Source organism: Haliotis asinina, chromosome 11 (genome assembly GCF_037392515.1).
Source record: "Haliotis asinina isolate JCU_RB_2024 chromosome 11, JCU_Hal_asi_v2, whole genome shotgun sequence".
NCBI classification, from domain to species: Eukaryota; Metazoa; Mollusca; class Gastropoda; order Lepetellida; family Haliotidae; genus Haliotis; species Haliotis asinina.
Genome location: NC_090290.1, coordinates 18,998,466 through 19,070,554, shown reverse-complemented (window position 1 = coordinate 19,070,554; position 72,089 = coordinate 18,998,466). Strand labels below are relative to the sequence as shown.

Here is a 72,089-nt window from a genome sequence, read left to right as displayed (position 1 = left end):
GCCTGCTCCACTTTCCTACAATAGAAAATCCAAAGTGAATAGTTAAAACCAGAAAAGCATTCATTTCTATTCACTCACTCCAATATTGGAGGTTCAGACAAGCCTGTTATCCTACAAATACTGACGATACCAGTTAGTGTCTCACCGGTACCAACACAATACCTCTGTTGTGTCAGATATACTTCAGGTGTAAAGGTTCGGTGGTGTGATGGTTAGTGCGCCTACCTCACGACTTGTCATGCTGAAAGTATAAGGCAGCACTTGTTAATAATGTGCAGGTTAGGGGGAGAGGGGTAGCGGACAGGGTGTATTAGTAAGCTAAGTCACGTCGTAAGTAAAACTGTCATAATTCCGCACGAGAACTATCAGCCTGCTCACAGTAACTGTTGTACCAGAAGTGAGTGTACACTTCTTAGAAAGAAGCTGTGAAAAAGTGATCAACCGAAATTCACATTATACAATAGCAACATGAAGTTAGAAAAGGATTCGGGAATCGACTCCCGAATCTGAAAAAAATATTCAGATTGGGGATTCGAATCCCGAATCCCGAATCCCGAATCCGTTCCTAGCTTTATGTTGCCTTATACATTGTGGGCCATATATATCCATCCGACAAAAGGATATCATTATATTGTATTCCGAACTTTAAACATACTGAATTTCTTTTATTATTTTGTTGCTTTGTCTAAAGGATTTGCTCAATATATTATTTAGGCAAATAACATTATTTTCTTAATAACGTATGCACAGACACCGGAAAAAACGTGAAAATTGTTATATTTTGTAAAATCTTCCCATTTAGTATGTTCCAGACAGACACTTTGACTGTCGTTAAATCTTCTGTAACAGCGTCTCTGTGGAGCTGATAATCCACATTGATGCTTTTGGAAGAATGTACTCGCCCTTCGACAAAATTATATTAAATTCTAAAAATGCAATATCAGTTTTCAAAGGACCATACAGTACGACTGTTGTTGAGAATATACATAACAAAACAATCACCCTATAACATTTCTGTCTTTCAAAATCCCTAAGCCATGTTATGGCATTCACTTCCTCAACGCTGTGTAATAGGATTGTGATATGTACGTTAGGTAAATGTCAAACCAGCAACTTGTTGTTTAAAGCAGCATTATTCCTGCTCATGTAACGATCGATCCCGTAAGTCGCTAAAGACCAATTCCAACCCGCAATTTTACAGCGCTGTCATGAGTTCAGTGAGTGAGTTTAGTTCAGCGACATTCCATATATGTTCTGTAAATAATCAAGTCTGAACCAGACAATCCAATGATCAGTAGCATGAACATTGATCCACGCAACTGGGATTCGATGACATATGGCAACATAAGTCGCCTCTGACGACAGGCTTGGTTTACTGAAGATCAATTCTATCCCGGATCTTCATGGGTAGGGCATGCGTTCGAATGACATGGCTATGGCAGAGACATTGAAAGGTTTCTATTTCATCATTCTGAATCATTCACATATTGTACCCTTGTGGGATTCGAACCCGGTGTGCACTGTGACGAGCAAGCGCACAAGGCTACCCCACCCCGCTGACCTTAATAAACGTGTCGTGCTAAATTACCGCCACCTACTTTCAGTCGAATTAAACAAATTCCTTTTGACATGTTTTGTCTCCTGCATCAACGTAGCCATCAAATACAGATATCTTACACTAATATCTTAAAGACATAAATATTAATGTATACATATTCATCCTTTTCAAAAGTATGACCTTGGTAATCAGGAACTTTCATTTAAATAACTGATATCAAAGGTGAAGTTCTCCAAGTAGACTCCGTGAGATGGGGTCGATAATTACAACAGATAACTATCGGCCTTGGTAAAAACGTCAGGACATGCTCATCTACAACTACAAATCAAATGTCAATCCCTTGACTTTTCATTAATTCCTTTGAACTATGCTTCAGAAACTCCATTGATGCTTTAAAAAGTCAGACACGTCCTCCGGATTCAGATTAGAAGCTGCAGAAATTTACATCGAGGCCCATGGGTGTTTAGAAGTTACTACAGATTAAAATTCGATAGAACGCTTGTATCTTCTGATAAATCTATTTTATAAAGCTCCTATTCATCAATAATTCAGCCTGACAATTCACCCACGCTAAGACATCGTTCCGTTTCCCTATTTGGGGATTGCAGACAAATTAATCTTTTCAGCGAGGATCCCTTGCCCTGAACAGCATTTTGATTGGGTTAGTGGAAGGTAATCTGACATGAAATGAACCAGGTATCCAGCAGACTTGCTTTGGTCTCATTAGAGTGTTGTGGGATGATATTTTGATACGCGTAACTCTATCAAGATCATTTGTTAACGAGCTGTGCAAACGCTTAGTTTATTTTCAGCAGTTTAAACAATCTTGATATGTATGATTATTGTGTTTCCTTCGTGGTGTGGCAATGCTGAAATAGCCGCAAATTAAATAACGTAAGTTAACGCTGAGTGCATCTTAAGATTTTACTGTTCAAGTAAATTAATTTACTAATCATGTTTCCCATCAGGTGGAATATGTGGAAGATCATTACTTGTAGACCATTATCACTGCCTTGTGAAAAAGCACGTACGCTTCAAGATTCCTCACCAGCTTCGAATTATCCATCAAACAGAAAAGAGATCTTGAAAATGTGGCTGCTGGCGAATAGACTAATGCGAGGCTGACAGAAACAGTGTTTTCCATTTATTACACAGTTAATGATGTACAAATATCTATTTCATAACGCCCATGTATCATTGTAAAATCCATACACGCTCTATCACCATGTTTGTCGAATGGACAGCTGCACATTGCATTGCAAAAGTGTCATACATGTTGCTTGTAAAAATACTATCCTCGATATGTCATCATGAACCTGCTTTTCCTGAATAGCACATCTTTTATCGTACTCAGAAATGTCTACCAAGAAATTCGATCAAAACAGATTAGCCCAACGTAAATAAAAAACATATATTTGCGAAAACAAGAGATCAGACATCTGCAAAGAAGTCATTGCCGGCTAGAGAAATGTGAAGCAACGGCATAGGCAGGTGACCCCAAACACGGGTAACACGTCAGGACCATCCTCAACTCCCACATCTGAAAGTCCTTTAAACGAGTATGTACATTTCATTCCTTTCTATCAACTTCGACTGAAAGCATCTGTGATTTGGTCCTGCAGACTAACAATGGTGTCGTCAGGTGCCAGACAATTCAACAAATCCTGATCAGAACCTGAGGGTATGTACATCCAGCATGGAAATTACAGCTCGCCCTGGACTAATTATTAGACAGAACTCTTTCATCGTCTGATAAATCTGATCCAGTCTGATCCAATACAGATGATCCAATCTGATCCAATGCATTGAAAATACAGACAGGTACATTTGCATATCTAACAAGCAGCGGCCGAATCAAGATCAGTGCCTGTTTTAGGGCGACGAATTACATTTTTAAAATGAAAGAGTGTCGTCCTGACCAGCAACTTTGTCGACTGTTTCCATCCTACCAGACGGTTGTCACTGAGATGGGTCACTGCGGCAAGAATATCTGATTTGGATTTTAGTTGTTTTGTAGTTTTAGTGTTACAGGCTTAAAGGTTAAAGGTTACTGGCAAACGCGGGTAGATAGGTTGGCGATTAATTATGTTTCCTAAGGAATAACGCTGAAATACACAAACAGATCCCGTCAGTTAAAGGATTCATGTCATCATCAATCATAGTGGGAAAAGTATGTCTGATGTCAGTAATCCTTGTGTAAATGTTACGATCGTGACGTCCCACTGGGGATATCACTCTTTGTAAATGAAACGCCTTTTACCATTCATTATTTCAGTGAGGATTGAGATGTGGACAGTTGCTTTACTAACAAGCAGTGAACTGGGAAACTGACACAAAAACGATGTAGCGATCACGCTACTAATGATTTATCACCATCACGTGGACGATCAATGTTCTTCTTTTGTTTGTTTATTTAAGATTTGATTAATGGAATCTTATCTCATGACATTATGTATCATTGTTCGTACACACATTCATTAAAGACTTCGATAAATATGTGCAAGCCATTTAGGTTTTAGGTCGAGATGACGTGAAGGAATGAAGAAAATTACCGTTTCACAAGAAAATGTCATCGAGTATTGAATTCAGGGTTTTATGTGATTTTCGTACAATAATATAAGAAATCTCCGGATTCAAAGTTCCTAAACTGTCAGCTATGTCCATACTTCCTTAAAACAACAGAGTAAGACAGGTGTCATGAACATCCTTTCGTGTCAGTCGCCTAATATAACAAACATCGGCTGCAAAAGACGAGTTCAAATCCTCAGAAGTGATCAATTGATGGGGAGACATAACAAAACAGCCCAGGTTGATACTTTGATTCTATGATCAAAATATATATTTTCATTTTCATAATTTTCATAATTTTCAACAATGAACTTTGTCCTCCGTTGCTTTCATTATTTAATATGAATAACATTGTGTTAGTGTATATTAAGTAGTGCTCCAGCAGAGAAGAAAAACATGAAATATTTAGGAAAGAATACAGGGCTTGTTTCATTTTCCTTTCAAAACCATTTTCAGACAAAGATGTGCGGGACGAGAAGAATGTTTTCTGACTGAGAGGATGGGTGGATTGTGTCACGTAATGAACGAGCCTGACCAGGATCAGTGTCCAGCATCTAACATCTCACATCAAAGTGGTCCTATTAGATAACTGCAATTTGTTTTCCTGGCAATGTATCAAAGTAACAATCTTTTTCCAGTGTAGAAGGAGACATCAGTTGCTTAGTTCGGCAGTACATAATCATCAACGACCCCCCAAACAGACATGCCTGTTATGCTAAAGGCAAACTCGGTCTAATTGCCCTTTTGAAATGGGCTGACCCGAACGTAATTGTGCTGATCTTGCTCAAGAGGTTTCGGCATCAGTCTTTCATTGAATCACAACCGTGAGATTATGTAACTTGGTTTGCATTCAGGAAAAAAAATATAAACGTTAAAGTTTTCTCGTTTCATAGTATTGACCAAACCTGCTTCTCAGGGATTTATGCCGACTTCATTTAAGTGTACGGCATTTCTGGCTATACGATGTCATCAAGACATGTCAGGGTAAATTTGATTGATCGTGAGAGAAGATATGATTTTCTCACTTACCAAACTCCACGACAATATTCGCCTCTCAGAAACAGTGATCCAATTTGCAACTTGGGTCAGGTAAGATAGAATCATCACAAATGATGCTGGTCTTCTGGAGATGAAACGTGACATACGAAATGAACAACTAGATCCCCTTATATGCTCAATGATAAGGAGATGACATTCTGTGGATTGCAGACCTCAAGAACTCCCTCAATACTTCACCTCTGCCTTTTACTGAATCTACAGATACGCAATCATGATTGAATCGTAGTTGCACAACACATAACAGTGCCTCATAATGATACATATACCCTAATCTATGAGAACATGTATAATGTGTAATCGATGTGTGTGTTTTTTCAATACTGAGAGAAAAGCCATCAAGTGGCAACTCAGAAACCTCAAGCGACAATGACACGAGCGGGTACTTTCAGATATAAATATAACAAACCATAAAGGACATAAATATGACGGGTGCTTTCAGATGTAAATATTACAAACCATAGAGGATATAAATATGACGGCTGCTTTCAGATATAGATATAGCAAACCATAAATTTGCTGCGGCAACAATAAGTAATAAGGTCGAACTACAGACATATCAAAGTGTCTGTGAATTTCTGAAACACGTGTATTAATGTGAAACCTACGTACACATCTTGACGATAAATAGTCATCAAAATAGCCATAGCTACCTTCAATGTAATGATTTGCGTTGGATCGTCGCTTTGTGGACGCTGTTTTGGTGCCTCATTGCGGTCCGCAGTTCTAACTTGGTAGTACAAGTGGGTAATAAAGTAAACTGATGTATTTCGTTTAATTTCTTTATCAAACTTGGAGTAATATTTTAATGTTTTTGGACAAACATGGATGGACAAATACATGAAAAGAATGAGAATATTAGACCACGACTTCTAAAGGAATACCATGCACAGATTAGCGAAAGCTTATCACGGTTTGTGTGGTTAATGCTCACGACTGTCTGCTCAGATGTTCACCTAGGCGACTGGTCTCCCAGGCGGTCAAACTGTTTTAAATATTCTTCCCTGTGATGTCATAACGACTACAATAAACTATTTGCTTTTAGGCACATCGTGTGTTTGAAGTACACTTTGGTGCTGCTTTATGTAAGGTAGTGGGTTCCTTCTATTATGGAAAAGCATTTTGTGCGACAAATAAATGCGAAACACATCACTTTCTTGCTTGGTCTTATCTCTTTTTCCTTAAAATTTGCGGTGGTCATGAAGTAATATTTTTCCCGTCACAATAACCTCATTTTGTTTTATACATGTTTTGCGTGTCCGTGTTATTTTTTATTTAGACTGGACTCACATATTATACGAGCGCTTCTGCTGTGTGGGAAGTGACTAACGATATTCTGTCGCATGACATTTTTCACAATTGCTTTACATCAGCCCTGATCAGAGTCGCAGATTGAAAACCACTTTGTGGTGAGACCGCTGGTGAAACTATTTTTGCCAACGAGTAAGTGAGTTTAGCTTTACACCACTGTTTGCAATTGTCCAGCAATACCACGGCGGAGGTCACCATAAAATGTGCTTTACACATTGGTTCAGTGTTAGGAATCGAACCCGGATCTTTGGCGTGACAAGCAGTCGCTTTAACAACCCACTGCCCCACAAAATAATGAGTTAGTCAATGAGTTCAATGAAGTTTTGAGCAAAATATATGTTTTATCACTTTTGGTGGTTAATGAGAAAGTTTGAAGTAAGTGTGGTCCGAGAAGCATACCACGTATGAATATGTGCACTGAGATACATGCTAGTGGGTGACGGGAAATGCCGTGCAGTAAATACCGTTTATGAGGTTTGCCTCACATATCTGCAAATTTTTTCCGAAAGATATTAAGAAGTTTTAGAGTTCTGCATGTGCATGATACATGTGCACAGATGGACGGATGCTGAAATGAAGTGCATTTTAATACCTCCAGCAAAATGCGGTGTTGGGTATATATTGACCGTTTAGTTGAGAGGTGGTGATTCTCAAACAACATTAAAGTCTTGTTAAGACTCTGAACCAGAAAAGAATGTATGTTGAAAGCAATTTCTGATACTTTGACAGATACAACGTTCACTTTATCGAGGAAATAACTCACCTACTGTTTGTTTCCATGTTGTCAAGGTAATGAATGTCAGATTTCAAATGGTGGTGCTTTCAAGCCTGTCAGATACTTACGGCACAGAGTGCGTCTCTTGGACGGATATACAGTTTCGATTTTGAGTGAGTGAGGTTAGTATTACGCCGGACTCAGCAGTATTCTAACTATGTGGCGGCGATCTGTAAATAATCGAGTCTGGACCAGACAATCCAGTGATCACAACATGAGCATTGATCAGCGCAAATGGGAACCTGACCACCCGATCACGTTAGTCGTCTTTTACGACAAGTATAGTCGCCTTTTGTGGCAAGCATGGGCTGCTGAAGGCCTATTCTACCCCGGGACCTTCACGGGTAGTTTCCATTTTGAAACAATTTGTATTTTGTGACTGGAGTAGCTGACTACTGTATTATGATCACAAAGCTGAACTTTAATGTCACTAAACCATAAAAGAAAACTATAAACCTGAACTATGTTACATATCAAGCTACGTAACTACCAATATTTGATATTATCGGAACAATAATGGCTTTGATAGGTCGCAGAATGCAATGTCAGTGTTACGTTTTTCTCGTTTGCCATCTTAACCTTTGAAAAATAGTTAACATTGTATTTCAAATGTCCTTTACAGTCACCAAATAGTCTAAATGTATTAACTTCAGAAATTATTATGTATGCATCCGTGATAGGTTATGATACGTGTCCAAAAATCAAAGCAGTTTTAATTACTGCTTCTACATCATATTCATTGCGTGTTTCTTAATCTTGCCACTAATGTCGATGTAAATGGTGATAACATGTACATTCTTGTTTCGTTAATGGTGACAGCATCGTTGTTGGTTTTTAACGACGTCACGAATGAGTAACATGCTCACATTGTGTCTGTGAACGTGAGTATGTTTCCTTAGTGTCCCCTAAATAGAGAATATTATATGAGTGCTCTTGTCATACTGCGACACGAGTGCCCAAGTGCTGGTATTTCCCGACCGAGAGATATACCGATACTTAAGCAGGGTTGTCGTAAACATGGTATGTCATGGGCACGAATATATAATTCTTTTTTTTAACCGAAGTCGTTAAATTGAGGAAAATAAACCCAAATCTACTTTCAAACATGGGCTGGGTACCCGCCGTCGCCGAATGTAGAACGCTAAGTAAATAATCGAATCCGAACCAGACAATCCAGTGATCAACAGCATGAGGATCGATCTATGCAGTTGGAATGTAATGACATGTGTCAATCAAGTCGGCGAGCCTGACCACCCGATCCCGTTACTTGCATCTCACTACAAACAAATTTGTGTGTGAGAGACTGAGTATAGTTTTACGACGCTTTTACCAGCAATATCACGACGGGAAACACCTGATATGGGCTTCACTTTAACCACCAGGCTTTAAATATTTTTGTGGAATTGTCCGGTTACCTGTGTACGAACTGTTCTAAAACAACCTATCAATTTTGAAACATATTGGGAAATGCCCGAAAGGTACCTCCGTGAATATTGGTCGAAAGACTTGACGTTTCCAGGCAGTTACGGCAGCATTCTATCGGCACCGACATGATGTCGAGAGAATTCAACCATAATTCATGACAGGCTCATGATGTCACATTTCATGCGGTGACAGTGTTTCTAAATAACTCTGTAAAGTTATACATTACTTTATGTACGTTAGACGGTAATTAGATAATGCTCTTCACATTCTCTGAACACATGTTCCCGTACACAAATACCTTTACAGTCTTTGAATGGCATTTAGAAGTGATACACATAAAGACACGAGTTTTTATGGATGACAACTTCTTTATTGTGAAGAGTCACGGCTTTTCGAAGTATATTCTTACTTCTTCATCAGGTGAATGGAGTACAGCCAGCTATACATGTACATGCAGAAACAACAACAGTATGACAAATGAAGCCAGTAGTTAATTGGTGAATGGACAGAAGTGGGAGCCAGAGGGTTGTTAACCCAAGTATGATTGGTAAGACAAACCAATAGGAAGCCAGATGGCTGGGGTATAATGGACAAGTGAAGCCAGGGAGTGTTAATCCAGGCGTGGATGATGTAAGAGGGGCGGCATGTAACAAGTTGGTAAGAGACAAGTGGGAGTGGGCCTTATTGGTAGTATGTACAAGGATGAAGTGGGTGGCGATGATAATGAATTATCCCAATAGCAATAAGTCCCAGCGGCTAGGGAGATGTGTTCCTTGGTCACGGTTGATAGCCGGTCGGCTTCTTCTAATGTCTATGGCCTCTTACAATTTCCTTTGCCGCCAGTTGTTGTTGTTGACAGATAGGGCCTTGGTGGCTTCACATATGATGGTGTGGTCCTGGTTCTTGCTGATGTGTTCGGAAACAACAGATTTGAGGTCAAGTTTGTTGACGGATGCCTGATGTTCTTTCAGTCTTGTGTTAAGGGGCCTAAGGGTTTCGCCGATTTACGTGTCACCAAAACCACAGACGATTTGATATACGCATCCTCTTCGGTTGGGTGTGGAGCTACTGGTGCCTCTGCCATTGGCGTGTAGGAGAATTTTGGTGATTTTGTTTCTGGAGATGGTGACATCTATGTTGATTTTCACTAGTCGGGAGATCTGATGGCTGACATGGCCTAGGTAGTAAATGGTGATCCTGATGGGTGATGAGGCAGCTTTGGTTATAGGTTTTGAGGATCTGATAGTCTTGTTGATGGTTCTAGAGACTAGGTGTGCAGGGTAACCATTGATGGAGGTAAAGGTGTCCTTTAGGTGGTCCAGTTCTTTGTTGAGAGCATCAGGGTGGCAGATGGCTTCGGCACGTCTTGTGAGCGTTGCAATGATGGCTTGTTTTATCTTGGGATGGTGGCATGAGTTGTAATGGATGTACTGGTCTGTGTGCGTGGGCTTGCGGTAAACAGAGGTCTTGAATTCGGTTCCTGGTGGGGTGAGTAGGTAAGAGATAGTGACTGATTCAATACTTGTGAGTAGCTGACTCTCAACTCATGTACTTTCGTGTGTTCCCTTATTTGTTTCTACAAGTAGATTCAACCACACACTTTACCAAGCTACATTTCAGGATTTGGTGTGTACGTCCGTTATCACATACCTGGACGTCGTTCAGACATGATTGCGAGTCATTACAGATGAAAAGATTACAGGTAAATGCCTGAAATTTCATACGTAGGGAATCTCTCCCAAGTGTCTACTGATTTCAAATATATCAACACAAGTTGATAAAGTAACAGTATTCGAGGCTTGCCAGGTGTCTACTGACATCACATATATCAACACGAGTTGATAAAGTAACAAATATCCGAGGCTTGCTCAGGAGACACGGGGGTGAGATTGTATTGATCATCCAAAATCATTCGTCCTTAGTTTTCAATGGAAAATGTACATCCCCAAAAACAGCACTGGCATTAGATCTGCATGTGCAACGGTGTCATAGTCATCAAGGTCATTACAGTGCATTGTCGGGGCATTGTACAAAATCTACTCTCCTAGGAGATATCGTCTGAGAAGATATCGTCTGATCTCACACAAGCGATATCTCCCGTGGAACACAGTTTTGGATGATAAATGATTTTATCGCAAGTCAGATGGGTAACAAAGCAAAGGAAAAAAATCAATTTAAATTGCGTACGTCAGGGAATGTAGGAAGTGCAGGAGCTCGTCCCCTAAAGCTATCGTAGTGCTATTGATGAGTGCGGCGTAAAATCACTCACTCACTCACTCACTCACTCGCTCTATTGTGTTTCACTTACGTATGCACGCTAGCTGGAACTGCCAATATTCAGTCCTCCTTCAAGTCACTTCTTCTTGTCATTCAAAATAGATTACGATTACGATCCTTGGTTTATCAGCCTTATATCTAGACAGGTAGACGGCTCTATAGCCCTAAACGCCTGTGTAACAGAGCTAAGACTTAGTGTTGATAAACTGTTTTGTAGCCAAGATAATCGTAGCTCTCTCGTTTAATGTCAGTATCGCAATAGGAAAGAAAATGATCGATTATGAATACCTTTGTTTTATGGTCATGCATCATGATATATCACTGAAACACAAACTAAAGCGTCCCGAGAATCTAATGACTGTAAACATGAATTCCTCCTCTGTTAACATCTTGGCAGTGCTTTGAACCTGGCTGTCAACTCTTCAATTACGACTGTTTCCAAACAGCTTTTCATGGTTTCTTTTCCTTCTTTCATGTCTTTGATGTGTGACAGGGAATAATGAACAAACCAATCAGTCAAGCCAATGAGTCTGGACTACCGAATAAAATCTAACAGAGAACACGTTTTTTTCTAACTTTCAAATATTGATTCCATGTGGCGAGTAAATTGAGTCTGTATTGTCCAGAACAGTGAACGTTATCAGTTGTGTCTCAATTTGACTGTGAGTAATGAAGCCTCCGAAGGAGATCTGAGGAGTACCCGTTCTGAAACTCTTCATCTCTGCCAAGACATCTCCCTTTCTCCCTTTTCTAAAACAGCGACTTGAGCGAAACCGAAAGGCGCATAATGGAATTTAGAGCAATGATGTACTGTGCCAGTCACTTAGAAACGGATTCTTCAACTGATGCCGAGAACTGCACTCTAACAGACAATGACGGTAGCTTATGTGATAGTTGTAACAGTTTGGGATCCTGCTATAACTGGTCTATAGCACACCGTGCTTGTCGTGGCAACCAAGGGGATCGATAGTCAGGATCACTGACTTGGTTGACAAATGGCATCGTTACCCATTCGTGGAGATCGACGCTCCTGATATTGATCACTGAATTGTCTGGTCCTAATTATTTACAGACCACCACCTTATATTGCAGAGTCCTGCGTTTGCCAACAAACAAACATAATCATAGTAAAGTACGGTAAAGTGTCAGTAAAGTGTCAGTAAAGTGTCGGCATGGATATGTGAGGTAACACTGACGGAGATGAATGCAGGTATAAAATATGTCTTGTTCTACAAAGAAGGAGTAATAACATACTATAGGAGGAAGATGTTCTGATGGTTGAGGGTGTGGGTGGGTTGGTTGGGTGCGCTCAATTTGGAGAAGTTATCAGAAGTGGTTAAATAATTACAAGGGACAGTCATAGTGGAAAGAAAGAAAACAAGCAGGCTAGATCTATGGTCGCGAAATAGTGAGCTACAAATAAAATCCTACCCCTGACAAGCTCACCAAGACAACCATCTATATCAATTATTTGACCGTTTTCTGTTCTTCGTCTCCATGAGCTTCACGAACTGCAGATTCTTTCAGTGCTGTCACAACTCCTAGTATACAGTACACAACTCTGTGAACTTAAAAGAACCCACGAATCCGTTGGTATATGACCTGATGGTGGCCACATGAATACGTGCAAACTGCTAGTTACATTATATTGACGTCACTGCGCCATTCTAATCTGCCCCTCGTAACTATACGTACCCAGACGTCACGTTAAATTGACGTCACTACGCCATTCTAATCTGCCCCTCGTAACTATACGTACCCAAACGTGACGTCATGTTAACGTCACTGCGCCATTCTAATCTGCCCCCTCGTAATTATACGTACCCAGACGTCACGATGCATGTCAGTAGTCCTTGCCTATGACAGTCTCCTGCAGTGCGACTAACTGGCCGTAACCTACCTCCCAAAGAGCAGTCACCAAAAGAGTGATCTAAAAGATTAAATGTGAACGAGGTGTCTCCAATACAGGTAAAACCTCCCTTCCCGTTGATATCTGCATAAATGAACACAAAACTTCAATAGCCAAAGCAGAGAGCAAATCAGCCCTGCTTTCAGCGTTTGTTTCAAATTTACAAGTCATGTTACTGCTTTCATGGCGTGATCCTGGTCAACCAGTGATCGAGTCGGCATGATCCAGCCAGTGTCTGACTCGGAAGTGACTGAGACATTGTACAAGTTTAGGCAGCCTGGGAGAGATATAGATACCCGTTCGGCAGAATATATTTCCATATCTTTGCTTGTTGCACTGTGGCACGGGGAGGCTTCCTAGATAAAACAGCTGGACTTGGCCGAAATATACTGATGCTTTGTTTGTCTTGGTTACGTTGTGCCACCTGATGACAGCCCGCATATACACATGTACGCTAAACAAAGTGAAGTCTCATAGACGAGGGGTAGAGAGAGTAGCCTCCCTTTGATAATGCATGCATTTAGTTACAATACCGACCGGGTCGATGGATTGCTGTGTAATGCAAAGAGGTGTATGCATTTGTTAGTTTGTTCTCCTGTCATTATGGAACAGTTTAAGTGGAAACATAGACATCAGATAGTAAAAACATAGATATCAGACACTAGAAACCTAGACATTAGACAGTCAAGACGCAGACATTAGACATACACATCAGTCAGTGAAGCCCCAAATGTCAGACAAGGAAAACACAGACATCAGACAGTAGAGACACAAACATCAGACAGTGAAGACCCAAACGTCAGACAAGGAAAACACAGACATCAGACAGTAGAGACACAAACATCAGACAGTGAACACCCAAACGTCAGACAAGGAAAACACAGACATCAGACAGTAGAGACACAAACATCAGACAGTGAAGACCCAAACGTCAGACAAAGAAAACAAGGACATCAGACAGTAGAGACACAAACATCAGACAGTGAAGACCCAAACGACAGACAAGGAAAACAAGGACATCAGACTGTAAACAAAGACATAAGACAGTAGAAACATAGACATCACAATGAAAATACGGTGCACCTACACCACCACCCTTTTGTCCTGAAGCTTTATTAAATGGCCACAGGAAGTCTCGTGCACGGGTGGAAATGACTGCTTGTATCGTTATGGCATTATCAGTTGTTGGCGATCTATAGACCGTGTTTTATAATGTATTGTCTTCTTTCATTACATCGTTTTAGTTTTTCATGCTAGTTTTATATTTATCTCTGTGATATTCTTGTATTTTTACTGTCCATAGTCGACAGGTTTTTATAGTGTACAAATATTCCATTTCAGTGTTGAATGTTCTCGTCACCATGTGGCGGAAACATTGCCGATGGGACGTTAAATATGAACTCATTCACTCACTCACATTATGTTATTGTTTAAAGATCTCCAAAAATATATATCATCATATTAAAAGTACAAACAACGTAGCTAACAGAATTGTGCTGTCTAATGTGCAGGGTTTTTTTATAAAGATCATGCGATTGACGATGAGAGCTTCAAATACACGAATGTGCGTTTGTTGACATAACGACTCTCACTGGTCCAACTGAGTGAATTTCTGACTGTCTTGTGGGCCTGTTGAGGTGATTGTACATGCGCTTCCAACAGCTTTAGGGACCCTAAATATAAACAACTGGGAGACTTTAAACAATAACATAATATCTCTGTAACTAATCAACGTTAATTTTTAACACTGAGAGTATTTTAGTCTGATTTGTGTGGGTCGTTCATAGATTTTTCTGCGAATTCTGTTAAAATTGCACTTGGGTATGACAGCAAGGTTACACTAACGTTCTGTTTGCGAAATATTTCAAAGTAATTTTGGAGTTTCTGCTTTGGGACTTTGTGTGAGACGAACTTGAGAGTAATGCCTACTGGTCGTTTGAACCCGTTGTAATTTTTTGGTTTGTTTGGGTCTTTTTGTTGTTGTTGTTGTTGTTGTTGTTGTTTTGTTTTGTTTGTGTGTTTGGGTTTGTTTTGTTTTGTTTTGTTTTTTTGTGTGTGTTTGTTCTTTTTTTGTTTCGTTTTTTGTTGTTGTTTATGGGTTTTTTGTTTTGGTTTGGTTTGGGGGTTTTTTGGGGGGAGGGGGTTGTTTGTTTTGGGGTGTGTTGGGGGTTTTTTTGTTAGTTGTTTGGGGTTTTTTTTTGTTTGTTCTTTTTTGTTGGTTGGCTGGTTTTTGTTTTGTTTTATCGAATATGCAAATAAAATATATTTTTAAAAACAACCTACATTAAATGTCAAAGCAAAACTATTTCTCAAGCTTAACATTCGTGTAACCTTGTTGTCATACCCAGAGTGGAAATAAATTCATTGAAAAATATATGAATGACCCAAAAAGCGCAATGATTTTTATCCAAAACTTAACATTAGACGGCACAATTCTGTTAGCTACGTTCTTAGTACTGTAAACATGACGACAGATATTTTTCATGATTTCTTAAACAATAACCTAATGCCATAAACGGTTTAAAAGACGAATGCTCTAAGAAGATCGCTTGTCCCGGAATAAAACGAGTTGGTATGAATACATGTTGCTCTTGTCAAAACGGCGATTCGGGTGAGTGATTTCCGACAAAGGTCTAAACTGTTCCCACGCCCCCCAATGTGGGTATTGCTGAGGAAGCGAGGCATTCATTCTCCGCCAACTTTTCTCTCCCCAGTTTTGTCGAATTCACAGCTGGAAGTTAAAAAACGAACAGGCTGTAAAATGAGTTACATGTATAGCTATGCACGAAAGCATCTAGTATTATCGGAAACACACACTTAGTATAATTCAAATTTCGAAGGATTTGAGAAAATACACACCTGACATAATTCAAACTTCAAAGCACTTACAGAAACACAGATTTATTATAATTCAAACTTTGTTATAAGTTTTCATATAAAAGTTTAGTAAAGTAATTTCGAAATTTGATTTTAGTTTATATTAAACGAAAATTCTCAAGAAGATTGTTGAACCTTCGACAAGCACCGATCGTCGCTGATCATTGCTGTAAGAGGGAATGGTTTTATATTGTGTGTCATGTAGATGACCTAACATGGGAGTAGGAGGTTAATGTCATCGTAAATATTGTCCAGCTTGCATTGTTTTGGGGGTTTTTTCTGAAGACCGTAAAAAACCATGCTATCATATTTGACTTTGTCGTGTGTTCAGGTTTAAATCTTGCCAAGCAGACAAAATATGGGACAGAGATCCTAGCAAAACATCTCGTTTATTGCCTGTGATTTATGAATATTACAAAGATAATTTATAACCATGCTGTGTCAACCACACATGTGTGGAGGACTACGGATGACAGTTGAACGCGAATGCATCTGGCATATTGATTACAACAGCTGTTGATTATAACAGTGATTATGACGCCACACATAGGTGATGCTTCATACCACACAGAGAGACAGAGAGAGAGAGAGACAGAGAGAGAGAGAGAGACAGAGAGAGAGACAGAGAGAGACAGAGAGACACAGAGACACAGAGAGAGACACAGACAGAGAGAGACAGAGAGAGAGACAGAGACACAGAGAGAGAGAGAGAGACAGAGAGAGAGAGAGACAGAGAGAGAGACAGAGAGAAAGAGAGTTAGTGTTGAGAATAAAATGCTTGTAAAATATAATGACGATTTTATGGAGTTGCATGTACAACATGATTGACACAAACCCCACCCACTAAGGTTAATGTACAAGGTAGAAAGGAATGTGAACCTCCCCACTACCCCCTACTAGTCATGTACAAATTCAATTAACCCCCCTCCAGACCATGCATGTGTGCAAAATTGTTGACACGTTTCGTTTAATGTGCCTACCCACATGTAATACAAACAGCAATTTGAATCTATTATCGTTTGTTTAACGTCACTAAGTTGATAAAAATTCTGAGATTTGAATGTTCACCAGGCAAGGTAGAATTATGAGAAGTTGCAATCTTAATTTCACTTTATTTGATTTACCCTTTTTGTTTAAAATGAAATTCTGCGGTACCATTTCACTTCAAACAGACTATGCGCTTCTTAGTGCTGTTGATCACTGGATTGTCATGTTCAGATTCGATTATTCACACTCGACTATTACCGATGCACAAATACATGACACAAACAAATATGTTCCTGGAGACGATAAGAAATGATGTTGTCTATATGACATAAATGGATTATGATGTCAATGATTTATCTGTAGGGACGTTACACGCCCACACAGGTGACTCAGTGAATACACTTCAGAATGTAATGCATGGGATAGTTATAAACCGGTGTAGCATTACATTTGTACAACCTTGTGATTTGATCCGTAGGTGTTCCTTTCCCTGCGCCCCTCGAAACAAACAGCGAACTGTGTCAAACTTTTAATGATAGCTTGTTGATGATAGTTTGTTAAACAACTTTTTCTATTTTAGGGCCTACATTTGTCAAAAAAATTGTTAGATTTAGTCTGATGTTTTGATTATGATAAGCGTTTCAATGAGTAGTACATGTTTATTAGTTTTCGAGTTATACTGCAATTCATCGGTCAACTTTTTGAGTCAGTTGGACAATATCAATATATCATTGCCATGTCAAAACATTTAGAAGCAAGTCTCACTTTTTTAAAGATATTAATTAATCAAATAAAATTAGTGTAAATGTGGTAGTTGTGAACTTTACAGAATAATTTTGTTTTATTTTTAAAAGCTTTTTGAGCATAACAATACAATTCAGAGTGTTAAAGAAGACGGAAAGGTCGTATTCAAATTTATGTGTCTGTTATTTCATGGGTATCACATTTACCTTTACACCGGCTAAGCTGACGGGACAGGTAGGAATGTTATTCCGCCACATGACCTAATTATAGCAGCCCGTAGAGAGACAACAATATGGCGACTATTTCCTTACCTGGTGGTTGAGTGTGGAACTAAAGGATACCTACATCTGAATTTCATATTTTCATCGTCATATACACCTATTTGTGCCTTTGATCTTCGCCGATAACAACAGGTGAGTTTATAATAGCCTTTCACCGAGGGTCACCAACATGGCCGACAATGACAGTGTACATGTAGGTCGAAGCACGATGTATTTTGGTACGTGTATTTTAAGAAAGGATAATCCATTGATTGAAACAGTTATTGAAACGTTTATTTTAGATGTTCAGGAAATTTAAAACATCCTTTGATTTTCCTTTCTGTGCGTGTCATGTCTGTTGAAATCCACATTTTTGAAAGGCGGGATTCAAATATTTATCGCCACGCATTCCTGTGTTGTTGACTGTAACTGTGTGGACGGTCTTCGACCAGCCAGTTCAGATAAACAAGACATGAAACACACAGCCACAACCACAAACACAAGACCACATTTCCTGAAAAATACATTTTTGTCACTAAAATTGAAAACCATGTAAATGTCAAGCTTATGTCTCGTGGATGTTTTGCTCAAATACTGACATATATTCAGAGTAACGAGAAAGACTCCCACCCCCACCCCGACCCCTACCCCTACCCCCCTACCTGCCTGTTTAAAGGATAGAATTAAAGGCTGTCCATGCATGGGTTTAGCACACAGTACAGCCTTGGAGCAAGACTATGGAAAATAGTGCGGTTCAGGATCCGTGAGACATACTCCTTACACACCTTATACATATCCCTGGGATCAATGTCACGCTTCAGTCACACTGTTCAACGAACCATACGTCACCTGTCACGCTTCATTTCGCCTACGCTATGTCAGTTTTATGATGCACTTGACAGAAATCTGTACTGACATGCATAACTGAAGGACACGGGTAGATTCAGTCACATCAAATCAAAACGTGAAGATCCGGGTTAGAATTGATCTTCAGTAACCTTTGCTTGACATAAGAAGTGACTAACGGGATTGAGTGGTAGGGCCTGCTGACTTGATTGACACATGGCACCATATCCCATTTGTGTAGGTCGATGTTGATGCTGCCGATCTGCTGATCACTGGACTGTCATGTCCAAATGTAATACGACGCATTTTGAACTTTTTTTAGTTTTTTTTAAAAAAAAAAAACATTTCGGGGCTGATTCTTGCCTTTCATTGATGGGGAAACGGTGGGGTATATCGGTAGTTAAAGTATTCTCTTTGAGTTTAATCGACAAGACTAAGTGCAAAACGTGCTTGTACATATGTAACAGCTATGTGCAAAGAAGAAATGTTACTGATTTAATACCCGTGCCACTGATAACGGATTTCGGGGGTGATAGAATATGCCACTCAGGTAAAAGTCAGAAGATTGTGCATGCAATGCACGAGACAGGTAAAGGGTAGATTTGTGTGATATTTTTAATATTGTGCCAAGCTGATGGTTAGACCAACGCTTCGTCTCTGAAATAATTAAATTTGATGGAAACAAACAGTATCATTTGATTTGAGAACTAGTTTTATTTAGCCTTATCCGGCGAATATGTAGACTTGCTTCATATCAGAATGTTGCTTGATGGAAATGGTTAGTGGGAGGGAGATTATGGTGGTACTGTTCTGACACAATGTGCCAGGGATGTTGTTAGGATTGTCAAGAAAATAATGTCGTATTTAGTTAGTTAGTTAGTTAGTTAGTTAGTTAGTTAGTTGAGACGGGGCGGGCCAGTTGCCATTTGGCTTTGTATGGTCGTGTGTATCTTACGCCCAACTGAAACCTATGGTTTTGGGTCACGGTTTGTCCTGTTCATCGGTCCAAGTTTCTCGGCACCAAACTCGCGTTTCACTCACCGATACTCGGCTTCCACTCAATCAATCACTCTCACTCACTCGATATACTCTGCTTCCAGTCTCTCATTCACTCACTCACTCACTCACTCTGCTTTGAGGAAGAGGAAAATAATCAATCCATATCAATGCGCGACGGTGCCCAGTAAACAAAAGTCCGCTGCCTTGATGTACTCGTTCGTTTATCCATACCTCCTCTCCCCTACCCCCAGGGCCAGATTGATTCAATGTCCGATTGTAATCGCCATTGTGACGTAACACGTTGATGTAGACATAAAGACCACAAGCCATGTCTGACCTCGGGTCACCACACGTGTCATGACCGAGGTCAGGGGCATCTCAAAGAAAGACCCAAAAATGAAATGGAAAAAGTTAAGGCGATTGATAATTGTAATCTATGAATAGGCGTTTTAAGCTGGTGTAATTGTATACCAATCGTTATCCTTTATCTCCTTCACAAACTGTCATATTGTTTGGTCACGTGATTTCAAGTTACACGCAAAATAATGTTTACGGTGTCGTTGTAGACTTATCGCTTAGTCTCTAATTATATACTATATTGAAAGTAACAAACAAACCCATATAAATTAGAAGAGTGATGGGGTAGCCTAGGGGTTAAAGCTTTGGCACATCACGCAGAAGACCCGTGCTCCCATTGAAATTGAAATTTCACTACACACATCTTGTTGATCACCTGGCTGTTTTACCAGCAAGTGGTGCCCCTTATGTAAATAGCCAAAAAATACCATGACAACAAAATAATGATTGTTTTGTTAAACAACTTTTTTTCACGTTTCTCAAATGAAATCAGACGGATTATACAACTTCAGCTGATGAATATTGACTTGTCCGTTTAGGGTAGCCAGTCGGTTAGGGTACAATTCTGTATGCAGCAACGTTCCTTTGGTACATATCCGTAGTACCCGACAGCAACTCTTTCAGGCCTAATAACCGTTACCCTGTGGAAGACACTGAACACGGACGCCAGTACAATCAGGAAGCCGTGTTGCAGAGTATCCCTGGTACAATTGACAGTGAAAGGATATACGGTCAAGACCGTAAACAAGAACGTCAATACAACTCATTGCACTGACAGTGAAAATATACTATTTTGTCTGTAAAAGTATTTGCACTGATTAAAGTGGGACGTGTGATGTACATGATGATAAACAAACTGTGTGAGATAGGCCATGCGTGCTTCTATAATTAATTATTTAAACCTCTTTAATGATTACGACAATGAACCGACAACTCTAACATATTGACTGTAGCGTTACCATGGTTACTGTGGTGTTCTTTTCAGAAAGAATAACGGTTTAGTCGAAGCGCCACATTTTAGTGAATATATATTTACTCGTGCATAGAGTTACTTAAATTAATATGTGTCATATATTGTGCTCATAAGCTTTTTTAACGAAAACGACTAGTTAAGATGAAGAGATACATATTGTTTGTTTTACGCCGCACTCAACAATATTCCAACTATAAGGCTACGGTCTGTGAATAATTGAGTCTGAACCAGATAATCCGGTGATCAAAAACATGAGCATCAATCTACACAACTGACCACCCTATACCGTTAGTCGCCTCTTGCGACAACCATGGCTGGCTGAAGATCAGTTCTAACCCAGATCTTCACTGGTCGACTGTAGAGAATGACAGCTGAAAATGCTGATCCACTGACCGCCGTAATAGCTTCATAATGTATATACAGTGAGTGAAAATACACTGTTTGTGTGTCACAAAACATAAAAGTAGTTTGTGAGTCTTTGTTGCAACACAGATGGATTTCAGATCTATTGGTAGCACCCACGTTCAGTACAAACACGCAAGGCATACTGCATGAAGTACCTGTGTCTAATGAATAAGGGAGGAGAGAACTTATAAATGGCAACATCATTATAAGGAGCAGAACGTATGAATGAGTATACTTGGGTTCCTTCCAATTACGGGATGGTGGGGTAGCCGAGTGCTTAAAGCGTTCGCTCGTCGCGCCGCGGACCAGGGTTCGATTCCTAAAATGGGCACAAATTGTGAATCCCATTTCTTGTTTCCACGTTGGAATATTTCTAAAGACGGCGTAAAACCATTCTCACTCACTAATCCTTATTATAAGAATACGGTTACCACCGTACATGTCATTTCTAAATGACAAAATAGAAGTATACTCTTTGTAATCAAATTACGAAATTATCATTAGAAAGAAACCTTCTGTTTTGAACTTAATATTTAAAGCGTTTTCAAGTGACCCTACATTCACCAGCTTGTTCAATATTACACCCCACATCGGTACAATGTGTGAAGCCCATTTCTGGTCTCTCTCGCAGTGGCGGAATAGTTCTAAAAGCGGTGTAAAGCTGTACTTAATCACTTAATATCACACAAATGGTATGTCAGTTGAACTTTGGAATTGAGTAGGTGCCCCTAAAGTCACTACCTTGCTTAACATTACACAAATATGATTAGAGCAACCCATGCTTGCCATAAAAGGCGAATATGCTCGTCGTAAGAGGCGACTAGTGGGGTCGGGTGGTCGCTGACTTGGTTGACACATGTCATCGGTTCCCAATTGCACAGATCGATGCTCATGTTGTTGATCACTGGATTGTCTGGTCCAGACTCGATTATTTACAGACCGCCGCCATATAGCTGAAATGTTGCTGAATGCGGCGTAAAACTAAACTCACTCACTCACTCAACTATGGTAGAACAGTTTAACGTTTGAATTAACTTGCCTACCTTGCCTAACATTACACAAATGATATAGCATCTGTTTGAATTGCCACGTGCTCATGTTGTTGATCACTGGATTGTCTGGTCCAGACTCGATTATTTACAGACCGCCGCCATATAGCTGGAATGTTGCTGAATGCGGCGTAAAACTAAACTCACTCACTCACTCAACTATGGTAGAACAGTTTAACGTTTGAATTAACTTGCCTACCTTGCCTAACATTACACAAATGATATGGCATCTGTTTGAATTGCCACGTGGATTTCATGTTTAAGAAATAATTGTGAAATAGTTTGTTTCATCAAGATTTACTGAAGTGTATAGTTTATATAGCAGTACTCAGATTGTGTTCGTAGATATTCTAAAGCCTCAATCATGTTAAGGTATTAGTTTGAGCTGGTGTGTAGTCACGCCGTCAGAACTAAACATGATAAAGTATCCACGAACCCACAATGCTCTGATAAAGCAGAGTAAACAAGGACTTGGGAATTACGTGACATGACGTGACGTGTACATGCTGGAGATAACTCAGGAGGGGTCGTCTCAAACCTTAGTACAGGTAATTCGTTCACTCATGACTCACCCGTTGTATATATCACTGTTATCTAAAGGTTATTACGCGTAGTGTCTTGTCGGAACTATCTGCACTTGGTCACATTACCAAACAAACGTGATCAAAACAAAATGCCGGCTCAGGAAAGAACTCTTCATTGCTCGGTTGCGCGTAATAGCATTTGTAAAAAATAATATGTTGGTAGAAGTTATTTGGTCCCTTTTTCATACCCCAAGGAAACAAATGAAATGTACTAATGCTGAATATCAAAAATGAAATGTATTCATACGCGTGACCTTATGATGGCGTATGATGACTGGTTCTGTAAGTTGGTTGAATTTGATCTATATTTTTGTGCCCCCTTGTGAATTAAAAAACAACCCGAATTAAACAGACTAATCTTGATGCTGGTTATTTGCCAGTCACCCAAAATTCAATAGCTTGCTTCATATTACACACGTTACATCATTTGAACTTTTGAATTGAGTTAATGCCCTTGAAGCGAGTTTGATACAAACCATTCTCGCATTTCATAAATATGGTGTTAGATAGGGCATCGTTTAGAATTCCCTATGTAGTGGTTCAAAGTATCGAAGTGGTGCATGTCTTCACTCACATCTGGAAGATCGTCAACCTGTTACGGGGAAATGTTCATTGTATGATAAAATTCGTATTTACTCACCTCTTTCCCCGACCAACAAGACGGCTTACCGGAATGACACGAGTGGTTACGAATGACATGATGAATGTGTAGATATCGGAGGAAAACAATCTGTCAGGAAACAATACTGTTTGTAGTGCTATGGTTCATGGTGGTTGAGTGGGTATGGGTTTGCGCTGCTCTTAGCAATATTCCAGCAAAATCTTGGAGGGGAAAACCAGAAATGAGTTTCAAACAATTGTCACTATGTTATTCAAACGTCAGCAGCACTGTGTTCTTTTGTTTCAAGACCCGTGGAGGTCCCGGCGTAGAATAGGCAACCCAAGCTTGCCATCAAAGGCGACTATGCTTGTCCTAAGAGGCGACTAACGGGATCGAGTGGTCAAGTTGGCTGACTTGGTTGACACATGTCATCTCACTCACTCACTGACTCAGATTTTACGAAGTTCAAAAACTTAGAAGGGCAACTAAAGGGATCGGGTTATAAGACTCACTGACTTGGTTGACACACGTCATGGTCTCCCAGTTTTGAGATCGAGGCTCATGACGTTGATTACTGGATCGTCTTGTCCAAACACGATTATTTACATACTGAGTGCGGCGTTAACAACAGTCAATCAAAAAAATACAATAATTTTTTAATGAAACTTTCCTCACTCACTTTTTCAGTATGGACGGGTTTCCCACGGCGTTCTTCCTGGCGCCCCTGGAGGACGTCATCAACAACCCATATGTGCTGTTCCGACTGGTGACCCCCACGCCCCCCAACAGTTTGCAGAAACGCGGAGGGGTCGAGTCGGCGGCTGGGCTTGTCAACGTCATCCCTCTGAGACGGTACGTCATTATCCTGCCATAGTAATATTAATTGTGGAAAAACTAGGAAAATCGTTATACTTCATCGTTATTCTATTTGGTTTCAAAACACATGCATGTATTTCTGTACGTGTCATTCGTCGAAGGCGCCGCAATTAGCTGAGAAGGCCTGTGCCACGATGTCAGAAAACTGACATTATATTGGAACCCTGGATGCATCTACGGCTAAAATATGTTTATTACCTCCCTTGGCTGGTATTTTTATCCAATCAAGTGTATACGCTGGGAAGTTGAGCGAACCAATCACAACTCACTTTTGCTATATAAAATTATCCAACCAATTAAACTTGGCAACACGAACCATGCACAGATCTGAAAGAGGCAGGAGGAGTTTTTGTATATATATTTATAAATTTTCGGACCTATCAATGTGTCTGTATGATTTCTCCTAAATCTAAGTCGCACTGCAAACAAACCTTCGTAGCTGCGAACGCTATCTTTGTTGACACTGACAAGTTCGATTACAACGTGGATGCATCCAGGAGATAATGGCGATTCATCGGAACGTATACCCTGGAGATATCGAGGATGGTAGATTTTATTCAACGGTTTACAAATACTAAACCGGTCATGTTGGTTGATAGTGTAATTCATACAGTAATATGTATGGAAGACGGCAATGTGATATGAGTATGTATTGGTTGTCCAACGGTACGTGCAATGATTTAATACATGTGGACTTCATCTTTGCACTCCACAGGGTGTACTTACTGACATTTTTCACTCCAAAGGGTGTACTGACTGACATCGTCTTTTCGCTCCAGGGGGTGTACTACCTGACATCGTCTTTTCACTCCAAAGGGGTGTACAAACTGACTTCATCATTTCACTCCACGTGACGTAATAACTGACTTCGTCTTTTCACTCCACGGAGTGTGCTATTTGATTTAATCTTTTCATTCCACGGGGTGTACTGTCATCGTGTTTTCACTCCACGGGGTGTACTAACTGACTTCATCTTTTCAATGACCCGTGAAGGTCCCGGGGTAGAATAGTCCTTCAGCAACCCATGCTCTGGCATAAAAGGCGGCTACGTTTGTCGTAAGAGGCGACTAACGGGATTGGGTGGTCAGGTTCGCTGACTTGGTTGACACATGTCATCGGTTCCCAGTTGCGCAGATCGATGCTCACACTGGGAAGTCTGGTCCAGACTCGATTATTTACAGACTTCTGCCATATAGCTGGAATATTGCTGAGGGCAATAGAACTAAACTTACTTACTCACTCACTCCAAGGCTACTCCATTCATTCACTCCACGTTGTGTACTGCATCATCATTTTACTGCATGGGGTGTACTAACTAACATCGTCTTTTCACTCCACGGGGTGTACTAACTGACATCGTCTTTTCACTCCACGGGGTGTACTACCTGACATCGTCTTTTCACTCCCCGGGGTGTACTAACTGACATCGTCTTTTCACTCCACTGGGTGGAGTAAGTGACATCTTCTTTTCACTCCAAGGGGTGTACTATATGACATCGTCTTTTCACTCTACAGGATGTACTGTCATCGTCTTTTCACTCCACAGGATGGACTAGCTGACATCTTTTCACTTCACTGTAGCTGTGTATAATAGCTGACATCATCTTTTCACTCCACTGTGTATACTAATTGGCAATGTCTTTTCACTCCACGGGATGGACTAGCTGACATCTTCTGTTCACTCCACGGGGTGTACTAACTGACACCTTTTCACTTCACTGTGTATACTAACTGACATCATCTTTTCACTCCACTGTGTATACTAATTGACATCGTCTTTTCACTCCACGGGATGTACTAACTGACAATGTCTTTTCACTCCACAGAGTCTACAGAATGGAAACAATGGAGGAGATCGAGATCTTCAAACGAGAGTTGATAAAGCGCCCCCTGGTGTTGCAGTGCATGTCGCACTTCGGCGTCGGATGTCGTTCCGTCGGGTTGGGTTGCGGTATCCTCCCCAACGACAGTAAGTAGTAAATTGAGAAAATTCACTTGTGTGACCACGAAGGTTGCTGCTGGCAAGGAAAAGTTGCTGAGTTGTTCACCTTTGACCCTGATTGCTTTGTGTCTCCACTGTCATATGATCCACATGGAAAAAACACACACTTGATGACGGAGACTGCGATAATGGAAGCTGCTAAATGATTGACCTAAAAGTTTCATGACAGTTTTGTTTTCAGATACGCATTCAGTTAAAATACATCCTTAAAATCTGTCACCGGGTCTCACTAATAGCACGATTTCCCACACATTTCTCTTTTTTTCAGAAAACTGGGTGCTGTTGATCAACCAGACCTATCCCAAGATTCTCAGTCGAATACAAATGGGATGTGATGCCGCCAAGAATGCTATGGACAAAGGTCACCCTTTCGTCCTTCGAGTAAGTTGCTGTAACCTGTGAACATTCGGGTTACACTTGGGGTTGACTAGCTCTTGCCTATCGTAACAGTGCACTTACGCTGTCTTGGTTGATTCAATATTAACAGACCGCTGGAACATTGCTGAATACAACCGACCGACAAAGGTAATCATTACAATATACTTAACGTCGACGTCTTTGTTCTAGTTCCAGTTCGGGACGTTGCTGCAGCGGCTGCACACGGAGCTGTTTCCCGAGGAACAGATGCGGTTCCCGATCCTCCAGTATGCAGAGTGGGAGTTCGCTGAGGTCGTCATCAGATTCCCCGGGGGTGTCAGCTCTGAAGAAGAGGAACCCCCGGCAACATTCATGTCCCCAGTAGTAGGTTGAATTGGCCTGGTCCATGTAGATCAGAGTGTGAATTGCCCGCTTTCCATGGTCCAGAACAGTAAAGATCTGAATCTGATATGGTGTTCTGCTACCCATGCTTGCAAAGATTTGGTGCTGGGTCAAAGTCGTGCTCACTGACTTGGTTGACACATGTCATGCCATTTGCGTAGATCGATGGTCATGATGTTGATCACTGGACATTTTGGTCCAGACTCGATTATTACAGGCCACTACCGTGTAGCTATAACATTACTGATTGCAATCACGAACAAGAAACAAAAAGACAAGATGAACTGAGACGATAAACCATGGCATTTAGCAGACAAATAAAGGGAGAACAATAATGGGGATAATGGTATATTTGTGTTTGTTCTAATGGTTGAATATTTTTAAACGCTGTCAACATCATTACCGCCATATTAACACAAGTAGCCCAATTCAGAAAATGAGTCAAATCAAGCAAGTTGGTAGAGGTCGCCCGTATGAGAGTAGATTTTATCCTGAATCTGGTTTACCTTGTTTTATTTGACGTTAACATAATATTGTTTCCACAGTGCACTGAGCTCAATTTCGACTTTGCGGACATCAATCAGAACGAGATAAAACTTGTTTCTAATACGCAAAACAAGGTGTTAAGAGGACAGATCCCAGCAATAACAGAAGGTACGTATTGGAATGAATGACACATGTCTGTTTTGTCACACGGCGTATGGGGTTGCTTCCTTGGGCGTTCCTTTGGTTGCGGGGCAGCTTAGTGGTCAAAGCTCCGCTGATAATGCCAAAGAGGGGGGTTCAAGTTTTCGGGTGGGTTCAGTCTCAAGCCCATTTCTGGTGTCCCCCGAAGTGATATTGGTGAAATATTGTTATGGTGACTTTAAAGTAAGTTCCTTGTGGGCTGCAGGAACCTACCAAATTGAAGGTTGGAATCCCACTCTGGGTTCTATTTTGTTTCCTGCTATATAAATGAGAAACACCGCAATAAATCTGGAATTCTGATCACATATATTCCCCCATGAAGAGTAGGGTTTGACTTGGTTATGAAGGAGGTCTTTTGGTGCCCTAGAAGGACTGGGTGGTCAGGTGGTATGTTGGTGAACATTAATGTTTCCCAAATGCGTACAACAATGCTCATGCTGTCGTTCACTTGATTATCTGGTACTGACGTTTATGTTCCTATGGCCATTTGTCGTTTAATGCCGGCCTCAGCAATATCACAGCTATACGTCGGTGGTGTGTAAACAATCGAGTCTCGACCAGACAATCCGGTGATGAGCATCATCAACGCAACTAGGTTACGACGACAGATGTCAACGTGCCTGACCACCCGTATGTCACCTCTTATGACAGGCATGGGTTGTTGAAGACCAATTCCACCCAGGATCTTCAATGGTCTCACGGTACTGCAAACAGCTGACTTTGCAACTCTTTATTCCATTCTATTCCATTTGATATATTTCAGAGGAAATACGAGATGTTCTGCACGGATGGACGATAAATGAGATCTCGCCATTAGATGATATCGGAGAGGAACGGCCCGAGACTTATAACTACGCGCAAGCTGGCCGTTTGTACGAGAGCTTCCGGCGCAAGAAACGACGACAGCCAAAGGCCAGCGACAGTTCACAAGGTGCGGGAGAAAAACCCAATGATAAAATACGTATGCACAGTGCAACAAGTGTTCAAGACGATAGCATAGACATTCGGGAGGTTGAAACATCGTTCATGGAGGATGACGGTGGTTTTACCCCTGCCAGACGCAATTTGCCCTCAGACACCAGACAACCTGTCCGACCTCAGCGAAGGGGAGATAATTACCAACCACGTTTGCAGGAGAAAACAGAGCACGGCTATGGCAATGATCATCTCTATCCAAACATCACCGTGGTGGACAACAATCGAGGCCGGACATCGTCCAGCGATAGTTACAACAACATGAATTCACGTCCTGATGCACCCAGACCGTTTGACCAGATCCCACACAGAGACAGTGACCGGTCCTCTCACTCCACGGGAGGAGCGGACAGTGGCTACTCGGGAGCTGACGATGATGGGTTCAGTGGTTACTATGGCAACCGGAGGCAAGATGGCCACCGGAAGCCAGAAAGTGATTACATGAGAGAAAGGGATGATTACCATTATGATCCAATGGACAAATACGGCAGCACGACAACTCAGAGAGCTCACGAGAATCTCGGATTCCGCATGGATGATAACGATGATATTATCCGGAAACATAAAGAGTTAGCTTCTAAAACGAAACCATCCAGAGGATACGACGGGGGTGGTCAGTCAATGCATGTGTATGAACGCCCGAACGAACACTACGAGGAACGTCACGATTATGGCCGACTGAGCCGGCCTCAACATCGCCATTACAATGACAGTGGTGACAACAGACGGGACTATTACGAACCACGTGACCGATCACGTGGTTACAGCAGTGAGCGAACTCCAACAAGTTACAATAGCTCAGTGGCACCAGAAGCTGGGTCAAAATTCAGGCTTCCGGAACAGGAAGCAGTGTCTGAGAGCTTTATCTGATTCCGGAGGATCGGAATGAACATTTATTGCAGGAGATGTTTGTTCTTTGAGAAGTATGGTGGACAGCCACGTACACGTTCAGCAGGAGCTCTGTACATGCATCTGTACGATGTACAGACTATATGAACGTGTTAACAAGGAAAACCCATATATTCGTTGGTGTAGAATGATACACTTGAACAAATGTACCCCATTATGAAGCCAAATGCGAAATTTGTGATTCTCGTCACGAATCCTCCATCTCACATTTGTTTCAAACTGCATGCTCAGTTCGGTTCCCGTTCCTTATTTCTAGAGCTATGTTGCACTTTTTTATGCAACCGTAACAGTGCTGTTCGGGATTTGAAATCGGAAACTTCCAGATATAGTTTTCATTCACTATGATTTTGAAGTTAGGTTTGTGTTTCCTAAACTTACTCTGTTATTTATCTGTAATGAAAAACAGCCATGTGTTTTATGCGACTTTATGTACTAATGTATGTGGTATTTACATTTTTCATAATCATAGTGCATGCTCGGAGGCAGGTATTCCTCGTGTCGATGATTTCCGTGTTTGATTCCAGGATTCCGTGTTTGATTCCATCCCCATCGCCACTTTTCGTAACCTCCAAACATGTGAAGATCCGGGTTAGAATTGATCTTCAACAGTCCATGCTTGTCGTAAAAGACGTCTAAAGGGATCGGATGGTCAGGCTGGATGACCCGGTTGACACATGTCATCTATCCAAATTGCATGAACCGCTGTTCATACTATCGATCTTTGAATTGTCCGGTCCGGACCGACATAGAGCTGAAATATTGCAGAGTGAGGCGTTAAAAAATAGACCAACCAACCGTAATCTCCAAGAAAGTCGCTATTCGACATGTCACGGAATAATATGAGTTGGTCACGAATGAGTTACATGTTTGGAGCTCACCCCGAACGCTAATCGTGAGACTGCTGAAAGTGACGTATGACGTCTTCAAAGCTGATACATCAAATAATCCTTAAATCTCATTTTAATTACCAGCGCCCGCATTACAAAGTTATCATAGCATGGAGATCACAACTGGCACTGTTTAACATCAAGCCCGACCTTGAGCTAAGTTCACGTCTTGGAAAGATTATGTTCATGACCTCTCATGCAGATTTATCATTCATTATTTAGTAAATCAAAACGCAGTTTTAACAAAGTTTTGTAGTTTACTTTAACGAATCCTCGGGCTGATAATACGTTTCGACCGGAACTAATTAGAATACAGGCCAAATTGTGTTTTTCCATGACGTCAACTTTGCAGCAATCAGTTGCATATACTAAATACGTGGGACATGTGTTTTAACTATTACTACTATACTCCTCTGACCCTGATCAAACTACCCCGAGCCAAGATCCCTTGTATACTATAAAAGGGGTGGAGGGGTAGCCTAGTGGTGACAGCGTTCTCTCGCCACGGCACAGACCCGGGTTCAATTCCCACATAAATTCTACGTGTATTATGTGAAGGTGTCCGCTGCTGTGATATTGCTGGAATATTGCTGAAAGAGGAGTAAGCCCCAGCTCACTCACTGCAAATATAAACTTCTCCATCAGAGAATAACCAGTCTCCATTATCCGCCGAGAAAGAAATCACCACACCAGCTGTTCGGGGGAAAAGGTACGCATTTTTGCCAAACTGGCAAAAACTGCCTCTAAAAATGTTTACCAGATACGCGTATATTTTTTGCCGACCGCTTCACAATTGTACCGTAATTTTGTAATCCTAAAATCATATATGGTGCTTCTCAGCCGCGGAACCCAGCGGTTTGGGTCTTTTAGTGAAGTGAGGTGACTGCTTCCAGTTTGTGTCTCTTTGAGATGTGTAAATAGTCCTTGTAGAACCCAGGTTTGCCCTAAGGTCTTGCTCGTGTACAACATGCTTGTATACAAATCCATTCCTTCCGACTGTTTCATCAAGGTGTCTTATGTATATATATTGCCTTTAATCGATACGTCATTCACACTGCAGATTTCCATAATTATAACTTCATTTAACCAGCCGGTTCGCTGGGATAGTGTAGTGGTTAAACCGTTTGCTGATGACGCCGGGATCTGGGTTCGATTCCCACATTGACTACAATATGTGAAGCCCATTTCGGGTGTCCCCCGTCGTGATATTGCTGAAATGTTCATAAAGGTTACGTAAAGCTAACTCTCATCCAGAATAATGAACCCGGACGTTACAGTTTCACAGTCTGACTGTACATGTTATATACCTAGATCACACATGCATCATTCGTCTTCCGTATATAAAACCGTCCTCTACCGACATGTGCCGGTGTGTTATATCAGCTTGTACAAAATGAAAAATTATTCTCTTCCCTCTGAAATTCAAATCGGTGTTGATGATTTGGGATAATTTAAATGGATTTTCTTTCAATGTCTACTTTTTCCCTTATTGTGTGGGTAAGGGTTAAGGCGTTCGCTCGCCACGCCGAAGACCCGAGTTCGATTCCCCATGTGGATATAATTTATGAAACCCATTTCTGGTGTCCCCGTCCTGCTATAGCTGGAATATTGCTAAAAGTGGCGTAAAACTAAATATCACTCACTCAAAGACATGAGAGATCACTGTAGACTTGCATGTCTATTATGTATTTGAATCTTATTGTGTGGGGTAAGCTAGTGGTTCGCTCGCCACGCCGAAAATCCGAGTTCAATTCCCCACGTGGAATTCCCCATGTCTTCAAAGCGAATTGTCTTACGACTGTCTTAAGCCTATATTGGAGAATGGGAGTTACAATCATTGTAGTGCTAAGATCGCTTTGTGCAAGTGGGCCCTGGTGTCCCCGCACTGACATAGCTGGAATACTGTGTCTATTATGTATTTGACACAAGTTAATTGCCATTAGAAATATTTAGCATGATGTTGAAATCCTGTTTAATTGTTTTGTTGAAATTTGCAGAAATCAAAACTGTGTCTGTGATTATTTTTCCGTGACCGGATATTCTAGTGAAAGACTGATGACTGATATGACTAATTTCCCACAGTAAATCGGGTTGACTTTGGCTTTTTGGGTGGTATGACTGTGACCGACTGCATGTTGTTATTCATCACCGCTCGCCCCTGTCCGTAAACATCGTTATTCGGCTTATCCTGGAATAACACGTTGGTGACGGATATTCATTGAAGGCATCTGGCATCGCTGGCCCCATTCCGTAAACATTGTTGTATCGCTGTTCGGCTTATCCTGGTATAACACTGGTCACGAAGGCTCATTGAAAGCACTGATACCTATTTGAAGAGGCTGCATGCAACCCCTCTCGGGGATATGTGATACTGTATCGACAGTGTTGAGTTTATGGACCATTATAATATTGTAGATAGGGGTAGTTAAATGGCAGCATTTTCTAGCCGATCGTCCAAAAAACTATTGGTACCATTAAAATGTTCCCACAGACGATTGACATGCCGTTCATTTTCAAGTGAAACAGGACTGTGAAACTGTTATTTGGTTTAAGCATTTAAATCATTTGAAACGTCTGTTTCTCGGACCAAAATTGCTGACCTTTTACCACAAAGTAAAAGCATAAATACAATACATCGGCACCGAAGACCCGGGGTTGTTTATGGATGTCCAACATGGGTACAGTGTGTGAAGCCTATGTTCGATGTAAAACTAAACTCACCCAAAGTATCTTGCCAAGCGATTTAATCATACTGACTCGTGATATTGCCGGAATCTAGGCTTAGGTTTCCTTTAGTACTCCTGTTTCACAAACATTCTCAGCACTACGAGTAACCTAAGTGCTAAAAGCGGCGTAAAACTAAACTCACTCACTACCAGATGTATATGTAGCAGTTTGGCGCTGTTCTCAAGAAATCGAAACAAAGACTTCCCTTCATGACAACGGCACGGATGTGAAATTCTACTAACCCGTTCTTGTGTATAGTGTTCGATTCGTCAGTTACTCTTTGAAACGATAAATCATAAAGACTCTTGTACATATTATTCCATAGTCATGACATATCATGTTTTCTACATACAAATTTTGTAAATTTAGTAAATAAAAACTAATGTTAAAATCGCGTTCGAGTGTATTTTCGACAACGTCAGCGACGTCTCAGAATGAATCCGAAAAACGTGTGGGGTTGTCAGCTGCTACCTTGAAGATCTTGATCTTCAGTAACCAATGCTTGTCGTAAGAGGCGACTAAAGGGAAGAGGTGGTCCCGTTACGATCTAGGTTTAAACTGATCTTCAATAACCTATGCTTGTCGTAAGAGGCGACTAACGGGAAGAGGTGGTCCTGTGACGATCTAAGTTTAAACTGATCTTCAGTAACCAATGCTTGTCGTAAGAGGCGACTAACGGGATGAGGTGGTCCTGTGACGATCTAAGTTTAAACTGATCTTCAGAAACCAATGCTTGTCGTAAGAGGCGACTATCGGGAAGAGGTACTCCAGTTACGATCTAGGTTTAAACTGATCTTCAGAAACCAATGCTTGTCGTAAGAGGCGCCTAACGGGAAGAGGTGGTCCTGTGACGATCTAGGTTTAAACTGATCTTCAGAAACCAATGCTTGTCGTAAGAGGCGACTAACGGGAAGAGGTGGTCCCGTTACGATCTAGGTTTAAACTGATCTTCAATAACCCATGCTTGTCGTAAGAGGCGACTAACGGGAAGAGGGGGTCCTGTGACGATCTAGGTTTAAACTGATCTTCAGTAACCAATGCTTGTCGTAAGAGGCAACTTATAGGATGAGGTGGTCCTGTGACGATCTAGGTTTAAACTGATCTTCAGTAACCAATGCTTGTCGTAAGAGGCGACTAACGGGGTGAGGTGGTCCTGTGACGATCTAGGTTTAAACTGATCTTCAGTAACCAATGCTTGTCGTAAGAGGCGACTAACGGGAAGAGCTGGTCCTGTGACGATCTTGGTTTAAACTGATCTTCAGGAACCCATGCTTGTGACATATGCTCTATTTGGGATTACATTTTCTTAGTTAAGTACAATATATAGTACTTTTTCAGTTGAGTCCCATCCGGGATTCGAACGGACATCCTCAGAATCTGGCATCTAATCGCCAGCACACAAAGTCAGCCACCATGACTTCCACGTTAGGCGGCTTACTTTGTGTGTTGGCGATTTTTGTGTACAAGCGATGTACAGCGAGCAATTCGCCTTAGTCACAAAACACTGCTAAATTTCTGCCGCTTGCAATCACACCAATCGCTGGATGAGGTCGCTTCGTTGTCAAATCATTTATGGCGGCTTAGGAAAATTTAAATTCGACGACTGAACAAAATTGTTCGGCTGCCAAATTGGCTAAAAACAGCTCACATCCCAGCATCCTAAGTTTATTCCACAGGTTCAAAATAGTCATCAACAATCAACAATTCATCACTCGTCATCGAAACTCTCTTAACACGTTCTTTATTAGCGCCAGACGGGCAACCCGTAATCTCTCCGCCATTTTTGTAAGAGCCATAAACGCCTCGACTTGTTGCAACCCTGGAATAAGCGATTCATTTGCTTACTCTAAGCGATTTTCGACTCGCATCGCATCCCACGTCTCACTGAAAGCACTCATGCACTGTGTTAGGTATATGCCCTTCCAAGAAAGAAACTTCACAAGCTAATTTAGAGTTTACTTCCCAAGTGCATATAACATGACACCATTGCTCAATTCCAGTAAAATCATCACTTTACAAATTTCAAAAACATGATTATCCAGAAAGTGTTCAAACCACAGGGTGCTACAAAAGTCACTTGGCCAAAGTAAAATGTCAGTATCTGGTGTGACCACCATGAGCATGGATAATAGCTTCGCAGCAATGACCCATAGAAGAAAGGAAATGCCATATGCTGTCTCGGGGAAATCTTTTGATATTCCTGCTGAAGTGATGTGTGCAGTAAACTCGTGCAACGTGAGGTCGAGCAGTGCCATGCTCCAAAGATCAATCGTTGCCGTTGATGACGGGAACGAAGGGACGTTCAACTGGTCCTCTGGCAAAAAGTCTGGCTTTCCACAGCCAATTGCGCACTGTCCAAGATTCGTCCAAAATTCGTCCAAGATTCGGCGCAGTCCAGGGATTTGGATCGTTGTGGATGATGTAGCGATCCTGGGAGGCGGTGGGAACTCGATCTAGGTCGAGCTGAAATGGGTCTGTCATTACCAATCACAGTATTGTTGTAGCGGGTCCATAGGTTTGAGGAGGTCTGTCTGGACACGCTGAAGCACCTTGCCACCTCGTGCTGCGAATCCCGTCCTTGGAAACGGCCGATTGCGTTATGTTGTTGACTGTCTGTTCATACTGGCTTAAAGCAAGGCACGTGGAGTACCGTTAATGTCTCCAGTCATAGACTTCAGTTCCGGGTGGTACACAATTATATGATGCACGTGCATTTCATGTAGTGTGCATTTAAATAGCGATTCACTAGACACTTCAGTGTTAGTCAACGTTTCTTTTTTCAAACGTTTTGCCGACGGCAACCATTTACCCGCATGCTGAAGTGGTTTGTGTTATGTATGTTCCTAGAATTCCATTTTCCCATGTAAAGTTTTTTTTATTATTATTATTATTTTTGAAGAGTATATAAATATGGCTACATCGAAAATCTTGGAGAAACCAACTGCAAACTTTAAGCTGCTGAATGTGTGAGTCTCAGTCTAAGTAAACTTATCCTCAGTACTTTTCGTTACACTCCATTACTACTCAGTGGTGGAGTGTAAAGAAATACACTGAGACTAAGTTTACTTAGACTGTGTGAGTCTAAACTTTTGATGGGTAGAATAGTACTTCCGCCTTCATTGTGCTCAAGACCAATGCCCTGGTAACCGGATCGACGTTGTGCTGCATTGAGGGCGAACAGCTCCTGCCTGTTTCCCCTCTAGATCATTGACTTTAGGCGCCGAAGGTTCAAGAGTTTTCCATCGGTCTTGTGACCCGTGAAGGTCCGGGGTAGAATAGGCCTTTAGCAACTCATGCTTGCCATAAAAGTCGACTATGCTTGTCGTAAGAGGCTCTCAGACTTGGTTGACTCATGTCATCGGTTCTAAACTGCTCGGATAGATGCTCATGCTGTTGATCACTGGATTTTCTGGTCCAGACTCGATTGTTTACAGACCGCCACCATATGGCTGGAATGTTGCTGAGTGCGGCGGAAAACTCAATTCACTCACTCCATCGGTCTTGTATCTGATGCTCACACTTGAACCCTCTTGGCTGAATGTATCAGTCAGCATAGCAGTGAACATCATGCTGAATAACTTGGCAGAACACAGCCTTGCTTGACCCCTGCCGAACACTTATCGCTTTATTTTATCGATATTTACTTTACTCTGCCGTTCGTTAAATTAATGAAACAGAATTAACTTTGATATTTGCCGATGTGTTCAGCCTGTTCACTCCCACCGATCAAGTATTTATATATAACTCTGCGGAAGGGAATCATGGCAGCATAAATGGATGTTTTCTCACAGCTAACTGGAACAGTTATCACCATTCGTGAAATAACATATATATTCATGTCATACGGTTAACCGGAATAATTGACTATTTTAGTGTTTATTTTACAGTAGATAGATAGGGAATGGCACAATTATGTTTTGTGAAATTGCATTTGCTGCATGTATTATATCGATCGTGACTTCAATGCATTCCGAGACAAGCCGAATGAGTTTCCGAAACGGACGAGTAGTGACGAATGTAGCGAATGCTTGAGCTGGTCAGGATCAAGCGATAGGTCCAACAGAGTTATCGCTCTTCCTTAAGACCTGATGACAACTATCCTAGAAACTAAATCACGAAATAACATTCGCGATGATTAAGTTATGAACACAGTAGATTGTCTGGTATTACTTTTACTGAACAAAAAAGCCATTTTGATGATAAGGATATTACTTACAGTTGTGACAAAATTGCAAAAAATGTGCTGCTAAATGTATAAACTGTCAATTTGAATGTGTTTGTAATAAATAGTCTGAGATCCGATGGTTACAATCCAACTGGGATGCAGCGGTTAGGAGGCTGTGAATTTGCTTCGTGGCACTAAGCAGTCCGTTGACCACCGACATAAACCGAAGGAAGACAAAGTCATCAATATCCCCGACACCACCCTCTCATCTGATCTTGAAGGAAAAATAATAAGGTCACTACAAGACTGGACAAGCTCTAGCTCTAACGCACGGTACAATTGACATTATTACTTAAGATAATCTGAGCTGTGATGGTCTGGAATGTTAATAGTCATATTAACTTATATTGACCTATCCCAACGGGTACCCAGGAACTACTGGGTGAACAGAGGCAATTCTGAGGAATATGTTGAAACAGAGGAATATTGCTGAGTGCGACGTTAAACCACACCAATAAATTCAGTTATCGAATGCTTTCCCTAAAGCTGTCTAGCGGGAACGAGTAGTAGGCTGGACGACATGCTATTCATCACTGGATTGTCTGATCCAAACTAAATGATTATTTACCTGGAATATTGGCTCTAAACAACAAACAATAACCTCAGCATCAAACAATCACCGATGTAGGTTTTAAGAATAGCGAGTTATATTATACAGTATGGTTCAAAATTATTGAGAATAGCTAAAGCATTTCATATTATTAAACGAGAACAAATCAGATAAAATTGAATGTATTGTAAAAGTGAACTGACCTTTTCATGTTGTGTAGGTAACAATTTAATATTTTATCAAGTCTCCTTGAGCTTCACGGCACAGTCTAAGACGGGTAGGCATACTTCCTATCAGAGAGGTTAGTGTCTCGTGAGTTATGCTGTCACAGTATCGGACCACTTCTCTCTTCATGTCTTCAATTTTTGTCAACCCCTTTTGATTCACACATTCCTTCATCATCCCCCAAATGTTCTCAATGGGATTTAAGTCAGGACTATATCCAGGAAATGGTAATGCAGTCACATTTTTCTCCTGAAACCACTGCTTGGCATGTTTTGCGGTGTGTTTAGGATCATTATCTTGCTGCAAAATCCAGTCATTTCCATAAAACACATGTGCACTTGGAAGGAGAAAATTATCTAATATGTTAGTGTAGCGTTGACTTGTCAGATTTCCCTCAAACACACACAGCGGGGTCGTTCCTAATAAGGATATCCCTCCCCATACATGAAACTTTGGGCTGTATTTAGGTCGTCGATACAACGGTGCTGACGCAGACTTTGTCCATATTTTCACATTATTGGGATATACCCATATTGAGCTTTCATCAGTAAATATCACATTTTCCCAGTCAAAGTTTTCATGTGCCAAACACCACTCAACACGCCTGTCTTTATGTTCTTGTTTCATGAGAGGAGAAGGAATTCCAGTCTTTTTCTCCCATCCAAGATCAATCAAATTTCTTCTAACTGTAGATTTTGATACAACTGTTGATCCCCTTTCTATCATTTCATACCTGATGTTGGAGATGCTTGCCCTTTGCTTTTTAGACGCTAAAATTCCCAGCCGGACGCGATCTGAAAAGTCCAATTTTCTGAGGCTCCCTGCTCCTTTCTGGTGCCCCAAATCCTTTCCCTCTTTAAAATTCTTCCTAATCCTATACACAGTAGAAAGAGGAGTTCCTGTTCTCTCTGCCAATGTATTTACATCATCAATTCCTTGATTACACAACTAAAAAATCAACCTTCTTTTATCTTCAGCAGACATTGTTGCCAGTGCTGAGGAAAATGACGTCTGCTACAAATTCAGGGGAGGTAACTCTAATTGTACTATACTCAGTAGGCCGAGATGAGTTACCTCCCTTATACCATTACTTAGTTTTAAGTATCAGTGAATCAGTTGAGGTGTTAGGATAGCTCAAAGTAAGAAGAAAAATTCTCAATAATTATGAACCAGACTATATATTCAAAGCAGGGAGACTCTAACAGCGGGAGCAGTCACTCCTCGAAAAGCTCTTTAGCGTATGCCTCGGGTCGTTAGGTGACCAGTGTAGCCAATATTGAAGCAGCTTACTTTTTAAAGATTGAGCCCGGTTTATTTTCGACAGCTGATTACATTCGCTGAGTGTTGTGACAACTGAAACCCTACATGAAGAAGATAAGTGACCTATTTGTCACTTTATTTTAAGTCAAATAATTGTTATTAATGACAGTATTGGTACAGTGGATTTGTTGTAAAGTTTCAAGTACGTGTGTTATAGCTCACTGGCTTAATTTTCTCGGTAAACAGCGAAGAAAGACTCAGTTTTCGTCCAATAATCTTCTTAGGGTTTTTTTCGACATGCCAGGGGTCCTTTCGAAGTACTGACTCTGTGCAATCTCTTCATACTGCAATTTGATGACGCACATCCAAAGCAAATAAACACACTTATAAACACGCTATGGGCAACAGCTTGGTCCTGTCTCCACATAGCGAGTAAATACATGGTCTCTGACACAAGCTGACGACAAAACCAGCATAAAAATAATTCGCTTCTTTCCATGATGTTAAGAAGATATACGGTATTCGACTTTTCGGAATTAGATTCCACGAGTAGGCCACGAATGGAACCGGAATTACACGAGTTGGTCACGAATGATCGCGTGTTAAAATAACCAATGGAATTCATTATTAACATACGCTGCTGGACGTGGCTATAAATAGCTCGGGTATTTCCATTTTCAAGATTTCTTACATAATCGCGAGCCTGTATATCAATATATAACGTCAAAAACCTAATGAACATCTTTACATTGCAAGGGAAAAAAGGCCATCTATGTGATTATACTTGAGACGGGAGGTGAACTCGTTTTTGCGGTGTATCTACCAGACGATGAAATCGAAAGTGAAAGTAAGATGACGACATCTACTCAGAGTGGAAGGGGGGGTACGTGTCGCTGTCAAGCAGGCTCAACAGGCGACGGCATCACCTCGCAGCATGCTGAAGAATTTCAACGGATCTTGTGAAGCCTTGTACCGTAAGTAGTTTCAGTAAAGTGCATGTACTCGACTGGTCATGTTTACAATGGATTTGGATTCTCCATAGCGAAGACTAATGACTGGTGACCTAGTTCATATAACACGTCACAATTTAATTCTGGACTCACAATAGTCCAGAAACACTCCGCACTGTGGCCACTCTCTCACAAGAGATTTGGCAAAAATAAACATGCAACTTTTATGAATTTGTGCTAAGGATGAAAAATTGAAAAAAATTTTTTTCGAAAACTGAAAATTTAAACTCACTCGCCCATGGGCACGCCCATGGGCGAACAGCGGTCCATGGGCAGGCCCATGGGCGAGAGTGTTTGATTTCGTCCAGAATAAATGTTTTGGAGGTTGTAAATGAATGAAAAAATGTTAATAAGTATCATGACTCAAATTTCAGCTCGATTTGACTTGACTCCGCTAACTGACAGCGATTTTTAAGAAATCTCGCCCATGGGTGAAAAACATATTGGCCCATGGACGAGAACATTGCCTCTTACCCCAAATATATCTTTTCACGTGTTTTGGAGGGTGTAAATGAATGAGCATCATGATTTATGAGCATCAGGACAGAAATTTCAACTCATTTGACTTAATTCCGCTAATTGAGAGCGATTTTATAAACTCTCGCCCATAGGCGAAAAACATTTTGGCCCATGGGCGAGAAAATTTGTTTTCACTCAAAATAGATCTTTTTACATGTTTTGCAGTTTTTAAATGAATGCAAGCATATTTATAAGTATCATGACACGACATCCAACTCATTTCGACTTCATTCTGCTAATTTAGAGCGATTTAAAAACAATCTCGCCCATGGGTGAGAATATTTCATTTTACTCCAAATACATCTTTTCCAATGTTTTGAAGGATGTAAATGAATGAAAGTGGCTTTACGAGTATCATGACACAAAATTCAACTGATCTGATTTAATTTTGCGAATTCAGGGGGATTTTAAAAAAATATACGAGAATAATTACTTTTACTCAAAATACACCTGTTTCTGTGGTTTGGAGGTTGTAAATGAATGCGGATATATTTATAAGTATCATGGCACAAAATTCAACTCATTTTGACTTAATTCCGCTAACTACAAAAATCTGCACTTCCACTCCAACTACATAGTTATTTTTATTGTTTTAGAGGTTGTAGATGAATGAAAGTGTGTTTATAAGTATCACTCCTGTCTTAATTCGACTAACCTCGCTCGTGGACGAAAATATTTTCATTTGCTTGTTTTCTTTATTTTGCAAGCATATGGTTAAAATTCAGATGAAATTATAATGAAAAATAATTTCAGGTTAATTTAGTGAGTTTAGTTCTACGTCGCACTTAGCAATATTCCAGCAATATGGCGGTGGTTTGTAGATAATCAATTTTCGACCAGACAGTCCAGTGATCAACAACATGACCATCAACCTGCACAGTCGGGAACAGATGACATGTGGCAATCAAGTTAACGAGTCTGACCACCCGATCCCGTTAGTCGCCTCTTACGACAAGCATGGTCACCTTTTATGGCAAGCATTGCTTGCTGAAGCCCTGTTCTACTCCAGATCTTCATAGGTCCTGAACGCAGAGCTATGAAATTGAAGTTATTTGTGAAAGTCCTTACTCCAGTGACACAAAGACTATGCTGGGACACATTAATAAACAGCGTTGTGAGATTTTTAAGGTGTTTTGAATATGTCTTGTCAACCCCACTGACATTCGCCAATAACCACTTAAATATAGAATATATAGTCCGTGCTCCTTCAGAACAAATAAGTAATTAACGATCCCCAACTGGGTAATTAGTAAACAACTCAAAATATTGTCACTTTCTGCCCAGGACATCACGCGTCACCAGTCGTGAGCTAATGACCTTGTAAAACCCCTCACAAAGGAAACACAAAGCACCAAAACTGTATTTCTTTCTAGGTGACACACGGTATGTTGTCAAAATTTTCGGTGTGGAATACATTCTATAGTGGGCAAAACCTTACGCTTGGAAAGTGTACCTACCCAGTTTAGCATGTTTCGTTTTAATATTGTGGGATCCACTTTTAGTAATTCTCGTTTGCCCGTCCCAGGTTTTCTTCGACCGAGGTTTTATGGGGCATTCTCCTATTTGTCAGACCAGGAATAATCTACAACAGTGATAGGTCACTCGCTTGCTTTCTTTACCATTTGTACCAATTAACATGTTCCTCGTCATGCTCCAGCGCACACAGTGACTTGGTTCGTTTCCAGCGCAACTTCGGCTGCGTTTAACAGTACTTCAGTCGAAATCTTACAATGAATGAATGAATGAATGAATGAATGAATGAATGAATGAATGTTAATAAGAATTAAGAGCAAGATGTATGTGCGAATGAATGAAAGAAATAAAAGAAAGAAGTACTTATGGGAATGAATGAAAGAATAAATGATACACCACGGTCATACCTTCCTAAACATGCTAAATAATGCAAAACTATCGTTAGATCACATGTGTTGACATCAGTTAATTATAGTCTCCCTTGTCAGACATAAGAATTTTCAGACAGGTTTAAACAACAAACTATCTGCTTGACTGCACAGCTGCCTGTTGACGTAGTATACCCACCTCACCTAATTTTCCTGCGTAATCTTCATCTACATCACCATAAGCAGAGAGCACAGAAGGCCGAATATCTGTAACCACTGAACCGTGGCGTCTCACTGGAACAAGCTAAGTTCCCAAGTGCGGGTGTCCTTCTCTACCTTTTCCATTAATCTTTAAAACATCTAACAAGCTCAACGCATGCAACTTTTAACTAAAATGTGAGTGATGTTATACATATCATAAAAGTAATTTTAAGGTATTATTCAGTTGATAAATTATCATTTTATGATGCATATATGTATGACATGCTGGACGAGTATTGGGCATTTTGTGATAATTTACCATTTTCATAATGCATAAAAAAGACACTCATTAATCTATCACTGAGTTTTGTCATTCTTTCACTCCAATACGGTCGCTAAATCCCTTCTGATCATAGTATATGGACTCTCCCATACCCATTTCACCTAATCCTGAGAAATCAACCAGACATGACATACCCAGATCACCTAATTAATTTTCTGTATCTATCGATAAAAAATTACATAAAATGAGAGGACACCCTGTTCACTAATGGGAGTGAGCCTCGTTGGGAGTACCCTCACTCTCACAAACCAACCGACTGGGGTGAAGCTGCCGTGTTTGTCGGGGATTCTTCTGGCTTTGCTAAATAAATCGTACATAAACATGTAAAATATTTTGCTTTGATTGTGTAACTACCACATTAGGACATTGAGACCATTCTGATTTATCGAGTAAAATACGATTGTATGGTTTAGAGTTTGAATCTTGGCATATCTTACCGGTTTTGCTACTTTTGCACTCTACCTTTTTACCTGGGGCGAGCATGTTTTGGCGGGTTTTTTTGTATTTCATCTATTTGTTTAGATTTATTGATTTATTTGTTTTATAACTGTAAATTCATTCTTACGTTTGACGAGGTTTGTGTAGTTATCATGTATGTTATGTAATTATATTATTGGTATGGAGTGGCATTGATATGCCTGATTATTCTTGCCAATCCAGTCACGATTACTTGAAGAGATTAGTTTAAACTATAGATTAACGTATTATACTGTAATGTGTAATCTTTATATTGGGCTATGGGGAATGCGTAAAATATTCAAGATTGATTTTGCGTTTACCTTTCTACCTTTTTAAATTTTCGCTATTTTTGCTACAGTCGAAAAGATTTACCGTGGCTTCGTTGTGTACAGGTCCATGGTTGTGGTCTCTAAGTATGTTAGAAATTATGTAGTTGAGACTGTTGGAACTGTTGATCTGCAGTCTTTCAAAATTCATTTTCACGAGATACATTCTCCATTTTTACTACAAAAAAATTCTCACAATGAACATATAACCGTTTACACAAAGGTGTCTTCCCGTGAAATAAGTAGGAGGAAACGCAAAGTACAGCAACGCATTTGCCATCACTGAAGTTGTTAAAATGATAAAGAAAACTGTCATTTCCAACATTCACATTGCAAGCAATTTTATTAAGAAACTGAATAACTCATTACTAACGGAAGGGGTGAACTGAAAGTTCATTTTATAACTAAAGTCACTGAGTGAACTCGCTAACATCGGTTCAATTACATTGGCACACGTGTCTTATTTCGTTTCCTAAAGAAACACATTTTATTTTGTTTTTTTTGTTTTAGAAAACCAGTGTCTAGTCCCTTAAAACAGCACCGTTGTCACTACACGAAACGATTTTGACCTTGACGACCCAAAACAAAGGTTTAACTTACATAACTACCCCGTAGACACCATTTGCTTGAAAACGAGTTTAACACCTACGCCGAAATGCTGCTTACATTAGAAGAACTTCTATATCCATATAACTTTCTCTGTTTTTCAAATTATCGTAACCTGAAGAGATATTACTTTGTCAACGACTTCATGAGAGTTTTTCAAGTTTTAATCGACACACTGATTTCCACTTTTTCATCACTCTGACTTTTATCTTAATTTGTTGAGTATTTCAGCATAACTCGCAAAGACAAGACCACTGAGCGGAACGATGACGTTTTCTGTCTCCGCGTTCAGTTACGCAATTTCCGCAATGCGCCTGCTACAATTTGCGCGTCGTGTCTCGCCCGCTGGTCTTGTGTATTGGAATAAACCAGCTGCCGCTTTCAAGTGTATTTTACTTGTCATATAGACATCTCATCAATGGATTACTCTAGGTCATTAGGTGACACCAGCTTTGAAATGAACAGGTGTTCGTGAGTGTATATGGATGAAAAAGACTGACTGCGCATTCAAGTATCTCACTTTCAAAAGAAATCTCGAATTAATTGTTTTATAAGGCGTCGAGCTGACCAATTGGTTTCGGTTTTGTGTATAAACCTCCTTTGCCATGTGAACTTGCCATGAGTCTAAATACATTGTTGTTTATAGTGGGGATGCATGCAGGCCTTATATATACACATGAATAATCTCGAATTTCGACCTTTTGTAAATTCTATGTGCATTAAATTTTGCTGTAAATATATATGGAAATCAATATATATGCATGTATGTGTGATTGAACAATCCTAATTACTAAAACAGGGATGGGGACTTTGTCCTTCTTCAAGACCATTATTCTGTGAAAGACAATGGCATTTATGTGCATGTACTCTGGAAAACCTTCTCCTGCACGATATTCTTTTCAATTTAGTTATTGTGTGCATGCTGTATTTCAATTTTGAAAATGTAGTAAAAACATATTTTGATTCTCAAAGAATCTCGTTCGTTTAGCAAGCAAAATATTGCTTTGATTAATACTTCACCAGTACTATACAATATTACAGAATGAACAAAACCGGATACTCAATGCCGACAAATTGTAGCATTGTGGTGAAGGGTATACGGGGTTATAGTAGTCCCTGTTTATCCACCGAGCCAAATTGTCGCTGACACGGCCCCACAATCCTATACGCCCTTGTGGGGTGTGGATTCGGGGGAGGGGGTAACGGTGGAGATGACCAAGCCAAGGAAGACACAAGTACTCCATACTCTATCATGGTTTTCCTTACTGCTTGAAGATGGACCTTTTCTCACCGTGGTCTGTGAAACAAAGAACTTATACACTGTGAAAACCAGAAAATAGTTGAATCCGTCAATGATTTTATCATGAAAACACAAAGCTTGGTTTTTTTTACAGAAAACTAATTATCTTATCAATAACCTTCTCACAATTGTTCAGTGTTTCTACAAAGAGCTAGTCAGACACAACAAACCGTAACTCTCTTTTTTATGTTTACTTATATGATAGATGTGTATTTGATGTAATGATATGTATGCATGTGTTATTATGTGATAGTTCATATGGATGACGACACATGCTGCATTTATATTTTGTATTATATGTTGTATGGCTGAAGTACTGATAAAAACTGTAAAGCTTGTTCACCAGTCCCAATCAGTGTTTACGAAACACACAAAAACACAACATCTTGGAGATGTGTTGAGAAAATAGAGACATATGGAGAACAGCAATGTCATGACTGAACAGAAATCATTCCCTCTATTGGTGAAGGCCGTGTGGGATTAGTTAAACAAAGAAACCTAGTCGACCATGCCTCATAATCCTCTTACTTCGTAAATAAACAAACGCACCTGAGCTGTCGAAAATTGAAATTTTGTAAATTCGATGTTTCGGCCAATATGTAAGGAGGTAACCCGACGTTAACACTATGGCGTTAACACACCGGACAAGAAGGTAAACAAAATACGTTAACAGTACATGCTTTAATGTGGCCACTATGAACGAGGTAGACCGTCTGATCAGCACAGCTTATTATGGAAATCTCTTGTCTCTGAAGCTGGTCCTTGACACGCTGAAACTTTCTGTCTTTTTTACTGTGGCCACTTTGTTACAATATGCAGTTTATAATGCTCGCAGATTCTTCATTCACGATGATGCCAACTTTTTCGATTACTGTTCGTGCGACGACTATCATTCAAGAATTGTTTCCACAGCTCCTTCTTTCACCGATGTCTTTGTGTATGTGTTCTCCCTAGTTAATTAGAGTGGAGCCGAGTCTTATCCTATTCTTAGGCGCAAGTTCTCCAAGGCAGTCGACGCTCACACTCCGCTGCTTCTCGACAGTCCAGTTGTGTATTCGATCAAACAGTTGACAGTCCAGGTGTGAACCAAAAGAGGATACTAACATTCGGATCGGTGGATCACAATGCTACACCGCATTTACCATAAATCTCACTTTATGTAAATATAGCATCAAAACAAACTGAAATAATGTATTTTATTAACATGGTACTGACTATAGTCGATTCGAATCACTGCTTCACGGTTCACTGACTGACATGGATGCTTGCTTTTCCCCTCGTGGCGGGGTAAAACTGATATATTCTCCCTCGAAAGGTCACGTGAAGCAATCAGAAATGGACATTCTTAAATGGAGTAGAATAAATGTGCCCTCTACGTGCTTATGAACCTTGAACGCGCAGTTTCATTTCTAGTATAATTTTATTTTTCAAAACCTTTAGTCTTAAATATGTATTGATGCAAAGCCCCATATATGTTCTTGTTCATGTCCCTCTCGTCAAGTGTCAGAATAAACTTACAGTTATCAAAGCAGACTCACTCGCTGGGCAACTAGCAGTAAAAAACACAACAAAAACAAATAAATCAATATATCTAAACAAATAGATGAAATACTAAAACCACCAAAATATGCTCGCCCCAGGTAAAAAGGTAGAGTGCAAAAGTAGCAAAACCGGTAAGATATGCCAAGATTCAAACTCTAAACCATACAATCGTATTTTACTCGATAAATCAGAATGGTCTCAATGTCCTAATGTGGGTAGTTACACAATCAAAGCAAAATATTTTACATGTTTATGTACGATTTATTTAGCAAAGCCAGAAGAATCCCCGACAAACACGGCAGCTTCTCCCCAGTCGGTTGGTTTGTGAGAGTGAGGGTACTCCCAACGAGGCTCACTCCCATTAGTGAACAGGGTGTCCTCTCATTTTATGTAATTTTTGATCGATAGGTACAGAAAATTAATTAGGTGATCTGGGTATGTCATGCCTGGTTGATTTTTCAGGATTAGGTGAAATGGGTATGGGAGAGTTCATATACTATGATCAGAAGGGATTTAGCGACCGTATTGGAGTGAAAGAATGACAAAACTCAGTGATAGATTAATGAGTGTCTTTTTTATGCATTATGAAAATGGTAATGGTAAATTATCACAAAATGCCCAATACTCGTCCAGCATGTCATACATATATGCATCATAAAATGATAATTTATCAACTGAATAATACCTTAAAATTACTTTTATGATATGTATAACATCACTCACATTTTAGTTAAAAGTTGCATGCGTTGAGCTTGTTAGATGTTTTAAAGATTAATGGAAAAGGTAGAGAAGGACACCCGCACTTGGGAACTTAGCTTGTTCCAGTGAGACGCCACGGTTCAGTGGTTACAGATATTCGGCCTTCTGTGCTCTCTGCTTATGGTGATGTAGATGAAGATTACGCAGGAAAATTAGATGAGGTGGGTATACTACGTCAACAGGCAGCTGTGCAGTCAAGCAGATAGTTTGTTGTTTAAACCTGTCTGAAAATTCTTATGTCTGACAAGGGAGACCATGATGTCAACACATGTGATCTAACGATAGTTTTGCATTATTTAGCATGTTTAGGAAGGGATGACCGTGGTGTATCATTTATTCTTTCATTCATTCCCATAAGTACTTCTTTCTTTTATTTCTTTCATTCATTCGCACATACATCTTGCTCTTAATTCTTATCATTCATTCATTCATTCATTCATTCATTCATTCATTCATTGTAAGATTTCGACTGATGCAGGAAACTGGCTGAAGTACTGTTAAACGCAGCCGAAGTTGCGCTGGAAACGAACCAAGTCACTGTGTGCGCTGGAGCATGACGAGGAACATGTTAATTGGTACAAATGGTAAAGAAAGCAAGCGAGTGACCTATCACTGTTGTAGATTATTCCTGGTCTGACAAATAGGAGAATGCCCCATAAAACCTCGGTCGAAGAAAACCTGGGACGGGCAAACGAGAATTACTAAAAGTGGATCCCACAATATTAAAACGAAACATGTTAAACTGGGTAGGTACACTTAAAACTACTGGGTAGGTACACTTTCCAAGCGTAAGGTTTTGCCCACTATAGAATGTATTCCACACCGAAAATTTTGACAACATACCGTGTGTCACCTAGAAAGAAATACAGTTTTGGTACTTTGTGTTTCCTTTGTGAGGGGTTTTACAAGGTCATTAGCTCACGACTGGTGACGCGTGATGTCCTGGGCAGAAAGTGACAGTATTTTTAGTTGTTTACTTAATTACCCAGTTGGGGATCGTTAATTACTTATTTGTTCTGAAGGAGCACGGACTATATATTCTATATTTAAGTGGTTATTGGCGAATGTCAGTGGGGTTGACAAGACATATTCAAAACACCTTAAAAATCTCACAACGCTGTTTATTAATGTGTCCCAGCATAGTCTTTGTGTCACTGGAGTAAGGACTTTCACAAATAACTTCAATTTCATAGCTCTGCGTTCAGGACCTATGAAGATCTGGAGTAGAACAGGGCTTCAGCAAGCAATGCTTGCCATAAAAGGTGACCATGCTTGTCGTAAGAGGCGACTAACGGGATCGGGTGGTCAGACTCGCTAACTTGATTGCCACATGTCATCGGTTCCCGACTGTGCAGGTTGATGGTCATGTTGTTGATCACTGGACTGTCTGGTCGAAAATTGATTATCTACAAACCACCGCCATATTGCTGGAATATTGCTAAGTGCGACGTAGAACTAAACTCACTAAATTAACCTGAAATTATTTTTCATTATAATTTCATCTGAATTTTAACCATATGCTTGCAAAATAAAGAAAACAAGCAAATGAAAATATTTTCGTCCACGAGCGAGGTTAGTCGAATTAAGACAGGAGTGATACTTATAAACACACTTTCATTCATCTACAACCTCTAAAACAATAAAAATAACTATGTAGTTGGAGTGGAAGTGCAGATTTTTGTAGTTAGCGGAATTAAGTCAAAATGAGTTGAATTGTGTGCCATGATACTTATAAATATATCCGCATTCATTTACAACCTCCAAACCACAGAAACAGGTGTATTTTGAGTAAAAGTAATTATTCTCGTATATTTTTTAAAATCCCCCTGAATTCGCAAAATTAAATCAGATCAGTTGAATTTTGTGTCATGATACTCGTAAAGCCACTTTCATTCATTTACATCCTTCAAAACATTGGAAAAGATGTATTTGGAGTAAAATGAAATATTCTCACCCATGGGCGAGATTGTTTTTAAATCGCTCTAAATTAGCAGAATGAAGTCGAAATGAGTTGGATGTCGTGTCATGATACTTATAAATATGCTTGCATTCATTTAAAAACTGCAAAACATGTAAAAAGATCTATTTTGAGTGAAAACAAATTTTCTCGCCCATGGGCCAAAATGTTTTTCGCCCATGGGCGGGATTGTTTTTAAAATCGCTCTCACTTAGCGGAATTAAGTCAAACGAGTTGAAATTTCTGTCCTGATGCTCATAAATCATGATGCACATTCATTTACATCCTCCAAAACACGTGAAAAGATATATTTGGGGTAAGAGGCAATGTTCTCGCCCATGGGCCAAAATGTTTTTCGCCCATGGGCGAGAGTTTTTAAAATCGCTGTCAGTTAGCGGAATTAAGTCAAATGAGTTGAAATTTCTGTCCTGATGCTCATAAATCATGATGCTCATTCATTTACACCCTCCAAAACACGTGAAAAGATATATTTGGGGTAAAAGGCAATGTTCTCGCCCATGGGCCAAAATGTTTTTTACCCATGGGCGAGATTTTTAAAAATCGCTCTAAATTAACGGAATTAAGTCAAAATAAGTTGAAATTTGTATTATGATACTTATGAACATACTTTCACTCATTTACAACCCCCAAAACATGCAAAAAGATGTAATTTGAGTAAAAGTGAATATTCTCACCCATGGGCCAAATGATATTTTGAAATCGGTCTAAATTATCAGAATTAAGTCACAATAAGCTGATTTTCGTGTCACGACACTAATAAATATACTTTCATTTATTTACAAACTGCAAAACATGGAAAAAACATGTATTTTCAGTGAAAGTAAATATTCTCGTCCATGGGCCAATATGTTTTTCACCCATGGGCGAGATTTCTTAAAAATCGCTGTCAGTTAGCGGAGTCAAGTCAAATCGAGCTGAAATTTGAGTCATGATACTTATTAACATTTTTTCATTCATTTACAACCTCCAAAACATTTATTCTGGACGAAATCAAACACTCTCGCCCATGGGCCTGCCCATGGACCGCTGTTCGCCCATGGGCGTGCCCATGGGCGAGTGAGTTTAAATTTTCAGTTTTCGAAAAAAAATTTTTTCAATTTTTCATCCTTAGCACATATTCATAAAAGTTGCATGTTTATTTTTGCCAAATCTCTTGTGAGAGAGTGGCCACAGTGCGGAGAGTTTCTGGACTATTGTGAGTCCAGAATTAAATTGTGACGTGTTATATGAATAAACTCGTATTCCACCCAGGGTCGAGCACACCTTGGTATAGTGCGAAGTCGTCTAGTTATATGCTGGACTACTGGTGACCGAGCCGAGAGGTGGCAGACCCGAAACTTTGAGATGTTCAGTAATAAATATGGTCTTCTCCCCACGAGTGTGCACTACTTGAATCCCATTAATCTTTTCATTTGCTGCGATATTTCAGGAAAAGAAACTCGTCATATAGATTTTAGTCTCTTTACTTGCAATCTTGAAATATTACTGATCTAGGTCTCATGACATTAAACTCAGACTGATTCATTAAACTGAACAAGGAAACTAAATATTCTTTTCATAAAGCTCCATTATGCATGATAAAAACATTGCTAAATTCCTTAGGATTCTAAGACAAAAAGGCGTACATTGACATCAGATTTTTTTTCCAGTCCTAACATTTTGTATCACTGTAAGATGAAGTTAAACTTCATATTGTGTTCCTTTGTTATCATAATAATGAAAATAGACATACAAAGGAGTCAAAAAGATTTCATTAAGCTGCCTGACCAAACATTTTTGGGGGGCATAATTAGATTCTCCATTATTTTTACAGATAGTGCTTGATGACAAAACGAGTGTCATTGTGATGGCTAACCAAGATAAGGACAGTTGACATCTGGTCTTGGCCACTTCCAGATTAAAGTCTGAAGACAACATGGACACTTCCGATGAGCTGCCTGAATATCATGTGGCCCCATCCAGTGGGCAGGCCTAAGGTCACGTGGCTCCTCCTAGTGGACAGCCTGAAGGTCACTCGGGCACATCAGGATTGAGAGGTCACTTGTCTATTCCTGAAGTTGACATGTCCAGTTCAGATGAAGAATACCTGACTACAGAAGATGACTCTGGTAGTAGTGGAGTCATTACAGACGAGGAACATGAAGGTCACTTAGTATCCGCAGGTTCAGCTGAGCACGAGGAGGTCAGCTCAGTCAAACCAAGTACAAGTGGGTGTCAATGTTGGTTTAACCAACATTCTCAACATTCTCACAACTCTACAACCTTAAGGATGACAACTTCTTGTTTATTCCATAGAGCACTGTTTTAATGTAGATTCATATACCGTGACTACTAACAGGCAAGACAGCAAATCAGAAATCAGAAATCTCACCAACAAAAATTCCCTAATCCAAACAGTCGAAATCCTATTCACTGAGGAATCAAAACTAAAACTTTGGAAGCCATGATCAGCAGAGACCATCAACCATCAGCCTATGCAGAATTGGTGAAACTTTACATTCTGTGATGGTACCCTATCAGCCTGTTCATATCACTTAATCCCACTGTTTATTGGCTTCATCGCTGTCTCTGTTTGTTGTTCTTCAATTCCAGGGTGCAAACCTCCAAAGTTTCCACTTAGTTTCCCATTGGCTACTCCCACAGTATAGATGTGACAGGACTGTAACAACTATTCAGTCCACCACAAATAAATGACTGAAATTATTAGTCATTTAACGAAATGCTTGATTTCAAAATCTAACTGTACCATATACTATATAACTGTACCTCATCACTTGATCAGTGTCTGTTCGAGGATGCGCGATTCTCGCTAATAATGATCAAATTGACCCTCATATAAACAACAGAGGGCGAACTATTGCACATAGTAATTTACTCCCTACCCACCTTTCAAAAACATACGAAAAAGGCTTTATATTGGCAAGGAATGACTTTTGAAATCGGAGTCATCCACTGAGTCAAGTTCGAGTGACAACATGTAAACATAACAGAGTAACTTTCCTTGGTTAAAATCACTATCGGCACTGAGGAAACGAAATTCTATTCATATCAATATGAAAACAGATCACATGTATCGATGAAGTTATGATTAATTAATTAATTAATTAATTGACAACGTTAGGCTATGAACTCTAAACATAGTGCATGTGTTCAGTATGTGCAAAACACAGTTTCGTTTTAGCCTTGTTTTTGAAATCGGACAATATTATGATTATCACTTGAGGTTACACAACACCAGATGTTTTCCCATAGACTTCTATGGTAACCTTATATTTTTTTAAAAATTATCCAGGCTATCAACAGCCAATCCATGTAGATAGGGGTACAGTCTGGCTTTTAAACTACAATAAAACACAAATTCTGTCCAACTTGACTACCGACTTTTCCCAGCACAGGAAGTGGAACACATCAACCCTCCATTCTGCACCAAATGTCATCTACTTGAAAATATTGGTGCACACATAAGCATAAGTCATGGTGATAAAAAATGACAGCTCTGAATACTTGAAATTGTGGTCAGTTTTAATTACTGGATGGATGTGCTTTTGAAACACATGAACATCTTACACCATTTCATCCAATCGCATGTGAATCTGATTTAGTGTAGTAGAAAGTTGAAGATGCAGATGACGAATGTGAAATTCTTATTTACAACGGTTCGTGGTAATTTGGTGTGAATAATGTCACGCAAAAGGAAGAAAATAACTGACTTTTTTGCACAAAACACCACTGAGAAAGCAACAGTGTCAGCCACGTCTCCCCAGACCAATACGTCTGTTAAGGAGACATGTGAATCGAAAGGAAAGCAAAACCTCAAGACTAACCCCAGTCCCTCTGACTCTTTAAAAAACCCAACAAATCCCCCTTCCTTTTTTGTATGGGGGCAACCAATCTGCCCCATGATTCTCAGTTCTAGAATAGACACTGCTCGATTATAGTCACAACCTATGTAGAAACATTGCTGCATGCAAAAGCAAGAAGTTGTTTTCTGTGAAGTTGTTAGTTCCATTTTTGGTGTCACTGTTGTACTGGGTCCCCATTTCATCATCCTTGACCTGGTTTTGCAATACTCAGTTATTTTAATTGTCTGTTAACAATTAACGGCTGCTTAAATCCTCAACTGGCCATTGGCAAACAGAGCATTAAATATGCAATGTTCAAAACATGGTTAGTCATGCCGTTAGCTGATGTCAAGTTTAAGAACAGTGTGGTTCATGTCACTGGTTAGCTTCCATATATCCCACTATTCTGTTTTCAGTTTACCTCCGGTTTGCCCCAAATGGAATCACAAAATGTGTCCTGCACCCAGCATTGAAAATAACGCTAGCCCGGTAGCCCGATGCTAGGTCAAACTTCCCAGGGCTAGTAAAATTAGAATGATGGTTTCCCTGTTTGCTAGTGTAAATTTTCAGTCTGTAAAAATTCTCATTTGCAAATGGCACCATGGTGTCGTTTCAATCCTGATTGACGGACAGGGTGCTTTACTTCACTGTCACTGTTTGAATAGTTATAAACCTGAAACTTATGTTGAATCATCTGGTCCTGACAATTTGTAATGTTGATGTTTAACTTTGAACTCTATGAAAGAAATAATAAGTAACTACATTTATTTTGTAATAAGTAACTACATTTGTTTTGTATCTTTATTTAGTTCGGCTAATACATTTTCATTTGGGCAAGTAACTATTAAAACTTTCTGATCCTGAAACATTAATTTATACACTGCTTGTGTGTACAGACAACGTCGTGACTGGTGTGAAGGGCAGCAATGTACACTCAGCCAACACCGCTGGTTGTGTCCATGGCGGCATGGGAAATACCAACGTCATCAACATGTATGGTATGTGCAAATTGTAGTTGGCAATGTGCAAAATAGCCACTGACACACTGGTCCTTCTCTAGTAAAAATTCAGGCGGACCAGAAAATCCCCACTTGTCTCCACTGGCCAGTGAATTTGCATGGGGTCATTTTGTAAATATATCACTCAAACTTGTTGGGTTATAATACACTTTTAAATCATGCATGATTATGGCCTGGTAAACATGTTCATGTTAGCAGTTCATTGATGAAACCCATGTGTATATATATAAATTTCGGCCTATTAAATTTTTTGTGGGCTATGAACTTTCACTATTTCTGACGCTGCCGACACCTGATTATTATATCGCTATAGGTGTACTGTAGTTGAACAGTGAAACAAGGGTATACATTCCGATACCTCCACTATAACTTGGATGCATCTACAGATAATTTTATTACCTCCATTGACTGGCTTTTATCCAATCGGGTGTCTACACTGGGAAGCTGAGCGTACCTCTGAAAGAGGTAGAAGTTCTTGCATATATTTTTTTAAAGTTTTGGACCTGACAATTTGTCTGTATGATTTTTTCCAAAATCTGTGAACACACCTTCATAGCTGCGACCGCTGTTTTTGTTGACACTGGCTTGCTCGGTTGTATAGGCGACCTTGCTGATTGGCTACTGTGTGAATGAGGAGTCAGCAAAGGGAGGTAATATGATTATTGGGGCGAGCCATAGATGCATCCAAGGTATAGTGGAGATTTATCAGAACGTACACCTTGGAGATATTGAGGATGATGTAACGCTTTGTCAGAATAATTCCCAATATTTAGGCCAGTCCATGGCACACCCAATCCTTTTTTTGCTGAACTGGCACCATATAGCAGCATCAGAAACAAACAACATTTGCAAGTTAACAACACTGTTAAGACGTTAACAGTCCTTATTTCTGTTAACTTAACATCATGTTAACAACCTGTTAAGAGTTAACAGAGTTTTGAACAGCAAGATAACCAAGTTAACATTCACTTAAATGTACTTAATGGCTGGTTAAGAGATAACTGAGTTTTTAACAACCAAGCTGTGAGTATCTATTACGAAAGGGATACTCCATGGGACACTGTTCACAATTTTATTCAGAAATATAAATTGAATTGTTTGAAATATCTTAGTAGTGTAATTACACTTATTGCTGGATCAAGCTCCAAATCCAACAGTAATTTGAATTTCATTCAAACTGACTTTTTGTCATGGGATATATCTTGATGCCTTACTATGCTGTTGTTATTCACTTTACTTGTTTAAAACTGTCCATATTGACTGGCTGTCACAAGAGCTTGTTTAAGTGAGAAAAACAGGCTTTGAAATCAAACTCTTCTTCAAAAACAGTCTTTGAAATCAAACTCTTCTTCACAGAGTGTTTACCCTAGACATGAAAATTTAGGAGTCATCATGGCTTAGTGGTTTCAGGAGAGTGAGTCTTGGTCATGTTTTGGGGAGTCAACCTCAGTATGTAATTTTCATCAAGAGATCAACTGTGATTGTTAAATTACGATAAAACAAACCCAAAGTAAAGCAGGTCAGGTATTTGATCAGCAATGAGTAGTTAACTGGCAAACAATAAACTATGCAGTTTTAAACAACAGCAAATTACAAGCTTAGATTATCTAAACTTAGGGCCCAGTAGCCTTACGTCAACAATGATACAAGCTTTCACTGCATATTTGAGATGTGAGTCAAATACACAGGTTTTCTGCATCAGGTCAAACACTGTTCACAGAAACTATGTTACATATTGTTCAAATATTTCAATGATGTCCTTAACCTCTTCATTACAAGGAAGTAATGATTTCTTTATTTATTTATTTTTAGTTCCTATCATACTTATAGTTTGTACAAGCTCCTTTAATCAATACATATCATGTTTTGATTGCATATGCCTTCCTTGAGGAAGGGCATTGAAATGACGAGGTTTAGGCAGCCATGTTTTCAAGCAGGTGATTGTTGAGCAGCTGAATTTGTGGCACAACTTTCCCTTACAAGTGCCTTATAGCTAGACACTCTGAGTTCACAGTGTATGGGTGAATGTCTTCACTTCTTGAAATAAATCTGAAAAACCTTACCCTGATTCATGATGAACAAGTTTTGATCATCAACTAAATTGTTATCAACTGGAAAGTTTTATAACCAAGAGAATACAGATCTATTGACTTGGATCTTCAGAATGATTTTCACCAAACTCTTATGCACTGCAACAACATTAAATATTTTATTCAGTGTGGAAAGAAAACACTATGGTTACCATGGTTACTGATGATTCCTCCTGGTTGATGTTGACAGGTGAACAGCGTTCAGGGAATGCCCAAGCTGCCAACATTCTCAACATCGTCACTGGAGGGGCAGGACAAGGAACACTTGGCAGAGGTGAGTGTTCATGGATGAAGGGTCAAGAATTGACTTGATCTTGTTCAAAAGTATTTGGCATTTACCCATCTGTGACTTGCGAAAAAAAGTTCACATACTGTTGAATTCTTTTGTGCAAACTGATCATGTGAAATTTTGCCATTTTCCTTACAAGCTTGGAGGTTCAAACAGTTTAACCAGTGATTTCAAATCATTCTCACAATGATGAACCCATCCAAACTGACATTCAGTTCTTAATGAAGAATGGTGTATATAGATACCTAGGAACGGTTTCCTAGGAACAAGTGTGAAAGAAGACTGTTGACATGCCAGCTGTTCTTTTTGCTTTGTTTCCACTATGATGTATCAACTACCAGTGCAACAGCCATGATCATTTATCAGAATAAGAGGTGTTTCCTGTTCAGTTGAAAGTACTGTGAAAGGTTCTAGATGAGGTTGTTATCTCCAACCATAAGATTAAAGGTTCCACTCACAATGAAAGAGGTAAATATTTTGTCATTTTGAGTTAACATCCTAGTATTTTGTAAATAAATAAATAAATGTTTGTTATTCCTTCACAGATACCCTTGATTTACGCACAGATGAAGCAAGGAAGATTTTTGCTCCAACTGAAGCCTACAGAAAAGTGAAACAGAAATTGAAGGAATTTGGTCATGTGACTATTTGTGGTGCTTCAGGAGAAGGCAAGACAACAATGGCTCTGGTGCTGGGTTCACAGTATGGACAGAAGGGATACGAGGTCGTGTTTGTGAACAGCCTTAAGAAGTTTGACTTTGACCGCTGCCTTAGTACCTACTCAAGAGTATTCCTCATTGTAGATGATTTGTTTGGTACAGTTGGAGTATCTGCTAATACTTCACATGTTAAAAACTTTCTGAATAATCTTCTTCCCCATTTAGAGCAAAAGCAGAGAACAGCAGAGAAACACAAGTCAGAAATGACTGAAAACAGAGATGCCAGTAAAAAATCTAGAAGGAAAATGCAAAGTTTCAAAGATTGTGAAACAAAGGATATTCATGTTGTCTTCACATCAAAATCCTACAATTTCCATGATGGACTGGGAAAATTGCAATATGAGGGTTTCAAATTGTTCAAGGGTCAAACTGTAGTGGACTTAACAAAACAAGAAAAATACAGACTGTCTGACAAAGATAAAAAGACAATATTTGAACAACATAGGCGTGCCTTTTGTGACTACTCTGTGCAACATCTTCCACATTATAGTGAGCTAGAAGTCTCCAACATCTTTGGATTTCCTCTTACTTGTAAACTCTGTTTTCAATTTTCCTCATTTTGTAAAAACGCAAAATCATTTTTCAAGGAACCACTGTTTTATCTTAGGCTAGAACTAAAGCAGTTACTTGAAGACAGAAATGATAGGTCTGCCAGTTTGGTTCTGATGCTGCTGTGTGAAGACAAATTGAACCTGACCAGGTTAGACAGTGGAGATGAAGACAAGGAAATGGACACGATGGTCAAAACTGTTCAAGACCTGATGCCTAATGCTACACGTTCAGGAATGTACAAAGCTGCTAAAAGTTTTCGAGGTACATTCTTCACAAGAGGAGACACTATTGGCTTTGCCCATTCTTCCATCTATGATGCTTGTGCCTGTACCTTGTACAATATCAGTCCAGTCTTTGTTTTGAAGCATTGCAGTGATGACTTTCTGTTTGAAAGAGTACAAGGTGAAAAGGTTGAAGAAACTAATGTTGATGATCATCTGCATCTTATATATGTCTCGGATAATTATGATGACCTACTTACCACAAGGTTTGCACATTCTATTAAACAAGGACAGTTTGCTCAGTCAGTGACACACCCAGTTCTCAAACGAGACACTACAGCTTTCAAACTGCTGAACAAACTTCAGTCTGATAGGGCAAAGCACCACCATCAGCATAATCAAACTGATTCTAAAGAGCATTGGTGTCACAGGAAGGAGAAAAGGAAATGTTTTCTGTACTGGGCAGCTCTTGGACATAATCCACGTCTAGTTACAGATATAGAATACACAACTGGAGAAGAGTTCTCTCAAGTGGAGATCAGCCAAGCTATGAAAGGGTGTGCACAAAGCAACAACGTGTTAGTATTGAAATGGCTCTTCACTCGTTGTAAAAACCATGATCATCAACTGACACTGAACAGACTTTTGTTGCAGGCTGCTAAAAATGGCAGCTCCGATATTCTGGTGTATCTGCTCCAGGAAGGTGCTGATATTGATATGAGAGACAAGTACTTACAAAACATCTTCCATCTGGTCTGTAAGACAAGAATGGAAAAATCCCTGAAAATCCTGCTAAATAGGAAACCTGGAGATAATGTCATAAACTCTGCTGATGTGAATGGTAGAACACCTGCCATGCTTGCAGCACTTTCAGCATCAGAAGGATGTTTTGAGTTACTACAGAAAATATCAAACTTGAATGTGAAAGATAAATATTGCAATCCAATTATTCATCTTGCCTGTCGTGGTGGGAACACTACTATAGTACAACGGCTCCTGTCTCCCTCTAACATCAACAGTAGAGGTCAGTTTGGATGGACGCCAGCCATGGTGGCAGCTGTCGAAGGACAACAAAGTGTGTTTGACCTCCTTGTATCCAACCAAGCTGACCTGACACTGTTAGATAAATTTGGTGATAGTTTACTTCATCTTGCTTGTCAGGGTGGGAACTGTGCTATAGTACAACAGCTTGTTTCTCGCTCTAACATCAACAGTAGAGGTGAGTTTGGATATACGCCAACCATGGTGGCAGCTGTCTATGGACAACAAAGTGTGTTTGACCTCCTTGTGTCTAACCAGGCTGACCTGACACTGGTGTCTGCGTGTGGTGATAGTTTACTTCACCTTGCCTGTCGTCATGGGAACACTGCTATAGTACAGCAGCTCCTGTCTCCCTCTAACATAAACAGCAGAGCAAGAGCTGGAGTAACGCCAGTAATGGAGGCTGCTGTCAATGGACATCAAAGTATCTTTAACCTCCTTGTGTCCAACCAAGCTGACCTGACACTGTTGGATACATGTGGTGATAGTTTACTTCATCTTGCCTGTCGTGGTGGGAACACTACTATAGTACAACAGCTCCTGTCTCCCTCTAACATCAACAGTAGAGGTCAGTTTGGATGGACACCAGCCATGGTGGCAGCTGTCAAAGGACAACAAAGTGTGTTTGACCTCCTTGTATCCAACCAAGCTGACCTGACACTGTTGGATAAATTTGGTGATAGTTTACTTCATCTTGCTTGTCAGGGTGGGAACTGTGCTATAGTACAACAGCTTGTTTCTCGCTCTAACATCAACAGTAGAGGTGAGTTTGGATATACGCCAACCATGGTGGCAGCTGTCTATGGACAACAAAGTGTGTTTGACCTCCTTGTGTCTAACCAGGCTGACCTGACACTGGTGTCTGCGTGTGGTGATAGTTTACTTCACCTTGCCTGTCGTCATGGGAACACTGCTTTAGTACAGCAGCTCCTGTCTCCCTCTAACATAAACAGCAGAGCAAGAGCTGGAGTAACGCCAGTAATGGAGGCTGCTGTCAATGGACATCAAAGTATCTTTAACCTCCTTGTGCCCAACCAGGCTGACCTGACACTGTTGGATACATGTGGTGATAGTTTACTTCATCTTGCCTGTCGTGGTGGGAACACTACTATAGTACAACAGCTCCTGTCTCCCTCTAACATCAACAGTAGAGGTCAGTTTGGATGGACACCAGCCATGGTGGCAGCTGTCAAAGGACAACAAAGTGTGTTTGACCTCCTTGTATCCAACCAAGCTGACCTGACACTGTTGGATAAATTTGGTGATAGTTTACTTCATCTTGCTTGTCAGGGTGGGAACTGTGCTATAGTACAACAGCTTGTTTCTCGCTCTAACATCAACAGCAGAGGTCAGTTTGGATGGACGCCAACCATGGTGGCAGCTGTCTATGGACAACAAAGTGTGTTTGACCTCCTTGTGTCTAACCAGGCTGACCTGACACTGGTGTCTGCGTGTGGTGATAGTTTACTTCACCTTGCCTGTCGTCATGGGAACACTGCTATAGTACAGCAGCTCCAGTCTCCCTCTAACATAAACAGCAGAGCAAGAGCCGGAGTAACGCCAGTAATGGAGGCTGCTGTCAATGGACATCAAAGTATCTTTAACCTCCTTGTGTCCAACCAAGCTGACCTGACTCTGTTGGATACATGTGGTGATAGTTTACTTCATTTTGCCTGTCGTGGTGGGAACACTACTATAGTACAACAGCTCCTGTCTCCCTCTAACATCAACAGTAGAGGTCAGTTTGGATGGACGCCAGCCATGGTGGCAGCTGTCAAAGGACAACAAAGTGTGTTTGACCTCCTTGTATCCAACCAAGCTGACCTGACACTGTTGGATAAATTTGGTGATAGTTTACTTCATCTTGCTTGTCAGGGTGGGAACTGTGCTATAGTACAACAGCTTGTTTCTCGCTCTAACATCAACAGTAGAGGTGAGTTTGAATATACGCCAACCATGGTGGCAGCTGTCTATGGACAGCAAAGTGTGTTTGACCTCCTTGTGTCTAACCAGGCTGACCTGACACTGGTGTCTGCGTGTGGTGATAGTTTACTTCACCTTGCCTGTCGTCATGGGAACACTGCTATAGTACAGCAGCTCCTGTCTCCCTCTAACATAAACAGCAGAGCAAGAGCTGGAGTAACGCCAGTAATGGAGGCTGCTGTCAATGGACATCAAAGTATCTTTAACCTCCTTGTGTCCAACCAAGCTGACCTGACTCTGTTGGATACATGTGGTGATAGTTTACTTCATCTTGCTTGTCAGGGTGGGAACACTACTATAGTACAACAGCTCCTGTCTCCCTCTAACATCAACAGTAGAGGTCAGTTTGGATGGACACCAGCCATGGTGGCAGCTGTCAAAGGACAACAAAGTGTGTTTGACCTCCTTGTATCCAACCAAGCTGACCTGACACTGTTGGATAAATTTGGTGATAGTTTACTTCATCTTGCTTGTCAGGGTGGGAACTGTGCTATAGTACAACAGCTTGTTTCTCGCTCTAACATCAACAGTAGAGGTGAGTTTGGATATACGCCAACCATGGTGGCAGCTGTCTATGGACAACAAAGTGTGTTTGACCTCCTTGTGTCTAACCAGGCTGACCTGACACTGGTGTCTGCATGTGGTGATAGTTTACTTCACCTTGCCTGTCGTCATGGGAACACTGCTATAGTACAGCAGCTCTTGTCTCCCTCTAACATAAACAGCAGAGCAAGAGCTGGAGTAACGCCAGTAATGGAGGCTGCTGTCAATGGACATCAAAGTATCTTTAACCTCCTTGTGTCCAACCAGGCTGACCTGACACTGTTGGATACATGTGGTGATAGTTTACTTCATCTTGCCTGTCGTGGTGGGAACACTACTATAGTACAACAGCTCCTGTCTCCCTCTAACATCAACAGTAGAGGTCAGTTTGGATGGACACCAGCCATGGTGGCAGCTGTCAAAGGACAACAAAGTGTGTTTGACCTCCTTGTATCCAACCAAGCTGACCTAACACTGTTGGATAAATTTGGTGATAGTTTACTTCATCTTGCTTGTCAGGGTGGGAACTGTGCTATAGTACAACAGCTTGTTTCTCGCTCTAACATAAACAGCAGAGGTCAGTTTGGATGGACGCCAACCATGGTGGCAGCTGTCTATGGACAACAAAGTGTGTTTGACCTCCTTGTGTCTAACCAGGCTGACCTGACACTGTTGGATACATGTGGTGATAGTTTACTTCATCTTGCCTGTCGTCATGGGAACACTGCTATAGTACAGCAGCTCTTGTCTCCCTCTAACATAAACAGCAGAGCAAGAGCTGGAGTAACGCCAGTAATGGAGGCTGCTGTCAATGGACATCAAAGTATCTTTAACCTCCTTGTGTCCAACCAGGCTGACCTGACACTGTTGGATACATGTGGTGATAGTTTACTTCATCTTGCCTGTCGTGGTGGGAACACTACTATAGTACAACAGCTCCTGTCTCCCTCTAACATCAACAGTAGAGGTCAGTTTGGATGGACACCAGCCATGGTGGCAGCTGTCAAAGGACAACAAAGTGTGTTTGACCTCCTTGTATCCAACCAAGCTGACCTGACACTGTTGGATAAATTTGGTGATAGTTTACTTCATCTTGCTTGTCAGGGTGGGAACTGTGCTATAGTACAACAGTTTGTTTCTCCCTCTAACATAAACAGCAGAGGTCAGTTTGGATGGACGCCAACCATGGTGGCAGCTGTCTATGGACAACAAAGTGTGTTTGACCTCCTTGTGTCCAACCAGGCTGACCTGACACTGTTGGATACATGTGGTGATAGTTTACTTCATCTTGCCTGTCGTGGTGGGAACACTACTATAGTACAACAGCTCCTGTCTCCCTCTAACATCAACAGTAGAGGTCAGTTTGGATGGACACCAGCCATGGTGGCAGCTGTCAAAGGACAACAAAGTGTGTTTGACCTCCTTGTATCCAACCAAGCTGACCTGACACTGTTGGATAAATTTGGTGATAGTTTACTTCATCTTGCTTGTCAGGGTGGGAACTGTGCTATAGTACAACAGCTTGTTTCTCGCTCTAACATCAACAGTAGAGGTGAGTTTGGATATACGCCAACCATGGTGGCAGCTGTCTATGGACAACAAAGTGTGTTTGACCTCCTTGTGTCTAACCAGGCTGACCTGACACTGGTGTCTGCGTGTGGTGATAGTTTACTTCACCTTGCCTGTCGTCATGGGAACACTGCTATAGTACAGCAGCTCCAGTCTCCCTCTAACATAAACAGCAGAGCAAGAGCCGGAGTAACGCCAGTAATGGAGGCTGCTGTCAATGGACATCAAAGTATCTTTAACCTCCTTGTGTCCAACCAAGCTGACCTGACTCTGTTGGATACATGTGGTGATAGTTTACTTCATTTTGCCTGTCGTGGTGGGAACACTACTATAGTACAACAGCTCCTGTCTCCCTCTAACATCAACAGTAGAGGTCAGTTTGGATGGACGCCAGCCATGGTGGCAGCTGTCAAAGGACAACAAAGTGTGTTTGACCTCCTTGTATCCAACCAAGCTGACCTGACACTGTTGGATAAATTTGGTGATAGTTTACTTCATCTTGCTTGTCAGGGTGGGAACTGTGCTATAGTACAACAGCTTGTTTCTCGCTCTAACATCAACAGTAGAGGTGAGTTTGGATATACGCCAACCATGGTGGCAGCTGTCTATGGACAGCAAAGTGTGTTTGACCTCCTTGTGTCTAACCAGGCTGACCTGACACTGGTGTCTGCGTGTGGTGATAGTTTACTTCACCTTGCCTGTCGTCATGGGAACACTGCTATAGTACAGCAGCTCCTGTCTCCCTCTAACATAAACAGCAGAGCAAGAGCTGGAGTAACGCCAGTAATGGAGGCTGCTGTCAATGGACATCAAAGTATCTTTAACCTCCTTGTGTCCAACCAAGCTGACCTGACACTGTTGGATAAATTTGGTGATAGTTTACTTCATCTTGCTTGTCAGGGTGGGAACTGTGCTATAGTACAACAGCTTGTTTCTCGCTCTAACATCAACAGTAGAGGTGAGTTTGGATATACGCCAACCATGGTGGCAGCTGTCTATGGACAACAAAGTGTGTTTGACCTCCTTGTGTCTAACCAGGCTGACCTGACACTGGTGTCTGCGTGTGGTGATAGTTTACTTCACCTTGCCTGTCGTCATGGGAACACTGCTATAGTACAGCAGCTCCTGTCTCCCTCTAACATAAACAGCAGAGCAAGAGCTGGAGTAACGCCAGTAATGGAGGCTGCTGTCAATGGACATCAAAGTATCTTTAACCTCCTTGTGTCCAACCAGGCTGACCTGACACTGTTGGATACATGTGGTGATAGTTTACTTCATCTTGCCTGTCGTGGTGGGAACACTACTATAGTACAACAGCTCCTGTCTCCCTCTAACATCAACAGTAGAGGTCAGTTTGGATGGACACCAGCCATGGTGGCAGCTGTCAAAGGACAACAAAGTGTGTTTGACCTCCTTGTATCCAACCAAGCTGACCTGACACTGTTGGATAAATTTGGTGATAGTTTACTTCATCTTGCTTGTCAGGGTGGGAACTGTGCTATAGTACAACAGCTTGTTTCTCCCTCTAACATAAACAGCAGAGGTCAGTTTGGATGGACGCCAACCATGGTGGCAGCTGTCTATGGACAACAAAGTGTGTTTGACCTCCTTGTGTCTAACCAGGCTGACCTGACACTGTTGGATACATGTGGTGATAGTTTACTTCATCTTGCCTGTCGTGGTGGGAACACTACTATAGTACAACGGCTCATGTCTCCCTCTAACATCAACAGTACAGGGAGTCATGGATACACGCCTGTATTGAAGGCTGCAAAGCTGTCCTGACACTCCTAACAGACAGGATGGAGGATATCAGAACAGTAGCTAGGAAGGGAGGGCATTCTTCATTGACCAGATATCTGCGAACTGTTCACCGACCACACTGATTTCACATGTATCCTATCAAACAGAACCACACGACTGTTCCTTCTCATGCTTTTTCTTGCACCGAGTTCACAGGTTTGGGGAAAACAAGGGGTACAAAAATGCTAACACTGTACACAAAACAGTTTTTAAGCAAAATGTTGCACACTAGTACCTTGTAAATATTTTAAAGTTCTCCAATCATTTGGTTATAATTATATGAATGTAAGAAGAGGTAGATTTGCTGTAGACTTGTTAGTCCTCAGGGGGTGCTGACTACGTCTGTTGGGTCAATGTCTTTCTGAAATCTATTAGAAGTCCAAATTAATTGTGGTGATGATATTTGTTAAATATTTTTGAAAATGTTCAAAGTTAAATATCCTGACGTGCTCATTCTTAACTCAGAATTCACACATTGAGTCATGGCCACTGGATATATAGCTTTGGAACTCAGTAAATCTGCAGATCAATGTCTTATGTCAAAGACATCCCCGAAACGTATGAAGGTGGGTTTGAATCTGACCTCATTATGTTTCATGGTTTGTGAGCACCACCTCCTGGGTTCACCAAAGTAGTCAATGTCGGAGTCACCCTCATGAGAGGTCAAGACTGTCAGAATCCAAAAGTGCAATCATCACAGTATAGAACAAGCAGCTCATGTCCGTTACTTCAGTTCGATACCTCTGGCAGGATATGACAAACCATTGAGGATAACTTTCTGACAAGACAAGCAGGGGTCCTGTTTTCTTGTGTGTGGATTCACCAAAGTAGTCAGTATCATGAAAGGACAAGGATTTGAACAAGGAGCTCGTGTCTGTTGCTTCAACTGGATACCTCTTTCAGGATGTGACAAACTATCCATTATATTCCATCAGGTTAACTTTCTGGCAAGCCAATCAGGGGGTCCTGTTTTCTTATGCGATGACTGGAACCCAAATTCTGAATGTAGTCAGACAGTTCTGAAAGGAAGCCAAGAACGACCCAGGGTTTTTGTTTTTGGTTTTGTTTGTTTTGTTTGTCCCAGTTATTTCTGACATGGTTTTTGGTTGTAGAACGGATGGTGGAATAGTCTAGTGGATAAGGTATTTGAAGAGAGGGTTTGAATCCCCACATGGATGTAATCTGTGAAGCCCATTTCTGGTGTTCCTCATCATGATGTTGTAGAACAGTAGTGTATCTGTATTACATTGTTTTGATTAATATTCAATCAGGGCAGTGCTTGTATATTATGATAGCATTGTATTTCTACTGCCAGTGTGTTATTCTGTAATTGTATTTGTACCACCTGTAGATCCTATTTTGTAATTGTATTTTACTACCTGTAGATACTATTCTGTAATTGTTTTTGTACTACCTGTGGATATTATTCTGTATTTGTATATGTGCTACCTGTATGTCTCATTCTGCCATTGTAATTGTTTGACATGATTGCTGTTGATTTGCAGACAGTTTATTTTAGAATGTAGTTGATAATCATGTCCTTTCTTTCTTTCTTTCTTTGTTTCACATCAGTTCAATAGACTTACTTCCTGTGAATTGAATTAAGAGTATGAAACCTAACTGCACCCAGTACAAGTTGCCAACCTGAGGTAATTCCCTTGTTGCACCTGGTACAACATGAGGTAATGACCTTGTTGCACCAGAAAAGGCAAAACAATTTACAGGTTGCACCTGCTGCTCAAGATAAACTTTCCACAATCAGGGATTTACCCAAGTCCTGTATTTGTGGGACTCATAGTCTGAATTTTCATGGGTCCTGGACAACAAAATGGGGTCACAGACATTTAAGAATTAGTATTAGTACTCTTATTGTATTGTGTATCATGATCACCTCATTTTTTGTTACAGTAATTAAATTGCAAATGATGCCAATAGCAAACTGAGTGATAACTTATTATTAATTGATTGGACATTTTTAAAAACGTATTTGGACTTTTTCTGGGTCCATATGGACGCATTTATCAATTTCATTGTGTCCATTGTCTAGTTTTATGTGTATAGGATCCAGGAATTCACGTCCTGTGAGTTGGTGCTTGAGTTTTGTTACTGATGATTTTTGACCAGGTAGGTCATTGGTAGAATAGGCGACAGCAACGCATGCTTGCCATGAAAGTTGACTAACAGGATCAGGTGGTTAGGCTCGCTGACTTGGTTGACACATGTGATTGGTTCCAGATCAGTGCTCATGCTGTTGATCACTGGATTGTCTGGTCCAGACTCAATTATTTACAGACCACCATATAGCTGGAATATTGCTGAGTGTGGTGTAAAACTAAACTCACTCACTGATGATTTTGGTGAACATCAATGTTATTGTCATCCTCTATACCCTGGATGCATCTGCAGGTCAGCCTGATAAATAATTACCTCCTTGGCTGGCTTTTCATCCAATCAGTTGTCTAAACTGGAAAGTTGAGCAAACCAATCACAATTCACCATCGCTTTTCAAATCATCTAAATGATTAAACTTGACAACACAAATGATGCAGTGGTTCTCTGAAGGAGGCAGAAGTTCTGGTATATATTTTTTCAGACCTATCAGTTTGTATGATTTAGCCAAAATCTGAGTCGCACTGTGAACAAACCTTCACAGTTGCGATCCCAATCTTTGTTGACACTGGCAAGCTCAGTTGTAATCGCGACTTAGCTGACTGGCTACTGTGAGAATGCGGAGCCAGCAAAGGGAGGTAATAAAATCATCACAGATACATTTAGGGTGTAGTGGAGACTTATCAGAATGTATACCCTGAAGATACCAATGATGGTTACTTCCTTGAACCGCATAAACCTGTTCTATAACTTTCTCCTGAAGGGCTGGGACTGGCAAGAAAGAATGGAATAAAGTACCTGCATGCACTAACCCGAATCAGAATCAAGTATCCGGAAATGTATGAAATACAGTGCTTCTGTCAACTGTCAACTGTCACGATTTGACAGAGATTATTATAGAAAACTTAAAAGGTTGGAAATATGATATTAGACCAGGCTATTTCACTGATGTCTGTTTAACCAATATAAAAAGTAACACCATTACTTAGGTTCCTTGTTCAAACAGAAATATTTTGTTCCTGCTGGAGCTGAATTTTGACTACTCACTGGTAATGTTTACACAAATTGCAGTCATTTATAATAACCTCCATTAAGTGGACAATACCAGCACTGTAAATGTGTGTTACTTCATTACAAAAAGACAATTTATTATCAACCCGCCATTAGAGATTTTTCTCCCTTTCCAGGTACTCGAAACTTAGAAATAGTTCTCGATTCCAGTTGTTGTACCCGACCCACCCACGCACTTTCTGCTGCAGTCGTTATCAAAGATAAGAAAAACAAGAAATTTGTTTCATCATATATTCATGTACATATATTCCAGTTAATTATCATAAATATATGCATTAATACATAATTACAGTCTGGCAATATTCCATTTTAGGACACAGGCCTAAATATATATTCCAATGTCACCATCATGAATATATCTAGAAACACAGTTCTTGAAGTCATTCATATTTAGTTCATAGTTAAACAACAGTTTCCAAACATAACAGTATTGAGAAGCAGCAGTATTTAAATACAACAGACCCCATTAGCTGAAAAGCAAGCCAAACATAAACAGAGAATACTGAACTGTCCCATGTAACACCATATTTATGAAACGAGTGAATGGTTGGAATCGAATGAGCAAAAGCGAGTTAGATATTGATACCATTCACAAGTTTCATAAATATGGTGTTGCATGGGACAAAGTTTAGTATTTTTATTTATTACTCACCCAACATTAGCAAAACAGTATTGAGCAAAGTACCTCTTTCCTAAGAATACGAGTGTGGTGACTCTCAGCTTTCCACGAGTCAAGCAAGGTCTAATACTATTATGGCAGAGGTATTCGCATTGTGACGTCATGCATACGGCATTACGTGATGTTATTACACAATGTGTAATAACTGTAAAATTATTCAACAGTGATCTCTTCAACAGGTGAGTAATAAAGCTAAATATGCCCAAGTCAAAGTGTCCAAGGAGTAAACCAAGGCTCCCGTTAAGGGCTGAATCAGTGTATGTACAAAAAAAAATAAATAAGCATAATACGATAGGAAATAATTCAGAAAATGTAACAGATACACAACACAATGATGGTGTACAGTCTTAAGATCATATACATATGTATTTATTTGGAACAGTATTGTTTCATTCAATGCTGACAAGTTTACACAAGTGTAGTAATGTGGTGCATATATGAAATGAAACACGAGATTACAAGATTATGTTCACAAATGGTGTTTCAAAGTAACAGGTCATTGGGTCATGTTAGGTTCAGATGTCCATTCAAAATTCACAGGACCCACAGAATAAAATTAAGCACACATTTCAAATTTAACACTGCTTATAATTGGCACTGAAATTATTAACGAACATAAGATATATAACAGCAAACAAGTCACATGTCACTTAAAACAACTTCAAAGTCATTGTTACATGTACAGTCAGACATTGGGGCCGGCAGACTGTAGACTTTCACTGAACTTTTGGTGAATATGCCAGATTTGTCAGAGGGTCAGACACTATACGTGAACACTGTACTGGTACTGCACTAAATTCCATTCAGTACTCTAAAAGTACTCTTCAGGTTTTCCAAAACTCCTCAGATCTGGTGTAGAATAGGTCTTCAGCAACCCATGCATGCCGTAAAAGGTGACTACTTGTCATAAGAGGCGACTAATGGGATCGGGTGGTCAGACTCACTAACTTGGTTGACACTTCATCAGTTCCCAATTCTGTAGATCGATGCAGTTGATCACTGAATTGTCTGGACCGGACGCGATTATTTACAGACCACCGCCATATAGCTGTAATACTGCCACCTCTCAATGCCACAAATCTGTGGCTCACATGGTAAGGTGTTCATCTGTATAACTTCACACAGATCAAATCACTAATATAAAACAGGTAACTACATTAGCCACAACATTTCTAAATACGAAAAAATGGATGTACAAAAATTTCGAACATCGTTGCCATACACAACAACTGAATCTCACAAAGTTTCAACTCTGAGAAGACATCCTAAAGAAAGAGCAAACACAAAACAACTACAAAACCTTTAAAAAAAAAAGCAATTTAAAAAAATGCCCACTGAGTTAAACTATGCTGTAAGCAAAATCAAAATCATACATTCCTAGTAGGACAACATAAAAGAAGATGTTTTTACATAGCAAAATGTATATGAGAATTAAAATCACTCGTCAGGTATAAGTGAAAAAAGTGGAAAATGGGATAGGCATCTTTAGAGTCATGTTAATTGAAACAAAATAAAACGTATCATGAATGAAACCAGTGCCATCAAATACACAGAATTCTGCAGATTCGCAGAAAATTTTGATCCCTGTGCAGTACAAACAAGTAAATTTCTGTTGTGTTTAATAGGATTAATTTACATTTTTGTTTTTTTGTTTACTTGAAGTGTATTTTAAGGGTGAACACTGAGGTGAACACCACTACCATCTAACACAGCAGTCACTGTGCAGTGTCCTCACATTTGTCAAAACTCCCAGTTGTGAGACATATTAATCAATGGTTGAGTGCGCATCGCTGGTGCTTCCATATCCCTACAATGAAAGTGGAAACAGCCCAGTTGCTGACGAGTACCGACAGGAGGCATAGCTCATTAATGAGTTAATTTACCCAGAGGACACTGTTTGTTAAAGAGCACTGAATAAATAACTGTTCTGAATAAATAACACTGACAGATACAGAAATAATAAAATAGATTATCAAAGATAAGGAGCGACCAGGCTGACATCGGTACTTGCTGAAGGACTGCCAAATGATGG

At 40.3% G+C, this 72,089-nt stretch overlaps 1 protein-coding gene and 1 pseudogene across 1 annotated transcript; both read left to right on the top strand.

Annotated features, from left to right (window-relative positions):
* Positions 1-17,714: 17,714 nt before the first annotated feature.
* LOC137255982 (uncharacterized) lies at positions 17,715-33,774 on the top strand. Its single transcript, XM_067793616.1, has 7 exons — positions 17,715-17,900; positions 24,249-24,413; positions 26,264-26,406; positions 26,708-26,820; positions 27,007-27,180; positions 27,744-27,852; positions 28,649-33,774. Exons 2-7 carry the CDS (start codon positions 24,250-24,252, stop codon positions 29,728-29,730), a joined length of 1,785 nt encoding a protein of 594 aa, XP_067649717.1. The 5' UTR covers positions 17,715-17,900; position 24,249; the 3' UTR covers positions 29,731-33,774.
* Positions 33,775-40,497: 6,723 nt separating this feature from the next.
* On the top strand, positions 40,498-66,370 carry LOC137255980 (uncharacterized; annotated as a pseudogene).
* Positions 66,371-72,089: the final 5,719 nt, after the last annotated feature.

Coding starts and splice junctions, on each gene's coding strand:
- LOC137255982 (XM_067793616.1), top strand. CDS start 24,250: ATGGACGGGTTTCCCACGGCGTTCTTCCTGGCGCCCCTGGAGGACGTC. Junction 26,407..26,707: donor CGGTATCCTCCCCAACGACA/GTAAGTAGTAAA, acceptor TCTTTTTTTCAG/AAAACTGGGTGCTGTTGATC. Junction 26,821..27,006: donor GTCACCCTTTCGTCCTTCGA/GTAAGTTGCTGT, acceptor TCTTTGTTCTAG/TTCCAGTTCGGGACGTTGCT.